The 72,089-nt window shown below is 39.7% G+C and overlaps 1 protein-coding gene across 1 annotated transcript; it reads left to right on the top strand.

Annotated features, from left to right (window-relative positions):
* Positions 1-19,643: 19,643 nt before the first annotated feature.
* Positions 19,644-65,409, top strand: LOC121319460. Its single transcript, XM_041256949.1, has 5 exons — positions 19,644-20,749; positions 22,848-24,220; positions 58,519-58,846; positions 59,272-59,317; positions 65,130-65,409. Exons 1-5 carry the CDS (start codon positions 19,714-19,716, stop codon positions 65,407-65,409), a joined length of 3,063 nt encoding a protein of 1,020 aa, XP_041112883.1. The 5' UTR covers positions 19,644-19,713.
* The last annotated feature ends 6,680 nt before the right edge of the window (positions 65,410-72,089 follow it).

Raw genomic sequence — 72,089 nt, 5'->3', positions numbered from 1 at the left:
GGAGTTGGTTACAGACTCCCACAATTATCTGTGTAAAAGTGCCTCCTATTTTCTGTTCTGAATGCCCCATTATCTAATCTCCATTTGTGACCCCTGGTCCTTGTTTCTTTTTCCAGGTCGAAAAAGTCCCTTGGGTCAACATTGTCAATACCTTTTACAATTTTGAATGCTTGAATCAGATCATAGTCTTCATTGTTCAAGACTGAACAGATTCAATTGTTTTAGCCTGTCTGCATATGACATGCCTTTTAAACCCAGATTAATTCTGGTCAATCTTCTTTGCACTCTTTCTAGAGCAGCAATATTCTTTTTGCAGCGAGGTGACCAGAACTGAACACAATATTCTAGATGAAGTCTTATTAATGCATTGTAAAGTTTTACATTACTTCCCTTGATTTAAATTCAACACTTTTCACAATATATCCGAGCATCTTGTTTGCCTTTTTTATAGCTTCCCCACGTTGTCTAGATGAAGACATTTCTGTGTCAACATAAACTCCTTGTAAACTTGGTTGCTTTTCTGGAAGAAGAATCCGCCCATAACCAATACATCATCAGCAAGAGCATAAAAGCTCTGTGTACTATTCATTCTTGCTGCCTCTTTTTTGTTTCGGCTGCTCAGTCAAGCGCTGGGCGTGAGTTGACCGCTTAGCCTGGAGGAAGGGCTGCCCTCAGCCACAGATTACCTGAGGTTTCCCCCTAAAAAAAATGTACTTACCTGAGTGCTGAACGGTTCGTATTTAGTAGTTCTGTGGGGTGCGTGGTTGGATTGAGAGGCTGGGCTCTCTCCCTTGGTGCAGTCATGCTCTGGGGGACAGGCCGTGTCTCAGCTGCTGATCTTCATTAAATTCAATATTTGGGGGTTAGGTAGCAGAGTGCTACTGTGGAGAGCATTAAATATTTTTCATTATTCATTCATGGTTTGGCGGCCTCGTCATTTTGGGGACAGGTGGCTACAGCCACTTCTTATCTGCGGCACTGGGATGCATGTATCTGTTCGTGTATTTCCAGCCGGCCTCGTGCAGGTAGCTGTCGGGCACCCGCGGACGAGACCTCCGGCCAAATATATATTTCACTCGGGCCCTGAGCACCCTTCACAGTCATAAATCATCTGCAATTGCAATTGCTGTCATCATCATTCATTCACTGCCATTCACTTAAGCGGATTCTCCATGCTGAATAGGTCTTTTCTTTCAATTTCAGTATCTCCTATATGATATTTAGAATGCACATTTTTATTGCCTGTGTGTCATACAAAATCATTACTTTCTGTTTGTGCCTGTGTGTCATACCAAATCAGTACTTTCTGTTTTCTACATGTTAACCACTCCCTAATCCATGTAGATGTATTTCCTTGAATCCCTACTGCGTTCAGTTTGAGAACTAATCTTTTATGCGGGAATTGGTCAAAAGCTTTCTGGAAATCTACAAAAACCATGTCATTTGCTTTGCAATTATCCATTGTCTGTGTTGATACCTCAAGAATATTGGAAACACTTTATGGAATTAGTTTTAGCCCCCTTAGCAATGTTCATTTCTACCTCTCTCTTGGCCTTTATAACTTCCTTTTTGACTTGTGTTTGCAGTTCCTTATGGCTGAGGTCACTCAGCATGAAATTGAGTTATTTGGAAAAGCCTCAGCCAACATCACTTATGCTACCAGATATCATATGGCCCACTATAGTGGAGAAAGTCAATGCTGTCGGTTACTAGGAGGGCAGTCAACCATGTGATGAAAAGGTAGCGAACAAAAGCAAAACTCGCAGCACAGCACAGCCATTCAGCAGGAACAAGAGGATGGCCTCTATCCACATCACAGCGCTGGAGACGCAAGTGGAGAGGACAATCCATCCCAAACAAAGTGACCCTGGGATTGAATATACAGGTTCTTCTCCGTCTTGCCCTTCTCCTCCGAAGGTTTTCCTGCCTGTTTAAGAGCCAAGCGTCACCACATCACAGCAGTATCACAGCAGCCATCCTGAAATGATAAACAATAACAACAACAATAATACTAATAAAACCATTTTAGAATGCGGTGTTTATTCCTGTTTGTCTTCCCAGAGAAGTGGATAGTGCCAACTACAGTCATAGCTTTGTTAAATCCAGATTTGTAGCAAACACTGTGCTCATGTGATAATTGCAGAAATCCATAGGATTTCTCATTTATTTTTATCAATGGATGCCCTCATACTAATCACTTGATCAGTATGGGGTTTATGAACTTGAGTAAAAGCTACTTGTGCTGTGTGCTAAATAACATGGTTATTGTGTGTTTTTCTTACAGGGCTTGGTATCTTGTTATCTTATGTATAGAAATGTTTTTCATATTATTTAGAAGCCCGTAAATAGCATGAAAGGTAAACAGAGTGTATTTTATCTAATGTAATACAATTTCAATTTCTGGAGGGCTGTTTGAAATAATATACTGTCATTTATACAATGCTTGAATATACATATCAATAGCTACATCTGTTTTTTGAGTTTTGGATAGTCAGAAACATTATCTTACATCATGATGCTACCTACCTTCACTCTTTTATCTAAGGAACAATGAGTTACCAATAGGTCAAATACATATTTTTTTTTTTAATATTTTACTTGTTGCCAATTATTTTTGTTATTTTCTCCCAATTTGAAAATGACCAATTATTATGGATTATGCTCGGCTCACCACTACCATCCCTGTGCTGACTCGGGAGCGGTGAAGTCGAACACACACTGTCCTCCAAAGCATGTGCCATCAGCCGACCGCTTCTTTACACACTGCGGATTCACCATGCAGCCACCCAGGAGCTACAGCATTGGAGGACAACGCAGCTCCCGGGCAGCTAACAGGCAAGCCTGCAGGTGGCCAGCCAGACTAAAGGGGTCACTGGTGCGCGGTGAGCACCACCCCACTGGCTTCTAATAGGTGTTTTATTTATATCACAGAGGAATTCCCACGGATGATACCAAATCCAGGGTTATTGATGAGTGCTGTAAAATGCTTTAATAGCATTTAAAATATTATAAACACTGACATAGTAATGCTTTTTTACAATGCTTCTAGAACACAAATAGTTTTTTTTTTTATGTAAAAGTATTGATTCTGCTTCAATTGTGAGCACTATCGGAATGGCTTCACATTCATATACCCTGAAGTAAGGGCTGATATCATTCTCCTACAATGTTTTTGCACATCATTGATTATATTGTTCCCAGAACAAATTAATATAGCAAAAGAGGCATAATGGAAAGACCTTGAAAATGCGCATGCCAGTTGTCGCAGTGGAACAAATATATGAGCATACCAGATTACTGAACAGCTATAGCTCAGACACAATTTAAAATCAGTAGAAAAAAATTGTTTGAACAAAAGAAAACCAAAAAAAAAAAAAAAAAAAATTGCTTACCTACTGTAGGGCCAGAAAAGAATCAGATATGGGGCTGAGAGTGAGAACAAGATTAGCTTTAATCAGACTTAATCCAATCTAGTGTTACCGGTATTGACTTTGATCAAGGATAAACAGCTATAAAGAGTAATGCTACAGTACTGTTAGGGTATTGGATTACAGCATGCCTGCAGGGCAATTTCCACAAGAAATGCAATGGAAAAGATGGAGTCAGTCGTACTAATCTAATGACAATATTTTCACTCGACCTGAACATATGAAAACCTTTCTTTTACCAGCATCAGGAAAGTACTGATGAAGATACTTGATTTTGTCTATTAATGTCTTTTGGTGAGTCACACACCAGCAAATCAAATGCCCTACATGAATAGTTCTGTGACTCAGTCGCTTTCTCTCCCCCTGTACTTCCTCCACACTGTGTATAGTGCATTGACCATTGAAGTGAGGGGGAGGGTCCAGAGTTCTGTTGGAACAAGAGATTGTTATTGGATTTTAGTCTAGAATGTGATTTTTTTTTCTATGACTAGCATTAAATGTCTATTTTCAGCACAGAGAATCTGCTATGAATGAATGGCAATGAATGAATGATGATGATTGAAATTGCAGATAATTTATGAACTGTGAAGGGTGCTCAGGCTGGAGTGAAAGATAAATCTGGCCAGAGGTCTCGTCCGTGGATCCCCGACGTCTAACTGCGCGAGGCTGGCTGGAAATGCATGAACAGTTACATGCGTCCCATTGTCGCAGATAGGAAGTGGCTGTGGCCACCTCCCCCCGAAAAGATGAGGCCGCCAAACCACGTATGAATAAAAATAAATAATTAATACGCTCCACAGTGGTGCTCTGCCACCTATCCCCAAATATTGAATTTAACGAAAATCAGCAGCTGAGACACGGCCCATCCCCCAGATCAATAACTGCACCGGGGGAGAGAGCCCAGTCTCTCCAACCCGACCACTCACCCTGCAGAACTATATACAAACCGCTCAGCACTCAGGTAAGGAAAAACCACCTCAAGAAATCCGTGACTGAGGGCAGCCCTTCCTCCAGGCTCTAAGTGGTCAACTCCCGTTTCGGCTTCCCAGCGCTTGACTGAGCAGCCGAAACAAAAAGAAGTGACAAGAAAGAATAACACACAGAACTTTTATGTGCTTGCTGATGACGTATTGGTCAGGGGTGGATTCTCCTTGCAGAAAAGCAACCAAGTTTACAATTCTTAAATTCACTTAATTTGAATCTCGTGGTTTCACATTCAAAAGAAAAAGACAAGAGAAATGAATTTGCCTCTGAAACCCTTTGGAGGGCCCCTTTTAGAAGAGAGGTGTGTCTCACTTCCTTACATCATCTGGAATGAAGATAGTGTTAAATGGAAGCTTTAACACACTTAACACTTACAAATAATAAAACAAATGTAAAAGGTCAATTGGATGCAAAAACAAGGCAGTTACCAGGTAAGCAGTTGCCATCTAGAGTGTGACAGACAGAGATGTAATTAGCTAAATTAAATGTATCATTTAAATTTTAGTAATACTCAACATAAAGCAGATACTTACTAGATACTGTACTTTATAGAATACAGACTACAGTTTAAATGTAGATGCATCTTGTGGAAATTGGAATATAAATTAAGTAGAGCAAAAATGCTTAATAGTCAAAAGAAATGTGTTGTTTACATGAGTATGCTAACCAAGGGGCTGATGTAAGGATAGGCACAGTGCAAGCAATTGCGGCTGCAAAATCCAGTTACCATAGTGGCCAGGCATTTATTTTACAGTGTGGCCTATGTAAGCTTAAGAGCAATGTAAATTACTCAACACAAAGAAATAATGAGCTGCAATCACGATAATAATGGTCACAATGAGTGCAAGCTGTGCATCTAGCTATTTAACTGCCGCACTTACAGCTTAGAGATGAGATAAGTTAGGAGTACAGAGAGTACTAGACACTGTATGAGATCTGTGGAGCATGAAAATCAAACCAAACAAAATTATGTCAGAGGAAGGGCAGCAAAGTCCTCTTGGTGCACTGAAAAGAAAAGTTTTCTGAAGAGGAGCTGAAAGTCCTTACAGCTGAGGTCACTCAGCATGAAATTTAATTATTTGGAAAAGCCTCAGCCAACATCAGTTATGTTACCAAAGAGGCCATATTGTCCTCTAGTGGAAAAAGTCAATGCTGTCTGAATGACCAGGAGGACAGAACCAGGTGATGAAAAGGTGGCAGGAGCTGCGGTGGTGACAAAAGTGAAACTAGCAACACTACACAGGCGTGCAGCAAGAACATGAGGAGGGCCGCCATCCACATCACAACTGACACCGCTTGAGAGGCAAGCAGAGAGGACATCCATCCCAAACAAAGTGACCCTGGGTTTGAATATACAGGGTTTTCTCTGTCTTGCCCAACTCCTCTGAAGGTTTTTCTGCCTGCCCTTAACAAGAGCCAAGCATCGCTGCATCAGGAAGTGTACCACAGCAGCCATCCTGAGGCCAATGACAGGACTCTGAAGGCGTGTAGTTTTATACAGCTGTTAATTGCTTGCTTATACAATAGTTTCCTTCTTGTCAGAGGGGATGCAAAGTTTTTGGATGGTCAGCAATTGCCCTAGTGCAAGACAAACTCTCTGCATCTTACTATATTGTTTGCTCCTGCATAGTATTCCAGATCCCCACACAATGCCATGCTCTTTTCTTCATTTAAATACATTTCAATATCATTTATATGTATTAACTCTTTCAAAGCCAGGTTTAGAATGCTATACTATGTCACACGGCATTCAGATTTTATTTTATCACCATAACACCACTATCACATAAAAGCTTTGAACTTGAAAAAATATTATTTTGTAACTGTTTACAGAATTCAAAACATGAATTCACTGGGCCCTGGTGCAAGACTGTGAAGTGGACCCCCCCCCCCCCCAAAAAAAAAAAAAAAAAAAAAAAAAAAAAAAGACAAAAATGTTTTTTTTTTTTTTTTTTTTTTTTTTTTTTTTTTCCAACAAAACATATTCTAACGTTATTTTAAGATGACTGTGAAGAAGACAATAATCAATCAAGTAACAGTATCCAAACATTAATAAACCAATTATGTAACAAGATTAATCAATTTGATTAATTGCTTGATTTAGTTAAATTTGAAACATATTAATAGCTTCCACAAAACACATTAATCCTAGGCATCAATTGGGTTTTTAAATTGAAGTTATCAAGTACAAAACGATAGTAGCCTATGAAAACACATGTCTGCATCTCAAAACTTAGCCCACAGTACAAATGCATTCGTTACACTCATAAGCGAAAACATAATTCTGTGAGCACACTTAACTGAATTTTTACCACCCGTTAGTTAAGGCGGAATTTCGTGAGGCAGTCATACTCAGACACACTCACCTTGTTCGATGTAGAAATGGAACAGGCTTTAGCCAATTAAAAAAATTTAAATTTTGAAATCCAACATGAAATACTGTACTACAATTATGCTGTCTTCTGGTATACCTTTGTGATATTGTTTTGTAGTTTCTTTGATTACATGTTAAATAAAACATCTAAATGATGTTAATCTATTTATTTATTTATTTATTTTAATTGTCTCAATCCAACAAAAAGAAAACGTAGTTAATGCAAAACTTTTGTCCATAGCTGTACCTGTGGGGCTTCATCACGTTTCACCATGTGCAGACCGGTGTTGTGTAATATTCTGAATCCCATTGTAACATGGTTACATTAAAAAAAATAAAATAATTACTATAAGATTTTTTTATAGTAAAATTACTAAAGTTTAAAAAATGCAAGTACTTGCTCCCCCTAGTGTTCTTTGTTAGCTAGGGGATTGATCTTTCTATACTTACCTGGGCTGATTGTTCTTGCAGCAGGTGTTAATTAATGGCCTGTGTTGAGCCCTTGAGTTTGTTTTTAGGAAACCCCATTTAGAAAGATGAATACACAACGTATATTCCTTGCCTGATGGTTCCTCTGCTAATTCTGGGGCTAATGAGTTGCTGTCGACATTTGATGGGATTGTATGGGACTGTGATAGGCCTACTGCACTTTGTTGCGTGCTGTGTTTTAGTACACTAACTGTACTTTCTGTAGGCCTGTACATTCGATATGTTGTCCTTGGAGGTATATGGGCATGTTGTGAAACTATTTTGGTAGACTTATTTTAAAGGCATATAGTAATATACTAAGAGGCATTAAAAGCACAACATGTTGCGTTTTTAAAATAAAGCCTTTGTTCTGGTGTGTAGTTTTGAGCACGCCCTCCAGACATGGTTTCTACTGTAGTTGATTGAATCCGTGTTTTTTTTTTTTTGTTTTACACTACCTATATATAAATAGTAACCTTTTAATTGCATCACAATGGTTTTGTAATGCCATTTGTTGGTGTAATTATTGGGAATGTCAATTGTTTGGTTTACTTCTGAATGAAATGCTCCACATATTTAGGCTACTGATGGATTATTGTAAAATATATTTTCCATTGAACGTTAATATAGCTGAATGTAGCTGGCGCCCTCTATCCCAGAAAGAAACGATGACCTTAATCCCCAGCTGAGGACTAAACTAGTACGCTGACAGCGATCGGCTGATCTCCAATTCTAAAGTTTGTTGCAATTGGAACAGGTTTAAACTGCAGCTCGGGATAATCCTCAAGAAAGTACCATACTAGCTGTTCTCAAGTTAGTCTGCTAGGTGCATACTAAATTGAAATGTTCATTGCAATTGACCCTTTAGGTCCAGGTATTGCCAGGTTAATAAAAAAGAAGAACAAAATAAAACTTGTATAGTTTATTTTGGGTATTTTACACTAGACCTAATCTAGAGAATCATTTTTTGTAAACTATTTTTTGAAAGTTATTTAGCTAACTAACATTGACACTTTTTCCTTTTTGACTTTTAGTGTTTTTTGTTGTTTTGCATGTTTTTTGTGCATTAGTATTCCCTTTTCTGGATGGATTGTGTTGTTGGTGCTCTGTGCAGAAAAAGCGTCTTTGTTTCAACGCACTCTAACCAGTTCCATTTTATTTTTGGACTATAACAAAACGGGTGAGCATTATTTTTTTTATTTTTGTTATTCCTACCTTTATGGAAGTTGGACTGATGATTTTTTTTTTTCAAATTGAGATACTATTGGATTCCAAATGATTTGGCTGTGTATAGTATGCTACTTCAATGTTGTCTCTTAACCTGGATATTTAACAAACCTTGGACTTTGGACTTTTTGGGTTGATTTGTTTGTTTATATATTTTTTGGAAATGTACCCAATTATGCCATTATTGAGAAGGTTATTGTAATCTTTGCGGTTGTTTGAACAATACATTATAATTTATTTTGTTGTTATCATCTGTTGCTTGGTTTCTTTATTCATTTGTTTATTTTTGGATTACTGACGATCTAAGCTATATTACCAGAATGATCGTTACACCATAAAATTCTACGTCCCTTGCTTTATGTACTATATGCAATCTCGTGGTCTGACGATTCGTCTTCCACACTTTCGCCACGGTTTGTTTAGTTGGAATCCCGAAGTGAGCAGTTTTTTCTAATGTCAAGGTTAGGTTAAGGGTGACGGTTAGTCTGTATTTACATTATTACTGTACAATGTTTTTTACTAATCAAAAACCACTTGATTGCATATAGTACAATAAGCAGGGGGATGCAGAATTTTATAGGATACAGAATATTAACACCGCCTCCAGATAAACAATTTGTCAACTGTAATTTGAGTTTTGATTGACTGTCCACCAATACTACCTTGCTATGGTTTCTTTTTCTAATTGCAGTAGAAGGCACCTCTATATTTTTTACGTCTAGTCAGAAAAAAATAATAATTGACTCGGTGCTGGGACCCCAAAGGCTGACCCTGTGCTCACTGAGGTAGCTCAGATTGTCAGACTAGTCTGAAAAACTGCGCTACCCCTCAGAATGAGTTGCCCTGGTTGATGCTTTCATGCTTTCATTTTCGCACCCACCTCCTGTCCCTGTCACCTTCTTTTCACAATTTTCTTAGCTGGGGGGGTCTTCCACCTCATCCATCAACCGGGTGGAGGTCTCCGATACAGATAGGTAAAATGCCAAATTGGTTGTTTCATATTCACATACTGCACTTCCCTTCATAGTGCTTTCCTGTATACCATATTAATATTAATACACTATTGAAACTAAACTTTTTGTGATTGGTGTTTGTTCCAAACTACTGAACTATAGTATTGAGCTACCCTTGGCTTTAAAACATTGTCACAAAGACAGCTGCAATGGGTGATGTCAGACCAGAAGCAGGAACCAACACAAAATAAACAGAGAGGTGGAGTTTTGGGGAAGCTGAGCACTTCCTTGTGCAGCATTTAATACACTTAAACAAACAGTGGACTAACAGACAAACACGGTGAGTCAAAACAACGGTTATATATTTTACTTTGTTTAGTTTTCTCATTTTTAATTCTCTCCTCTCCATACCTCTTCTCCACTCACTGAACACACAACCCCAAGTGAGTGAAAACATGCTGCTTTTATGCAGCTGTACTGAGACTCGATTGCTAATCAATCATTCAATTGGAGTCTTGGTACAACTGCACATGAATTATTTAGTGCAATTCCCTGTGCTCACATATTATTACTTTTTACCTGCATGTGAAGTGCTGTGCAATCCTCTTTCCTAAATACAAATATACATTTTATACCCACTAGTGTTACACAGACCCATTTATATCCTGTGTACAAATGACTATACACCAACATTAACACACTACATGTAACATACAACACAAATAAATAGCCCAGGGGCTGGGCACTCTGCCACAAACACACACAGCATTTCTAACCTTGTAAAACCAAGGTAGCTCATTCTGTCAGACAGAAATGACCTATAACCTGACAACTTGAATAATATTTTAAATGTTTGAGCGTCAGTGAAAATGTATATTTTATGCATATTTTAAAAGTGATATTTAAAAAAAAGGGCCAAAATAAATATTACTCCGGTCCAAAAAGATGAAAAGGAAAAAATCCTCAAAAATAAATTTAGCAGTAATAGCAAATGAGTCACTATAGAATAACAACATGAGTATGATCATAATTTAAACTGTACATAATTCTACATTTGAGGCAATTGTGCTCATAAACACAGAAAAATCTACACAGATGACGTTGAAACATCAAGTTTATTTATTTTTATTCAGTGCACATTTCCTACACACACTTGGTTTGTCATAATTTTTTATGTCTTCAGGACAGGTAGAGTAGAGTAATCTGTCAATCAACACGTGCCAGCCTGTAGCAAAGGTCACACTGCACCTTTCTTAATAACAAATACATTAGGTACTAATAGATATTGTAACATTTAGATGAAATAGTTATGCTTCCAGGCTTGGATTCATCTGGTAGCCTCTTGGGACTGTAAGAGTTTTTATTTTGTTATTAATATTTTTATTCTCTAATGTTCAAAGACTAATTACTGCATCTACAAAATTTGGTAGGGTTTTTGCCAGCATCTCAGCTATTCAGTTTCAGCCATCCAGTATTAAGTTAGTTGTGTGAACCAGTATTATAGCTGCAATACAACACAAATTTACAACTATACTGATTGAAATATTGATTGTCAAGTAAGGTAGCAATCAGGCAGGCACATTGCTGTTGTACAGAAAAGGATTCAACTGGCTTGGGATACTTAAAACTGCTTATTTCATAATTCTATTCTCTAGTCTCATTTAAACATATACTGCATTAATATTTTTACCATGTTGATGATGGTGTTGCACGTTACACAGTTCTCTTCTATATTACCTGGGAATAGTCAATTTAATAAAGTTATTCTGTACCTTTTAGTTTTCAATCTATAGTTTTTTCTTTACACTGTGTCTACAGAAATTAAAAATATGTTTTCAGAATGAGATGTGTTCCTTGGTGAAGCCTTTAAAAAACCTGCCTTTTCTCTCCTTAATCGAACTGGGACCTTTGTTATTGTTAGTGTCACAGTTTAAATTATACAAAAGTGAGAATTGTAAAGTTTTCATAAGCATAGAGTATTAATAACACAATTTATATTGCAATGGGTTTTTTTTTTTTCTGTATGTGTTTAAGCTTTTATACATGCACATTTGAAGTATTCTTTATTTAAAGATAACCTTAAAGTCGTTTTGAAGACTACATAAAAATATGCTGCTAATGCTTTTAATATAAAACTACAGTTAAAAACAAAGGGAAAGCTCACCTCCATGTTCCATTAGGAGGCAAGCAATCTCAAATCTAGTAGACCTTATTGTTGCTGCACTCGTCTGAACTTCAAAAATTGAACCTGAAGCAAGGTAATGTTCTGCAAACTAAATAAAAACAATGTAAAATATGTGATTGTATATAAAACAAATTAGCTCAATGCAAAGACCTGAAATGTCAGCAAAAAAATACTGCAAGCCTTATTTTTATTATTAGTACATCACAACTACTGCCATCCACCTGCTGTCTGTGTTTCAGAGTTTGTGTTTTTTTTCCAATTTGCCTTGCATTCTGTGTGCCCAAACATCGTCAAGAAATTCCTAGAAATAGCCATTTTCTCATGACAGTCATATTTATTTTTATACTTATACACTATGTATGTAGTCTTAAGTGAGGATTTTGACTTGAATACCATTAAATAAATAATTTTGGCCACACTACTTTGCAGAGTTGTTGTATTTTATACCAAGGCCATCCTTACAGTTTCCTACCCTAACCTATTTGAATAATTATTACCTTATTAATACACAACATAAGGTGAAAGAACTATTTACGTAAGCTTGCTAAACTCTAGGCTTTTAAGCAATAAAACATGAAATTATCAAAGTGTTAGAAAAAAAAAAAAAAAAAAAAAAAAACTACCTACCTCCAGTTCCTTAAAAATGACCTGTTGTACTTGTTTTCATCACCCAATGGATCAATTAGGATGACAGTTTGGTCACACATATTGACAACCTGTAAGACATCACAGATGATTGTTAGTCGGATAGGACACAATACATTTCAGGATTTTTTTAAATATTTAATTATCACATACCACAAGAATCCAGTGATTTCCAGTGTTGTAAGGACACAGCCAAATGTCTGCTTCTGGAATGTCCACATGATAAAAAAATGTATCCAGAATTTAAGTGTTCAGTCCGAAATTTTCCAAATAAAGAACTATTTTTACTGCATGTATTATATATTTATATAAATGAATAATGTAATCAAAGAATTACCTTACAAACTCACCTTCCTGACACATCGAAACTGTTCATCAAATAACAATGTGGAGATAACTGAAGAAAGCTAGAAGACATTATTTGTTTTGTTTTAAGCCAAAGCTGTCAATATACATAGGTGTATTGAAAAAAATTAGAATAGAGAATTTAATTCATTGCCAAAGTAATTTTTAATGCACTTTCAAAATTTCAATCAATCTTATTACATTGATAGTATTAAATGTGAACCAGTTACACAGAGACCAGAAACCTCTGCACCAGAATTTAAGCTAATATTTACAGACAGCAATGCTAAAGTTGTCAAAAGGTAATATCCTCTATTTGCCTTGTATTTGTTTGTAAGGATATGGGGGTATGCATCAATAACCTGTATGATAAGGCATTAACATAATTGACTATTTTAAGAGGTAGTCAGCATTTTTGCTTCACATTTTAAATTCTCACCTCATCCAACAATCAACCACTCTTGAAGAGTTTTACTGTATTTACAGTATAATTGTAAATCTCGAAAAACTACTTACTTCTAAATCTTTTGTAGTCATCTTTGTATTACTTTAGTATAAATACATGTTAATTTGGATTCATATGTTGTTTTCTTCTGACTTTATGTGAACGAAAAGACACACATTTGCCCATGTTCCAACTGGAAATAGTGATATTTTGAAATATCACTATAATAGCCATGTTCTATACTTTTGAGGCATAAGCAATTAGGAAATAACACTTACTACCCAGGAACAAAAAAAAAAAAAAAAAAAAAAAAAAAATTGTTACACAGTGTAATTATTTCCATGGAACCAAATATTTTAATACCCACACATTGATAATGTAATGAAAAAGTTATTTGTTAATGTTAGTACTTAGCAAACAATTGCTAATAAAATAATAAGCAATTGTTACTAATTCAGAGCCATGTGTTCTGCTTGTCAGTATGCAATAGGCCATATTCCCCTTGGTTTGAACAATTTATAAACCATAGTATCGAAAATTATGATCTCAGTAACAATGGAAGCCGGAACATACAGCTTTTTTATACAACAAAAAAGAATCTTGAACCAATGCAGTGAATGCACTTAACCAGCTAGAACTTGAACCAACGAAGAGGGCTAGAACTAGAACACATGAACTGAGCAACTGTTTACTTTTACAGCACCTCTGTCTTCTGTGTTGCTCACTACTTGTCTGGGACTAGCTGAGAACAGATTCTCAGGTCGGAATTCCTTCTCTGCTTTAGTAAACTTAGGATCTTTCTCCTGATCTGATTCCTCAGGTTTGACTGGATGGTTACTTCTTTCTGTCATCTGAGGATAAAAATATTTTATGACTGATGGCATTGATGGTTTGGAAGGCACTGCTGAATATACTGTATGTGGGGTACTTTGATTGATATCTTGTGACTGGATCTACTTTTAATTCAGCTTTCTTTTACAAAAATGGAGGAGGAGCAGTTACATGAGGCGATGTCTTTTCGGATGTAGATAATGTTTACAGAGGGAATGTCAGCTGCCTTGTTTTCCACATCGCTTCTCCTGTAGGGTTTTATGTGATTAATGCTGTACTGTGTCTTCAGAATGTCTCCCTGCTTGATGATCAATGTGACCAATTTTCCTGAAATAGTATTGACTGTATATGGACTAGAAAACTGGATTCTGCCACCTTACATCCCTTCTTTCTGGCATTGTACAGTAGTACTTCATCTCATATACTGTAAACTAGGTGTTTGCAGATTTTTTTTTTTTTTATGCGTTTTGCATATGCTTCTTTCTGTGATTGATTGATTGATTGACATTATCTTTTGTACTTTTTATGCACTGCTTCTGATTGTTTTTTTGTTGTTTGTTTTTTTTTCCCTACAAATTCATTATGAGCAGAATCATCAGAAAGAACCACAGTTGATTGCTACAATAAAAAAAATAAAAAAATAAAATGTTAAATTTCCAAATAACTAAATAATTATAATGTGTTCCATTATGGAACTGGTGTACTGGCTTCTGGTCCTAAGGGAAGAACTCATCCTACTGGTTCACAAAGACCACTGCTAAAAGCAACCTGATTGTCTTTGTAGGTCGCATCCCATCCAAGTACTGACCAGTCCCAGCACTGCTGAGCTTCTCAGATCTGACATGATCCAGCTCCACTTTTATACTTTTTCATATTAGTCAAAAACTTAATCGATTGTTCTTTTCACAATACATAACTAAGGTACGTGCTTAAAATAACCAGAAACAAGACCGGTAATTTTCCAGAGAAATATTGCTTGTCTTCCATACATCAAAAGAAAATGACTATATTTGGTACTTGAATGGATTTGGGATTTTAGGGAAAACAAAGTGGCATCCAAATATAGATAACCCAGTCATTTTGATGGGAGTTGACAAGTTTTGTCAGAGCCCTAAAATAAAAGCGTTGGTTATAAATATCCTGAAAAGAAATATTTTATACATATATTACAAGGCGGCCTGTAAATGTGTTGGCTCTGTGCAAAACAATCATAATTTATGTATGAACACCACTTGGAGAATTTGGCAGCTGAGCACAAGAACAGAGAATACAGAGAACTATACCAATGCACAATTGCCTCTTGATGTTATCATTAGTTTTCTCCTCAAGGCCATTGGTCTGTGGGTGATTGACAGCAGTTCATATAGTGTGAATTTAATCTTTAAAATAAACCACGCTGGTGCATTGTACACATCAGTGTACAAAGCAAGATCTTAAATTGAAAGTAAATTATTTTAGTGTTTTTTTTTTTATTATTATTATTTTTATTTTTTTTAACTTGGCCTACTTAGTAGCTTAGACCATTAACACAAAATAGATTGTGGTCTGTGACGGTGCAATGGGTGTGGGTGTGGAGCAGACGTCACAGAGTCACTTCTGAATTTGCAAATACCCTACCACAATGGTAGGGTGAACTTTATTAACAAAAAAAACACAGTTCAAAGCAACAAAAATATAAATCATAAGTCCCAACAGAGGAGTCCCTCTCAGCTCCTTGGGTGCACTCCTGGGGTGGTGAAAAGTGCAGGTGCTCAGGTGCTTAAGTGTCCAGTTCTGTTGTTCGGGGTGTGTGATGTCCAAGGTGAAAAGTGCTGGCAGTGGTGCGGCAGCTCCTTGGCGTCAGGGATCACTCTGACAATAAACACAAACACATAGCGCAAAAATAACCACATAAACAAACACACAGCTCAGAAACCTAGCTCCAGTATTACCTCAACAAGCCTCGCACTTACAAAATGACAGCCCTTATATACCAGGGGACTCCACCCCATGATCAGCATGACTCAGCACACCTGCCAGTTGTCTAATGCAACACAGCTGATCACAGTGATTTTGTCCCCTAATATGGTCATTCCGCCCTACACCAAGATGGCCGACTTCCTTTTCCGCCCCTCTCTCCAAGCTGGCCCATCTCTGAACAGGCATGCATGTACCTCTGCTTAGTGCCCTCTTGGGTCGGGAGGGAGATTTGCAGCTCAGATCCTCACGCTCCCTGTCACATGGTCCTATACAGATGCTCAAAAAGAGGTGGAGGGGTTAGTGTCACATGTGTGCATTCTATTGCTGCCAACATGTTGGGAAACCAGAAATGTCATAGAAATTTGTTTTCAAGGCTTGCAAATACTGTAGTGGAAATTAGGTACTTGGGTGTTTTCCTAACTGGCAATGCATGAGAAAAAGAGGATTGGGAAATGCCAGCAACAATTGTGACTGTTTAAAACATGCTTTCAAAAGCTCTTAACAAATTGATGCAATTGTAAGTGTTGCAATTGCTGTCAGCTTCAGTACATTTCATTATAATATATGAGAACCCTGATTTGTACTATCTCCATCCCTTTTTTGCCAATTTATGCAGGAACATCCATAATTACGTATTCATCTAAGCTTGAACCGTAACAAAAACAAGAACTGCTGCCTCAAAGCATTCCCTAAAAAGTAGCAAATAGTATTGTGCTTGTTTAGTACCTTTCACCCAAGACTTCCGACAGATTTGCAGCTGGTTTGTGACTATTGTGACAGTACCTCTGCCCCAAAAAACAACTCCATTGCAGCCTGTGCATCTATCTTGCGCGATCTCTTGCCAAATTCCATTTCAATCAATCAATTTTCCTCTACTCCTCACAAAATGAGCTATCTCTCCTTTCACTCCTAACTACAATCTCATCCGAGTTCAAACTTCATCGAGCCTTCACTTCAGTCCACGTGACTGTTTTAAGCCTATCAATACACAGAGATCACATTTTAGTGTCATTTTCAATGATGTAATTGGAAAACTAAACAGGCAGCGCTATGAAATGGTAAATGCTCGATATTTGTGCTCGGTCTGATGGCAAAGTACTAATTTCATAGCGGGTGCAGAATGCCAGGTGAAAACTATTCTTTACATACACCACATTTTTAGAGACTGCTAATGTCCCACTTTAGGTCAGCTAAACATGTTTTTTGGCAGCAATATCACTTGGCATGTATCCTTACATCGGCCCCGAAGAACTAAAAATAAATACAGTGCACTCCATTTATAAGAATCACTTATATAAGAATCAACCGCATATAGTGATCAAAACCACTGAGACAAAATAATTACTATATTAACCAATGTAAAATACCCAGCTTGAAAGAATCAAGCAATCCGCTTATAAGAATCATGTTGGAGCAAACTGACTACATGTAATATGGTGCTTGATCAAGTGCAGTGATGTGTACAACCAATAAAGCTGTTTTTGAATTAGAATTTGATCACATCTTGTGTAATTAGGCACGTACGCAGCGTGGATAGTGCAATGATGCAGGAAACACTGCATTGTTTGTAATCAAACGTGATTGCGCCTCTGCATTGTGCAGGTATGTTTTTTGTGTTCTCTGTTTGTGAAATTTTGTTTCAATAAAGTGAACACACATTCATTGAATACATACTGAGTACAGCAGTGTTATTGTGCATTTAGAGGGAGTGGGATTGCAGCACAGTGAGGAGGAGGAGGAGGAGGAGGAGGAGGAGAGGATTGCAGAGATTTGCATCTCTGCTTAATGAAAAACTGTGATATTTGCAGAAATTAGCAAACCGCAAATGCTTAAATGCAGTTTTAGTCCTGACAGTAAAATACTGTACTGTAATGTCATTTTAATTCAAAGGCCATTACATGTAACACTGCACAGCAGTTAAACTAGGCACCCTCACGAGATGATCGCTTCTCAAGTATACTATAGTAAAACTGGATTCTGCAGCCTTGAATAAACATAATCGTGATCATATAACAAGCTGCTTACCCACCAGGACTTTTTGATGTATTGTCCTCAGTGATTGAGCACCATTGACATTTGTATATTGTATTTAAACTGCTGATGGCACACTTTGGCCAGTTGTAATGCGACAGTGTGGCCGAGGACAGTGTAAATTTTCAGGCTTGATTTACAGTTTTAAACTGGTGTTTGTTTTATTTTTCTTACACTGCGATGGTGAAACAACCACTAATAAAACAAACAAAATAAACCTAGCTCTCAGTTAGAGCACTGGTTTCTTTTTCTATCTTCTGCTTCCTTACTCCTCTATACCTCATCACAAAACTGTCGGCTATGCCCTTTTTATCAAAGTGCCATTAACTTTAACAAGCTGACAGTTAACCAATTGACCATTATCCTTAATTTGTTAAGAAAAATCAGCTGTGGATTTTTCATGGGTGTGCATACATGCGGGAACTCATGACATACAATGGTCAACCCATTACACTGCAGGGAACAATCTCTTATCATTCTCATACTAACATATGATTCTGCACCGCAGTAAACATAACAGTCTGCTTTCAAGAATCAAATCATCTTGGATGAATGTGATTCTTATAAATGGAGTGCACTGTACAAATAAATAAAATCTTCCTCTGCATTGTCACTCTAGGGTTGCATGCTTCATATTATGGATGATTTCAGATCTAAAGGCTTTAAAAAGTTAAAAGGGAAACACATACTGTTTATCTACCATCTATAAAATAAAATATTTTGAACAATAAAGAACATTCAACCACAAATGTTTGTAAGAATTGCCTTTACTGATGGTTTACACAAGAAGAGAAATGGCAGAAAAGATAATTTACGAGACAGGAAGGGAAGGAATCATTGAACCATTATCCAGCCCATGGACCTGAGTGGCAACAAGTGCAGGAGTGAAGCAGTGTGTGAAAAAAGCAGACAGAGATAATTTTAATCTGGTTTAGAAATGTTTTTATTGTAGTTTTGTGGTCTGGCGACCAAACAATAATTTCCCGGCAATACACACCAATGTGTACAGCACGGGGTAAATAACACGGTAAAAGACCCAAATAATAAACAATATCCGCCCCACAATAAAACAAACATGGTGTGACAGGACTGGAAGGAGTCCCTGTCGTAATTTGCCCTCCCGACCACCGGCAGCGCTGTGTAGGGTTGACCGTGATTGGATCAGGAGGCTGAACTCTGACCATGCAGGAAGTTCCGGGTCAGGCAGCCATCTTGGCCCAAGGTAGAACCATGCGGCCGTCGGGTCCCATCATTGCAATCAGCTGTGCTGTTCTCGTTGATTGGCTGACGTGGGGCAGCGTGCTGATTGCAGGGGTGGGACTTGGCAGTATTTAAGCAGTATGGTTTTGCCATTCGCGCTGTCTGGGCTGAACTGAAAACACATGCTGTGCTTGCTTTGTTGCTTTCATTCACTGCTGTTATTCACAGAAGCTTGAAAATCTTGGACACTGTTGGATTACTGGAGTGAGGAACCGAGGACTGGCCATTAATCTGTGAAAGGGAGCTAAGAAGCGGTGAGAGGAAACCCACCGCAGTACCACAACGAAACCCAGTGCTTCCTTTGTTGTTATTTTGTAACCGTGACATTTTTGTTTACTCTTTTTATTTCAAACCTGAGTTTACCATTGCTGGTATTCCAGGTGGTTTTCTTGTTTATTTTTTGCAATACTGGACTGTTCTATTTTTATTGTTTTTGTAAAATAAAACCCTGCCCTGATACCATTGATGGTACAGGGCTCTAAGGACTAATCTCCATTTCCGGCTCCTGTGTGCTGTCATTTCTGGTCCTTCCCAAAAGCTCCACCCACTACCCTCCCACAGGTGGTGTCAGAAGTGGGATGAGCATGGACCGGCACACCCTGCAAGCCGTTCTGGAGGATCAGGAGAGACACCGTGATGGTATAGAGCGGCGTCGGGAAGAACGGGATGCTCAGAGGGATGCTGAGCGTACAGCCCACATGACTGCGATGGCTGACAAGATGGCGGCCATGTGTCTGGCCATTCAGAACCTGGTAGTGGCCCAAGCCCAAGCTCAGGTCCCGGTCGCAGCAGCTGGACCAGTGCTGCCAGTGCCCAAAATCCGTCTGCAAAAGATGACCCCAGAAGATGACCCGGAGGCCTTCCTGACCACATTTGAGCGGATGGCTACAGTGTCAGGGTGGCCAGCCGGATGTTGGGCAGCCCAACTAGCCCCCTGTCTAACTGGTGAAGCGCAGGCAGCATACCAGGCTCTGAGCAACGTGGCGGCGGAAGATTACTCCCAGGTGAAGACAGCTATCCTCCGGCGCCTTAATATCACCCCGGAGACGCATTGCCGGCGTTTCCGGAGTTACAAGCGGCTGGAGGGAACCCGGCCTCGCATCATGGCCCAGCAACTCTGGGACCATCTGACCCGCTGGCTGCGTCCCACTGAACGGACCACCCAACAAATCATGGAGTCTGTGGCGGTCGACCAGTTCCTGGAGGTGTTGGAACCAGAGACTCGAGCCTGGGTCGCTCGCCACAGTCCCGAGACGATGGACACGGCCGTCGAGCTGGCGGAGGCCTTCGAGGACGCACTGCTTCGGGTGGACCCCAGTCCAGCTCCAGTGAGGCATCGGCCTTCGCCAGCGCACCCAAAGACTGCAACGAGGCCTTCAGTTTTCCCTGTCCCTTTGAGCGCCTCTCCTCCAAAGTGGAGACAGAGGTTAGCTCCCAGCTGGGCTAGAGAGAATCCTTGGACCTCCCCTAGTGGACCAAGGGACAAACAGCCGTCTCCCACAGCGCCGCCTTCCCCTACCTGCTTCCGGTGCCACGAGGTGGGGCACATCGCGAGATTCTGTCCCATCGCGATGGAGTGTGACGTGGCCTTGCGATGTCCGGCTGCAGAGGGTGGTGAGTACAGGGGAAGGGGTCGGGAGGGGCCTTGCATTATTAATGTAGATGTTGGTAATATGAGTACCCACGCATTAGTGGACTCAGGGTGTAGTCACACTATAATTCGGTCTGCTCTCTTGGAGGGTACGCCTTGGCGGCCACAGGGGTCTGTGACCATCTCGTGTATTCATGGAGAAACCAAGGCATATCCTACCACTAAAGTTAGAATGACTGTGGAAAGTCGGACGTGCCATGTAGTCGTGGCCGTCGCTAAAAAGGTGCCATACCCAGTGATTTTGGGTCGAGATTGGCCTTACTATTCAGAAGTTAAGGTCAATGCGGCTCGGCCACCCATTGTAGAAGGGGTGGTCGCAACGGGGGATCCAATTGGCCGGATCTTTCCCTTGCAGGCCGACATATTTACTTCCAGGTTCCGGCCCCGTAAAACTAAAAGAGAGCGGAGGGCTGAGAAACTTGAGGGGGCATTAATGAGACAAGGCTGGGGATTGGTGGGGGAATCTGCTTTGCCTGTCAAACGAACACAGAAGGGTGTGGGTGTCCAGTGTGACCAGCGGGAGCGGGTTACTGAGATCCCTAGAGCAGAAGCTACTGAGGCCCCGCTCGGCATACCGCAATTCTGGGACCGGGGTGTGGACCTGGAGTGGGAGCAAAGTAACGACCCCACTCTGGTGCACATCCGGGGGCAGGTTCGGTCTGTCGAGGGGAAGGAAGTTGAAGGCTGCGGGCCGCTCACATTTCCTCACTTCATCGTGATGGGGCATTTGCTGTATAGGGTATCCCAAGCCCCGGGCACAGGACAGCCTGTAACCCAGTTATTGGTTCCGGGGTCTTTCCGCCGGGAGGTCATGAGGTTGGCACATGATATTCCCTTTTCTGGCCACCTGGGGCGGGAAAAGACCTTGGAACGAATACTGGCCCGGTTTTATTGGATGGGACTCCACATGGATGTGAGGAAATATGTAGCGGAGTGTCCCGATTGTCAGAGAGTAGCGCCGGGACGGGTTCGCCCGGCCCCGCTGGTCCCACTGCCCCTGGTTTGTACTCCCTTCGATCGCATAGCAATGGACATAGTGGGCCCAGTGCAGCCCGCCGACTCTGGATATACGCACATTTTAGTAATGGTGGATTATGCTACTCGATATCCAGAGGCGGTGCCACTGCGCTCCACTAGTGCTGTCGCCATTGCTAAAGAACTAGTTAAGATTATTGCTAGAGTAGGGGTGCCCAAAGAGATTCTGACAGATCAAGGAACTAACTTCATGTCCGATACCCTCAAAGAAGTTTACAAAATTTTGAAAATCCATCCCATCAGGACCTCTGTGTACCATCCACAGACAGATGGCCTGGTGGAAAGGTTTAATCAGACCCTGAAGCAGATGCTGAGGCGATTTGTGAACCAGGAACAAAAACATTGGGCAAAACTCCTTCCCTTCCTGATGTTCGCAGTGAGAGAGGTGCCACAGAGCTCAACTGGGTTCTCCCCGTTTGAGCTGCTGTATGGGAGACAACCCCGAGGCATTCTCGATCTCGTGCGAGAAGGGTGGGAGGACCAAACCTCTACGTCTAAAAATGTAGTCAAATATGTACTACTGCTACAGAGATCGCTTAGAATTAGTTGGTCGTTTGGCTCAAGAGAACCTGCGCAATGCTCAGCATCAGCAGCAGCAGCAGTACAATCAAAAAGCACGAATTCGGACTTTTCGAACTGGGGATAAGGTACTGCTGCTTCTTCCCACAGCTGAGTCTAAGTTGTTTGCCAAGTGGCAAGGGCCTTATGAGGTGGTTCGAGCTATAGGGAGAGTCAATTATGAAATCAGGCAGCCGGACCATCGAAAACCACTTCAAATTTATCATGTAAATTTGTTAAAACCTTGGAGAGACAGAGAGGCCCTGTTTATTGCTAATGATATCCCCGAGGAGGATTTTGGTCCTGAGGTGGGGCCACTTGGTCAAACAACTAAGATTTCAATGGGGAAACAGTTACTTCCCTGTCAGAAACAGGAGCTGGGCCAACTAATTGAGGAATTCAGTGATGTTTTTTCTGAGTTGCCCGGTAGAACTGACATTATTGAACATGCCATTATTACTCCGCCAGGTGTTCGAGTGCGTCAGAGGCCTTACCGGATCCCGGAAAGTCGGCGGGGTGTAATGCGCCGGGAAGTGGCCAGTATGCTCGAGCTGGGAGTAGTGCAACCTTCCCAGAGCGAGTGGTGTAGTCCTGTGGTAATGGTACCTAAGAAGGATGGCTCCACTCGTTTCTGTGTGGACTTTAGAAAGGTGAACGCTATCTCCAAGTTCGATGCGTACCCCATGCCCCGAGTGGATGAGCTCCTTGACAGACTGGGTAAGGCGAGGTTCTTGTCCACTCTGGACCTGACGAAGGGATATTGGCAGATCCCATTAACACCCAGCTCCAAGGAGAAAACCGCATTTGCTACCCCGGATGGCTTGTTTCATTTCAAGACCATGCCCTTTGGGTTGCATGGGGCCCCGGCTACCTTCCAGAGACTGATGGACAAGGTGTTATGTCCCCATCATCAGTATGCTGCAGCGTATATTGATGACGTGGTTATTTTTAGCTCTACCTGGAAGGAGCACCTTGATAGATTGGCGGCTGTCCTGCAGTCTCTGAGGGAGGCGGGGCTAACAGTCAACCTAGGTAAATGCGCGTTTGGCAAACAAGAGACCCAATATCTTGGATTTAGCATGGGTAATGGTCGGGTAAAACCAGTGGCTTCCAAGGTCCAGGCCTTGGTGGACACTCTGGTTCCACGAACCAAGGCTCAAGTGAGGTCACTTTTGGGGCTGGCAGGCTATTATCGCCGTTTTATCCCCGAGTTTTCCACCATTGTTAGCCCCTTGATTGACCTAACTAAGAAGAGCGCCCCAAACACTGTAAAATGGTCAGATGAGTGTCAGGAAGCATTTGACATGATAAAGCGGATACTTTGCCAAGCCCCTGCACTAGTGTCACCAGATTTCGACAGGGAATTCATCCTCCAGACAGATGCCTCGGATGTCGGTCTGGGGGCAGTCTTGTCCCAGGAGATCGATGGGGTAGAGCACCCCGTGCTATACATTAGCAGGAAAATGGCTCAGAGGGAGCGCAACTACTCAGTTATTGAGAAGGAGTGCCTGGCCATTAAATGGGCCATGAACTCTCTTCGATATTATCTCCTGGGGCGGTCCTTCACTCTTGTCACAGATCACGCTCCTCTTAAGTGGCTAAACACGATGAGGGACACGAACGCCCGGATTACTCGGTGGAGTCTGGCGCTGCAACCCTTTAACTTCACTGTTAAACATCGTTCGGGTAAGGAGCATCAAAATGCTGATTTTTTTTCAAGGGAGGGTGGTGATTTAGGGGAGTTAGGGTTGGCCGAGTGTGCCTATGGCTCCACTCTGAGGGGGGGGATGTGTGACAGGACTGGAAGGAGTCCCTGTCGTAATTTGCCCTCCCGACCACCGGCAGCGCTGTGTAGGGTTGACCGTGATTGGATCAGGAGGCTGAACTCTGACCATGCAGGAAGTTCCGGGTCAGGCAGCCATCTTGGCCCAAGGTAGAACCATGCGGCCGTCGGGTCCCATCATTGCAATCAGCTGTGCTGTTCTCGTTGATTGGCTGACGTGGGGCAGCGTGCTGATTGCAGGGGTGGGACTTGGCAGTATTTAAGCAGTATGGTTTTGCCATTCGCGCTGTCTGGGCTGAACTGAAAACACATGCTGTGCTTGCTTTGTTGCTTTCATTCACTGCTGTTATTCACAGAAGCTTGAAAATCTTGGACACTGTTGGATTACTGGAGTGAGGAACCGAGGACTGGCCATTAATCTGTGAAAGGGAGCTAAGAAGCGGTGAGAGGAAACCCACCGCAGTACCACAACGAAACCCAGTGCTTCCTTTGTTGTTATTTTGTAACCGTGACATTTTTGTTTACTCTTTTTATTTCAAACCTGAGTTTACCATTGCTGGTATTCCAGGTGGTTTTCTTGTTTATTTTTTGCAATACTGGACTGTTCTATTTTTATTGTTTTTGTAAAATAAAACCCTGCCCTGATACCATTGATGGTACAGGGCTCTAAGGACTAATCTCCATTTCCGGCTCCTGTGTGCTGTCATTTCTGGTCCTTCCCAAAAGCTCCACCCACTACCCTCCCACACATGGTCACCAGTCCTGGGTGCGTGCAGTAGTGCTTGTGGTGGGCAATACAGGTTTATATTTGTGACAATGGTGAAGTGCTGTCCGATTTAGTGCTGGCCCTTGGTGATGTGTTAGCCATTAGTAATGCACAAGACAGGACAATTACAAGACAAACAAACAAAACACTCACAGTACTTTTTACATGCAACGGGGTCTTTCGAGCAAAGACAACATTCTCCACCGGCCCGGGGTTGTGGCAGTTTTCGATCATGCCCTTTTTGCTGTGCAATATTCCTGCTACATTTGAGAGGCTAATGAAATGTGTCCTGGAGAAGATCACCAAGATGGCATGTCTGGTGTACCTCAATAACCTGCTAAGACCTTCAAAGCGTTCCTTCAGCATTTGCAGAAGGTTCTGGAAATGATCCGGAAGGCTCAGTTGAAGCTTCATCTAGGCAAGTGGTGTGTTTTCCAACTGTTCATGTAGTCAAGTGAAGCAGGAACAGCCACTGACTGGAACAAGCTAGAGGCAGTGCAAAAGTGGCCTTATATTACTGGTGATTTGTTTGGTGTATAAAGGGTCTGCACAGCAGTGTTGTTGATCCTAATTGATTGCCTAATTGACTAATTTGTTCACTAGTTCACAATTGCCTTAATTGTTATCTTATTTAAACCAGCTGGGTTCAATCACTCCAGAGAGAAATTTCATAGTGTGGTTTGGTGTGGTTATTCAGCTATCGGCTCAGTGGATTTGACCCAAGTGATTTCTTCCCTGTTTGGATCAAGAGTGTGGTCCATGTGAGTATTGTGCATATGTGACAAAGTGACAGACAACAGTAATCCAGGTGCAATGTTATTTATTTTTATAATCCAAAATCTGATGACAAAACAGCAGTAAACAATAACAATGAGAAAGAGGCAATATAGCTGCATGTTTTAATCCATGGTATGGTCCCAAAATAATAGCCCTGATCTTATACACCCAAACGTAACACAAAACACAAGTCCACAGTGAGTGCTAAAGTGCTTGTGGTATAAATACAGTTATTTGTGAAACAAAGTGCAGTGTAATCTAGGTTTGTGCTGGCCTCTGGTGACAGTTTAAGCATAACAAGTAAAAGATCACTTCGCTATGCTCCCTTTTGTACCATCAATCATGACACCTTGGTTAACTAGTGCAAACGCTCATCCAATCAGTGGCTGCCACGTTGTTTCCCTTCCAGGTCAATGATTTAGTGTATCATAGATCCGCCCCCTTTCCATATGACCGACTTCCTTCTAACCCTGGGAATTAATTTTCTGGCCATCCAGACCAGGGCACTCTGTTCCCTTTACACAGCGCCCTCACAGGTAGGGAGAGAGATTTATCACCAAGAATCATTCTTTCTCTGTCACAGCATACTTGACACTTTTTGGCTATTAAATATCTCTGCAGTAGTGAACTTTGGGTGGATTTGTGGACTTAATAAATTAACCCCTTGTTCAATACTTGATCTTGCTAGTTGCCTGATATTAATTAGGCAGTGTGGTCCAGTGGTTAAAGAAAAGGGTTTGTAACCATGAGGCCCCTGGTTCAAATCCTGGCTAACTCATTGTGTGACCTTGAGCCAGTCACTTAAACTCCTTGTGTTCTGCCTTTTGGGTGCCACCTTTTGCAGATATAACAGCCGAACACACTCGTGACATTCTTTCTACAATGGAAATCAAATATTGTTCGGAAAGTTCTTCCAAACGTGTTGCACTTGTAGGTTGCTTTGCTTTCACCTTTCTGGCCAGTTCATCCCAAACCAACTCGATGGGGTTTAAGTCTAGAGACTGTGCTGGCCATTCCATGATTTGAAACCTACCGTCTTGTTCTTTTCTTCTAAGGTAATTCTCACATAGCCTGGAGGTATGTTTTGGGTCATTATCTTTCTGTAGGATGAACCCCTGACCAACTAGGCGTATACCAGAGGGTATTGCATGGTGATGAAAAATGCTGTGGTAGCCGTTTTGGTTCAGGGTGCCACTCACTCTGTGCAAGTTGCCAACTTTGGATCCAGCAAAAGAGCCCCAGACCATCACGCCTCCTCCTCCCTGTTTGACGGTCACACACCAAGGAACCATCCTTTCGCCTACTTGACAGCATACAAAAACCCTGCATGATGAACCGAAGATTTCAAATTTTGATTAATTGGTACATAAGCCCTTCTTCCAGTCTTCAGTAGTCCACTGGCGGTGCTTCGTGGCCCAGGCAAGCCTCTTTTTCTTATTTTGCCATCTTAGCAATGTCTTTCTTACTGCCACTCGACCTGTCAAACCTACAGCTAGAAGTCTTCTCTTCACAGTTGAAAATGAGACTTGCTTACTTTGACCAGTGTTAAGCTGAGCTTCAAGCAGTTGTCCTGTGAGCAAGCTGTTGACTCTTAGAAACTTGTCTTCTAATTCTGTTGTGACTTTGGGTCTGGCAGACCTCTTCCTGTCAGAGTTTCCTCCAGTTTCCAAGTGCAGTTTCCAGTAGTGTGTGTGTGTATATATATATATATATATATATATATATATATATATATATATATATATATATATATATATATAAAAACTGAAAGATCATAATTGGATAAGTCTCCAACCCCCTGAGTTAATATGTGGTGGAAGCATCTTTGGCAGCAATTATAGCTGTGAGTCTGTTGGGATAGGTCTCTACCATCTTTGCACACCTAGATTTGACAATATTTGACCATTCTTCTTTACAAAACTGTTCAAGCTCTGTCAAGTTCCTTAGTCACACCACTAAATTGGATTTAGGTCGGGGCTCTGACTGAGCCACTCGAGGACATTTACCTTTTTGTTCCTTAGTCACCCCAGTGTAGCTTTGGCTGTGTGCTTTGGGTCGTTGTCATGCTGAATGGTGAACTTCTGTTCAAGTTTCAGCTTTCTTGAAGAGGGCAGCAGGTTTTTCTCAAGGACTTCTCTGTACTTTGCTCCATTCATTTTCCCTTCTATCCTGACAAGTGCCCCAGTCCCTGCTGATGAGAAACATCCCCATAACATGATGCTGCCAACACCTTGCTTCACAGTAGGGATGGTGTTCTTTGGGTGATGTGCTGTGTTTGGTTTGCGCCAACCATAATGCTTTGCATTTAGGCCAAAAAGTTCTATTTTAGTTTTGTCAGACCACAAAACTTTTTGCCACATGGCTACAGACTCTCCTGAGTGTTTTTTTGCATACTTCAAACAAGATTCAAGGTTGGCTTTCTTGAGTAATGGCTTCCTTCTTGCCACCCTACCATACAGGCCAGATTTGTGGAGTGCTTGGGATATTATTGTCACATACACACTTTGGCCAGTCTTGGCCATAAAAGCCTGTAGCTTTTGCAAAGTTGCCATTGGCCTCTTTGTAGCCTCTTTGATCAGTCTCCTTCTTGCTCGGTCATCCAGTTTGGAGGGATGGCCTAATCTAGGCAGGGTCTGGTGATGCCATACACCTTCCACTTTCTTAATAATTGTCTTGACCGTCTCCAAGGGATATTCAAGGCCTCCCATCCCTGATCTGTTGCCTTTCAACAACTTTGTCCCAGAGTTCTTTTGAAAGAGCCTTGGTGCTCATGGTTGAGTCTTTGCTTTGAAATGCACTACCCAGCAGAGGGAACCTACAGGAACTGCTGAATTTATCCTGAAATCATCTGAATCACTACAATTTAACACAGGTGGAAGCCACTTAACTTGGGTGTGATTTTGAAGGCTTGGTTACACCTGATGCCAAGGGGGGTACACTTATCCAACCAAGCTATTTCAGTTTTGATTTTTAATTAATTTTCACATGCAAAATATTTTTTTTGTGAAACAAACAAGAAATAAGACAAAAAAACAGAAAACTATTGACCCCCCTTGGCATTTTTCTTATTTTGTTGCCTTACAACCTGGAATTAAAATTGATTTTTTGGGGGTTTGTATCATTTGATTTACACAACATGCCTACCACCCCCCCCCCCCCCCCCCCCCCCCCCCCCCCCCCCCCCCCAAAGTCAATACTTTGTAGAGCCACCTTTTGCAGCAATTACAGCTGCAAGTCTCTTGGGGTATGTATCTATAAGCTTGGCACATCTAGCCACTGGGATTTTTGCCCATTCTTCAAGGCAAAACTGCTCCAGCTCCTTCAAGTTGGATGGGTTCCGCTGGTGTACAGCAATCTTTAAGTCATACCACAGATTCTCAATTGGATTGAGGTCTGGGCTTTGACTAGGCCATTCCAAGACATTTAAATGTTTCCCCTTAAACCACTTGAGTGTTGCTTTAGCAGTATGCTTAGGGTCATTGTCCTGCTGGAAGGTGAACCTCCATCCCAGTCTCAAATCTCTGGAAGACTGAAACAGGTTTCCCTCAAGAATTTCCCTGTATTTAGCGCCATCCATCATTCTTTCAATTCTGACCAGTTTCCCAGTCCCTGCCGATGAAAAACATCCTACAGCATGATGCTGCCACCACCATGCTTCACTGTGGGGATGGTGTTCTCGGGGTGATGAGAGGTGTTGGGTGTGCACCAGACATAGCGTTTTCCTTGATGGCCAAAAAGCTCAATTTTAGTCTCATCTGACCAGAGTACCTTCTTCCATATGTTTGGGGAGTCTCCCACATGCCTTTTGGCGAACACCAAACGTGTTTGCTTATTTTTTTTCTTTAAGCAATGGCTTTTTTTCTGGCCACTCTTCCGTAAAGCCCAGCTCTGTGGAGTGTACGGCTTAAAGTGGTCCTATGGACAGATACTCCAATCTCTGCTGTGGAGCTTTGCAGCTCCTTCAGGGTTATCTTTGGTCTCTTTGTTGCCTCTCTGATTAATGCCCTCCTTGCCTGGCCCGTGAGTTTTGGTGGGCGGCCCTCTCTTGCCAGGTTTGTTGTGGTGCCATATTCTTTCCATTTTTTAATAATGGCTTTAATGGTGCTCCGTGGGATGTTCAAAGTTTCAGATATTTTTTTATAACCCAACCCTGATCTGTACTTCTCCACAACTTTGTCCCTGACCTGTTTGGAGAGCTCCTTGGTCTTCATGGTGCCGCTTGCTTGGTGGTGCCCCTTGCTTAGTGGTGTTACAGACTCTGGGGCCTTTCAGAACAGGTGTATATATACTAAGATCATGTGACAGATCATGTGACACTTAGATTGCACACAGGTGGAATTTATTTAACTAATTATGTGACTTCTGAAGGTAATTGGTTGCACCAGATCTTATTTAGAGGCTTAATAGCAAAGGGGGTGAATACATATGCATGCACCACTTTTCCGTTATTTATTTTTTAGAATTCTTTTAAACAAGTTATTTTTTTCATTTCACTTCACCAATTTGTGTATGTCCATTACATGAAATCCAAACAAAAATCCGTTTTAATTCCAGGTTGTAAGACAACAAAATAGGAAAAATGCCAAGGGGTGTCAATACTTTCGCAAGCTGCTGTATATTATATATATGCATGGTATATACGGTATATATAAGAGAAAATGTTGGAGCAACAAATTCAACCCTATCCACAATTTTAAATGTAGATGCAATTGTAGATAAAAAATGAAATTGTATATATTTTTTCCTGTACAATGACTAATCAAGCTCTGATTTAATTAGTTATATAAATGTTATATAATTATCAGGGAACCCATTTCCTTACTCTGAAAAATAATTGATACAGGATTCAAAAAGCACTGCTTCAGACTACAAATATTGACCATGCAAGTCACCCAAACACAAAATGGTGTTATTTTTGATTTTTTTTTTTTTTTTTATGTTTTAGTATTAAATGTATTTTAATGTATTGCAAATGTCACACTATAGTTCGGGTGAGAATCAATTTTTTGGTTAAAATTTTTTTCTTAACAGTTTTACTAATTTCCCACTTTACAAGAAGAATATGATCAAAGGATGTAAACTGTAGTGATTATGTATGAAGACTTCTGCAAATTAAACCAACACAACAACATATAAATCAATCAAACTTTATTTTAATATTTATTTATGAAAAAAGATGGCCAAGGATTTGTTTTTAATGCTTTTATATTGGCTTTTATTGAAAATTATGAATTGCTATAACTAATTAGACTATAAATTGGGACTTGAACAAACTAGTTAGCACTTGATACAAGTCACATGGTCTAAGCCATTGTCTTAATAAAGTAAAATTATTTTAATATGTGGGCTTTACTGTGATGATGTAACAGCTATATGTATGCCACAGGAACATAACTGAATAAGCAATGCATTCAGTTATCATGTTCTTTAAGTAATTAACACTCACTCCAGCCTGTTCAAGTATAGCATTCTAAAAAACCACATGCACAAAGGAAGGTTTTCAATATAGATTAGTCATTGTAATAGATCACAACACATCTGAGGAAATAATGTACTATTATTATGCATATAAAAAGTGTCTGAGGTTAAATAAGGAGCTGCTGTAATAAATCCTAGTTTAAAAAATGTAATAAAATCTTGTGTCACAATTATTGGAAGGCAATGTAAAACAGAACTAGAGATTAATATGTCTGTGTGTGACAATACCTGGCTGCCCCATCTTAGTTCTTAACTTTGACCTGAAGAGCTATCACCATCTATTGGAACAATATAGAAGCTCCTATTCTGATAGAATATTGAACTACAATCTTATTATAAAATGTTATTGTGTTATATTGGTTGTTATCCTAATGTAGCAGGGCGGTAGGACAGCCCTGCTGTTTAAATATACCGTATTGTTTATTTATTTTTAGAATGGGGTCTCCACCTCTGCCTGTGTTATTTTGTACTTGTTTATTATGATTTATTTATTGGATTTACGACGGCGAAAGCCATGGTTATTGTTTTTGTATTTATTTATTGCATTTATATGTGACGGCAAAGCACCGTGTGTTTTTTGTTATTGTTTTATTTTGAAAGTTTTGGTTAGTAAACTCGCCCTGTGCCAGGAGTAATTTAATAAACTCGTGTAGATTGTGGACCAGGGGTAATAGAATAATTTCTAGCACGTTAAACCCCTCGGCCACGGAGTATAAACCTGCAGCTGTCTGCACTCCAGGTGGGAGTTTGGGGGAGTGATGCCGGGTTTACACTGCACGATTTTTGCTGATTGCCGACGAGCTGAGGAGTCAGCAACTAATTTCTTAAAATCAGGGACAATAAGAGGTTTTCAGGGACAAAATGGCCGATAAGTGTGAGACGGTCTATGATGCCCGGTTAATAGCTTCTGCGATCTCCCAACGCTCTTACGACGTCCCGACAAATTTCTAACATCTCAGACAATTTTAGTCCCCGACACAGCAATTCGTGAAGTGTGTGAGGGGCTACGGGCTGATTTCTTGACGAATGCTGCTAGCAGCCAATAGGCCAAGTTAGCAACAATATCGACTAAGAGAAAGGTTGTGCACCTCTTTGACATAAGTGACATTTCCTATCATGATCGCTCATTGAAGATACCTGTTAAGTAAATAATTGTTATAACTTGTTAACGCCAAAGCAGATACTGTGTGTGGTAGTGTGTGCTCTCATGGCAATCAATTTCTACAGTCACTTGTATTCGATATCCCTTTCAAACCTGTACTGTATGCTTGTATTGCTAATTTATTCAAAATAGGAGGAGGGGTGCGCGTCTGTGTGTGTGAGAAATAGAAATAATGTAGATTACGTTGTTGCATATTTAAACCTATAACAAACGTGTAGTAGCCTACTATTAAAGTTAGATTCTAATGTGTTCAGAAGCGCAACACTCGCTCGTAGTACAAAATATTTATTAGTTTAAAAGTCTTCAGATTATTCATTAGAATTTGGAATTCTGATGATGATTGCTAATCTCCCACTCCAATAATAATAAATATTTTGTACTAAGAGAGAGTGTTGTACTTTTTTGGATGCACCTCGACTCGAGTTGCATTATCAGTCCGTACTGGCCACGTCTATTAAGCCAATTACACGTCCAAATGGATCTTCTCCACGTTTTCTTCTTTTATTTCTGTGCAAAACAATGCACAGACAACAGCGATTGCCTCCTCGCTTGAGTCCACGATTCCCCCGAATGATGTCTACGATTCTGCAATGAAAATAGGCGCAGTCCGAGACAAGATATCTCGTGTAGCTTGCAATCCCTGATCAACAGTGAGAAATCGTAGCTCGATCTATAAGTGTGAGTGGCGCTGACTCCCGCGATTGCAAAAACCGTGCAATGTAAACCCGGCTTGAGAGTGATAGTGAAAGTGAGAAGAGAGGGACAGGGAGATTTTTGTTTAAATCTTTTATTTTCCTCTGAGAGCAGTGTTTTCTTGTTTAAATCTTTATTTTTGTTATTTATTTAAATAAACGGCACAAGCACCATTTGCACCCTATCTGCAGTATTTGTTTTTGTTCCTGCATCTGGCCTGATGTCATCACACGCCGTCCTGTCACACCTAAGTAAAGATGATAAGAATCCAAGCATTAACATAGCACAGAAAGTACAGAACCTTTTTGCTGTATGTCTAATCTACAGTATCCTGAAGGAAACAACTCTGAGATAGCATTGTATTACTGGTTCTTCCACATTCCTGAAGCTTCTCTGATTACTTTCAGCAACTTTGTTTCAGAATATCAACAGGCAGGGGAATATCAAATGCCAATCATAGGCACCAGACTGTTCTCTAACAAAGCTGGGAAGCTTTAAATACACTTTATGAACACACTGTGAACAAGTTACTGAACTAACAGCATCATCATTAACACATGTTGGCTACTTCTAGATATTTTTAATTGTAGTACTAAGTTTTTTTTTATTTTCACTAATACATTTTATGACCTAATGGTAACTTAAATACTGAAACTTGCACAAATACACAAACCTGCACTCAAATCCTAATTATAAAATACAGAAGTATCTGTACTTTTATTATTTTAGATTTTTAAAACATTTTAAGAGCTAGATAAAAAAAAAAAAAAAAAAAAAAAGAAAGTTCACAAACCATGTTTGCTTTTGTGTATGAGATGCCTCAACTGAAGAGTACCTCCATGTAATTAAATTTTTGGTAGTATTGAGGTATTATAGACTATTGGAAATACCCATGATGCATCAAGGCTACCAGACAACACATGGAATATTGAGGAAAACATTTGTATTTATTAGCAACAAAAGTAGTTCAGCATAAAAATCACAAAAAAAACAAACAGAATCTTAAAATGTTTTTATTTATTTATTTATTTATTTTTTAACACAGCCATTTTCTAATAGCAATAGAACATCTGGTAAGGCCCTTTTCATTATGTTAAGTTACCTCGTCTTCGGCTCAGGCATTTAACAGCTTGAGACGGGCCTTATCAGACAGTAAAGCCCTCTTCTTTGGGTTCTATTGCCTACATATTTTGCTCACTGATATTCTTAAAACATTTTATTTGGCATTTATATAATTAACCACTGCATTGATTTTAGCTCCAATAGACATTTCCATTTCAACTCCTTAATTGCATGTACATAGGGGAAATCCAAGTCCTGTGATCCATATGAATAAAGCTAATTCGATACTTGCCCCAGATCAACAGAGGATCAAATCACAAGGCCAACCACAATAATAAAATTACTATTGTAATAGTCTGTAACAATTTGAGGAATGAAGATTTAAGGAACCTCATGACATTTTTTTTAAATTTATTTAATGTGATTTTTGTAATTTAATTTTAAAAAATAATGATTTTTTCAAAATGTTCTAATATTAAGTTTGTCACACATTAATATGTAACATACAAGAATTTGTAAGTTAGGTGAAGGTATTCATAAAGTGATTTAAACTCCAATTGTAGGTGGCCATTTCAATAAAATAAGTCAATGCATTTTATATTGGTACATTCAAATGTAAATACACAAGATCTTCATAAAGTACAGAGTTCCCCTTTGAGAATTGCTTGGGCCTCATTTATTTTAATAGATGACACATCATTTAATTATTTTTAATCACTGGCTTTTCCAGTTCACTGCCAATTCTACTGTATCATACAAAATTAAATATACAATGGGCAGGAAGACCAGGGTCAGTCTCTTGATCATTTCTCATTGTGAGGTGAAAATCTGCTGTATCAGTACCAGCTAATTATGTGCTGATAGCTTGAGTAACGATTTCCATTGCCTTCAACAGAACTACCTGCCTGTTGGGAAACATGGGAGAAAGGTACAAGTTAATCAAAATCAAGAGTATAGTATAGCACAGTTCAGTGGCGCACTACTTTCTTACAGATGAGGACCAGATTAAACATATATTGATATGGTGCATAATGACCTAGTATGCCCTGCCAGGGTGGATAATACATTGTATTAAATTTATCTGTAAAGTCAGTCAGGCTAAGGATTTTGAAAAGCTTTTGAAACCGAATTTGCCCTATCACTCATTGTCCACATTTATATTCAGAAAGGTATTAAGGTATTCAGAAGCTTATATAGTTCAGCATGGCAAGAGATAGGTCTTTATCTGAGTTAAATTGGGACATTAGCCTGTAAACAGTGGCATACTGGATAGTTTCTGTATCTTAACTTACCTTGTGCAATACAAATCACACTAATTAATTAAATCATACCAGAATAATGTAGTTGTTCTTAAGGTTTGAATTTACAGTAGGCATATGTTGGCATCCATACAGGTGTTTTTATGTGTTTATGCGGGTAGTGTATTTCAATTTCTTGAATATAGGACTGTTTCATTTGGAAAAGGATCACTTCACTATGCTATCAGTATTGCAGCCTGACTACACATGAATCCCAATAGGAATGTAGTTATAGAAATGTTATGTAAATAGATTTATGCCTGTGCGTGTAAATCCCAAATCCGCACTGAGACCAGTACCTACAGTACTTTGCAACACTGGCAATTGGACACACTTACTGAGGTTAAAACGGGACATTGTATTTTCTGTACTGTCCCTGCTTACAAACATTTCATTACAGTTGGAAATTATTAGTCAGTGTTTTGCTTTAAACCCTGGAACATGTTGACCATAGCGGTATATTATCAACCTTTCTTTAACAGCAGTTTATAATCATAAACTGTTGTCATTATAGGTAATCATCTTCCCTTTCAAAGTCAATACCCATGTAAAAGATATTGTGACTATTTATTTTGATCCAGTTAATGTGGCATGTATTTAAATGCCTTAAGTGTTTGTTTTATTGTAGTATCCACCTGTCTAAAAAAGTTTACCTCCTTTTAAACTCATCACTTTTCCAAGTTTACACACTGAGCAAGAGTTACATGCACCCGATTTCAATTAATGGTACAAGACAATTGCAAGATTTTCATTCATAAATATAAAATGATATTGAAAAAAAAAAACAGGTCAACTGCAGGTCATTCCCTGTAATGAAATGTCATTAACTGAAAGTGATCTGTTATGACTGGGTTGCTACAGCTGTTACATTAAATCACTGGTGCTGTTTACATGATTATATAAGCAAGGCTTATTTGCTGTATCTCACCCACTCATAAGAAATCAAGGAGAAGTTCAGATCGTGACATACAAAATAAAGTAACACAAGTAATCATGTTCAAGCTAGTCAGTTCCATAGAGACAAAATGGAGAGCCTTTGTATGGGACCTCTTTCAGTAACATATTAATGGTACCTTGAGAAACTTAAAAAGTTACCTTACATCAACATTATGTGGGCACCGCTTTGGATCAGCTGCCAGCCAACAATCTATTAAATTGTAATGTTTGTTCCTGCAGTCATATAAAGCCTCACTGCCTGCTCTGTGCTTGTTTAACTTTGTCATTAGACATTTTTGACATCTTTTCAATGATACGGCAACTTTATGTTCAATCAAGTTTGCCTCAGCTTTAAAAAGTGGTCCTGTTTTACATAACATAAAAGGCTGCCCCTTTAAACAAGTATATATTGATTATTCAGATGTGCTGATACAAGGATTGTTTGCTGCTATTGATAAGAGATTTACAGCTGGAATATATTAAAAGATACATTGTGATATATTAACACAAACACTATTGCAACAAATAATCACTTATCCTATTAATCTTAGCTCTTAAAACACTCATATTCTTGATTTCTTGAAAGACCTGATCTTTCAAAATACTGCTTGTTTTCTCATTCAAGGAAACACATTTCAAGGAAACACAAGGGATTCAAGGAAACACATGTACATGGATTAGGGAGTGGTTAACATGTAGAAAATAGAAAGTACTGATTAGAGAAACCTCAGAATGGAATGAGGTAGCCAGTGGAGTACCACAGGGATCAGTATTAGGTCCTCTGCTATTCCTAATCTACATTAATGATTTAGATTCTGGTATAGTAAGCAAACTTGTTAAATTTGCAGATGACACAAAAATAGGAGGAGTGGCAAACACTGTTGCAGCAGCAAAGGTCATTCAAAATGATCTAGACAAGATTCAGAACTGGGCAGACACATGGCTGTGACAGAAAGATAATGAGTTCTGGTGATAAATCTCCCTCCCGACCTGTGAGGGTTCTAAAGAAGGGGGGGTGGGGGGGGGGGGGGGGAGTATCTGGAAGGGCTGGCCTGACAGTTCGTTTCCAGCCTGGAAAGAAGTGAGACTTGTTGTAAGACCGTATTGACCTGAAAGGTAAACGAGGGGCAGCTGCAAGCAATAAGGCAGCTGCAACCGTTTACCAAGATGTGATGCGGGATTACATATAGGGGTCAGGGTAACGCTGATCTTTTCCTTCGTTTGGGTAAATGCTGGAGAGAGAGGAGCTCTCATTTAATAAGAAAACGTGCTGTGTGTTGTGTTTTGTTTGTTTAGTAATTGTCTGTGTTTTTGCACCACTAGACAGTTGAACTCACAAATCCGGAGATGTCACAGAGGGTCAGCACAAACTGGATCACCACTGCACCAACCGTCACGAAATACCCATGTCTTCACTCACCACAAGCACATCTGCACTCATCCAGGACTGGTGACCGTGTGTTCGTTTCTGTTCGGGACAGTGCCCTGTTTTATTAACCCCGCGCTTTACACATGGTTGTGTATTGCTGGGGTATTATTATTTAAATGGTCGCCAGACCTGGAAAACAAATAAAGCACTTTCCACAGGATTACAATTGTCTGCCTTTTACTCCTGCACCACATCACCTGTTTCCCATTCACCAGCCACTTTGCCACAATGGCAAATGACATTTAATAGAGAAAAGCGTAAGATACTGCAAGCAGGAAATAAAAATGTGCATTATAAATATCATATGGGAGATACTGAAATTGGAGAAGGAATCTGTGAAAAAGACCTAGGAGTTTTTGTTGGCTCAGAAATGTCTTCATCTAGACAATGTAGGGAAGCTATAAAAAAGGCCAACAAGATGCTTGGATACATTGTGAAAAGTGTTGAATTTAAATCAAGGGAAGTAATGCTAAAATTGTACAATGCATTAGTAAGGCCTCATCTTGAATATTGTGTTCAGTGCTGGTCACCTCGCTACAAAAAGGACATTGCTGCCCTAGAAAGAGTGCAAAGAAGAGCGGCCAGAATTATTCTGGGTTTAAAAGGCATGTCATATGCTGGCAGGCTAAAATAATTGAATCTATTCAGTCTTGAAAAAAGACGACTATGCGGCGACCTAATTTAAGCATTCAAAATTCTAAAAGGTATTGACAATGTCGACCCAAGGGACTTTTTCGACCTGAAAAAAGAAACAAGGACCAGGGGTCACAAATGGAGATTAGACAAAGGGGCATTCAGAACAGAAAATAGGAGGCACTTTTTTACACAGAGAATCGTGAGGGCCTTTAATCAACTCCCCAGTAATGTTGTTGAAGCTGACACCCTGGGATCCTTCAAGAAGCTGCTTGATGAGATTTTGGGATCAATAAGCTACTAACAACCAAACGAACAAGATGGGCCGAATGGCCTCCTCTCGTTTGTAAACTTTCTTATGTTCTTAACTAATTGTGTAGCACTGACAGTAACACAACACACTTGCAAACTGAAATTTATAGCTTCTAATCCCACACATACCAGACCTTTTTTATATTATATAAAAAGATATATTTTTTGCAGACAAATATTCAATTTTAAAACAGAAATAAATAATTTAATATGAATATAGACGTCACAATAAGTGCGTTTCCTAGTATATTTCCATGTTGACAAAACAAGTAAATTGTAATTAACCTCAGATGTCCTGTAATATACATATGCATGGATAAAAGTATCCGGGGTCTGCAAAAAAACAGGAGAAAAAGGAGGACATTCTTTTTAATCTTACTTTGGCGACTTATGTGTCTTACTGTATGGCAGGTATTGACTTATTTTCTACATTTCACCTCAGAGAGTTGGGAACTACAAATTCAAAGTAAAAAGGTGCTTTTGGCTGATTTACTTTTGCTGCGCCAATACCCTGAAAAGACATAAACCATCCTTGCTATATAGAATCTCTGGCAGTTCTCGCTGATACCTTGGCGCAAGGAACTACCGTCAGTTTAACTGGCCAAAGCAACCAGATGTACAGTTGGAAATAAACTCGGCACCGAACACTTGCTATAGACGCCTCTTTACCACCATGTGAAAGATCCAGAACAGTAGGAGGACGACCACCTGACACGCATTGGTAAGTGTATATATATAGTACATGACTTGAAGGAAAATTATTTGTATTTTCCATTCTTTCTCTGTCTTCAGAAGCCCATTAGTATTACATATCAAAACCCACATGTTTAATGATTGGTCATTTTCCTGAAGCTCATGGTTATTAGTGATTTAAAACACATAGTGTAAAGACTTGCCAGAACTGTTATACTGTATCTTACATCTTATAGCAATGTTGAAGTTAAATATCAGCTTCTATTATCCTGGCCAACAGACTAACCATTAATAGGCAAGCAAAAGTAATACTCGAAGTTGAATCAAATATAACCATCAACTATTGTAGTTTATGTATAATGTAACATAGCCTCACAACGTTAAAACATTACTTAGTCCATGGGTCAGATTTTCCTAAGCATTAGCATTAATGGGGCCTCCTATTACATGACTCCAAATGCTGGATGAATACAAGGCTAAGTGGTAAGCTCAGATAACCGAACCCCATCACATATTCATTGGATGCAGGATTACACTGTTTGGTGCGGATTTTTGTCTTTGTTTTGATTTTCAGATAAATTAGAAAATAAAAAAGATGACATGTATGACATGTTGATGCCCCATGTTCTACTTCCAATAATACCAAGTCACCATCTTTCTGAATGTATTCCAACAGGAAAAGGTAAAATTATTCAAACTATATCTATATATATATATATATATATATATATATATATATATATATATATATATATATATATAAATATATAAAAGATTATAAACTGTATAAAAGACTATAAAACATATAAAAGATTGTAAACTGAGTAACTATCTAAAAAGAAGTCATCTTGAAAATGAAAGCTGTACTTATTGGAACTGACATTTATGACTCATTTTACCTGTTGTTTGAACAAAATTATGACTCACCACAAACACCCACCAGTGAGAAATATTTTTCACTGCATCAGAATTTATAAATTTGGTAAAAGGCAATTTAAAACTGACTGTAATTGTGTTGTTTGGTGGGGCTATACATTTGTTATCTTATAGCAACTCCAAAGAGAAGACCTTAAAAGCAAATTAGTCTTTAATTGGGGTGAACGTTTATTTACAGCTGATAGATTTTCAGGATTGACACCATCATGTGACAGAGCCTCAGAAGTCCTTAACAACAGTAAGTAGCCATAGCAAATATTCATAGTCACGGTACACATTCATAGCATGGTTCTGACCACTGACGTGCTTATGCCATACCACAGAATGAAAAAATATTGCCGGTCTTCCCCCCCAAAACCCGCATCCCGACCACTCAGAGAGCCAGGCAACACACCCTCACCCAACCTCTCTGTGTCATCATCATGATTGGCAGGTGGGTCCAACAGGGCTTTTGACTCCCCTGTACAGGAGCACGCATGCATCCAATAGCCAACACAGACCTTGCCCTGCCACATACCCCAACCCCCCCCCCCCAGATTCAGAAATCCTACACCCCCAAGCCTTTTATGCAGTTTTCCTGCTCGGTGGACTACCCTAAAGGCACTGGGCTGCAGCATCAAGTATCATCGTGTTATCCTGGCATTGTTGTCAGTGAAGCCATGCTAAGGGGGCATGCCATTGCCACTAGTGGAAACTCCGTTTGAGCATATTGGGGTAGTTATAGTTGGACCACACTCCTCTCTAGTGGTCCGACTATGTCTACACCAATATGCTTAAACTGAGCTTCCACTAGTGGCAACGGCACCAGAGGGGTCCATGGAACAGCTTTAGGGCTAGCCATCTGGCATTCCCTGCAGAGTTTGCAAAAATGCCGCACATCACCATCCAGGCCGGCCAATAGAACCGTGTCACAAGCCTTGCTTTAGTTTTGTCCCTGCCCAACTGCAATAAGTCTTCCTTAAAAGGCTGAGGAATTAGCAACTGGTGACGGGTGGACTTGTACACCCTGTATACAATAAAGAGTCTATTCAATTTACTTTATTGACATCTGCATTAAAACAACATTATTAAGGCTAATGTCAAACTGCACTAATGCTGACCTACTCCCCCTCCCAGTACCCCATCATATACCATCCTTAACTTTCAAAAACAGAAAAATGTCATTTTTCTATTTTTGATGGGAAAATGTAGCATTCTGATTACATCATCAGAGCCCCCCAACTGCTCATATTTATTGTTTTTATTTATTTATTTAGCATTTATTACAGCACCTTTAACCAAGGATCTTTACAAGTCTTTAGAAATTGTACAAACTGAAAAAAATGGGTGAAGAAAGAGGGAAGATTATTGGAGTAGTGTGAGGAGATTAATAGCTATATCTCATCACCGGACGTTGTGTTTTATTTTATTTTTTTCATCTAATTTATATAGATTGCACAATTATTGTATTAATAACAAAATGTTGAAAATAAATATGCACACACCTTTTAGCATTTGAAGCTTGGTAAATGTTAAGTATTTTACATTGAACTAAATATAAGGGAAGCTACTAAGTGCATAACAGCTGGAACAGTTTAAGAACTGACATTACTGCACTTCACAGTTTTAAAAGGGTAAACATGTGAAAATATTGCTTGCTATTCCTGCACTTATGAAAATAATAAGGGTAGCGATTTGGCACAACCTTGCCAGCATCACAAATCCAAGGGAATGATATATTGTGTAATATATATTTCACAAAAGTAATTACTTTCTGTATTGCTTCTTATTTAAAAAAAAAAAAAAAAAAAAAAAAAAAAAATGTCAATTTATAGTGCTGAACCTGTTATAAGGCTGAATGGTTGCATCGTCTCAAAATAATAACCTTATATTAAAACAGTTTAAAGTATTTTCAATATTGTCTTGCTTGACCTGCATTTACCCTGCTGTCCTAAATTTTAACCAAGTCCTTAGGTGCTTCCACTGGCAGTTAGTTAAATCCATTTTGAATGTATGACATGAACAGATATTTAACACAATCCATCTATTTTTCTATTTATCAAACAACCTGTCAGTTTGCATTTCCAAATGTGATTTTAATAATGTAGTTAAAATTAAATGCACCATATAGTAAAGCTGTTTTATAATCTGATATTCATCAGTCAGTTTATAAAGTTCAAGCCAACATTTCTCATTATTTATAGATACTGCTCTAGAACTGCATTGAAGTTTGCTAGATTCAAACTGTATTATTTGCTAATGAAGACCAGTTGGTCAAGAATACTCACCAGTATATGGTTCCTATTTACACTGTTACATTTTGCATTGTTCCTAATTCATTTTAGTAGCAGGTTCTCACATCTGAGGATGCAACTAGGTGGTATCCTGCCTTTATTTTTTAAAGCTTACAGTTGGGACTGGCTCTGGTCAGGGGGTGAGACAGCATGCCAAATATCTGGGTTTGAAAAGACTGCAAAGATTCTGTAAAAGCAAGTGTGGTCAAACTGCAGCAAAATTGATTGTTAAACAGCTCCTAATCATGTCTAACCTTTAAGTACTCAAGAGTTTAACCAGTGTATGCCCCTAGTGTATTTAAGAAACACCACAGGTATGCTGTATACTGTAGTATTTCCTACAGCCTTAAAGACAAAGTGGGGCAAGTCAAAGGTTACACTGCTGTATCAGATGTACACCTCTGGCCAAAGGCTTTGCATCACCCGGCTATAGAATTAACACATTTTGCTTCATAAAGTCGAATGGAACCTGCTGAATAATGTTACGTTAACATATTGAATTACGTACCACTTTGTAGTTTTTCAAATACTTAACGGAAAACTGACAAATCGGAAAATGGCACATTTTTATTCTAACATGACATGCTGTGCTACTGTTATGGCTTCTGGCAGATTTTTGCGATACCATTTTGTGGTTTCTTTGATTATATGATGTTAAATAAAAGATGTTCATATAGTTTTTTTTTTTTTTTTTAATTGTCTCAGTCCTAAAATTGTAGGTTTTAGTTTGTTTGGTTTTAATGTTAGTTGTACATTATTTGGAGGTTAGATATGACTGTTGCTAAACTTTCTTTATAATTCCACTCTGATAACATTGGCTCATTAGGTTTGGTGTCCCTGAGATAGGTGAAGCTGATTATAGGCTCCTGTTGTCTTTCTTGAAAATGTACAGTCCCTGTTTATACTTGTCTCCCTGTGTTTATAAATTATGCTATTTAAGACAAGGACAATTTACTTCGGGATCTTTCTGAAGCTGCAAGGTTTGACAGTTGTATTTAATCACAAGCATGTCCAGACTAGTGGGCTTGCACTATTCGGTCGAGTGTTGTGCTATTTTTAAAGACCCTTTGAAATAAAAAAAGTAATTTCTCTTGACCATTGCAGCCTTGAGACTAACACATTAGGTTATGTTTTAGTCATCTTAACAACAACTGAATTAGGGTAAGGTTATCAATACCCTGACCTCAGTATCAAACAATTTATTCTTAAAAAGAAGCATGTTTTTCCTCTTGAAACCCTTTCAGGGTAAGAACAACCAGTGTTAGAGTGAAATCAGTTTGCATTTCCTATGTGGTAAGTTCAGGTTTGGGAAGTATACAAAACCAATGAGCAAGCATACCATATTTGGATTTTATTTTTTATATTGTGACACGAATTACAGACCAGAACTCAAATCAAATGTCATTTAAAGTTTCTTTGTCGTCAGTCTGGCATGCTAGAAGTTTAATCTTTTTTTTTTTTTTCTACTTTTTCCAGTTAGTTCACTAAACAGGTTTTCATTAAGCCATTTGCACAGAAAAGGAGAACAAGTTTAGGTGATCTCTTTTTCCTGTACCTTTTCCTCTATAAAGGGAATGCAGACCCACACTGACCCAGATAGAATCAGAATCTGCTTACTCAGCTCCAGGTTGTATTCTGTGAAAACAGCTTACTCTGTTGTTTTGTAAATAGGACACTTGCTTGATAGTTCAATAATTTACCAGCTGAGAATGTACAATGGTTTTTATCACCCTGCTGTTCCTCTTTCAATCTTGTGTTTGATGGTGAATCCATTCCCACTTGCCCATAAATCAACTTCTTTTTAAAGTGTTCAAAATACAGAATTGCACCTCTGTGTGTTATTGCTGTTAGCATCTCCAAAGTAATTTTTCTAGTGCTGGGCCCCTCTATCAATATTTTGATATGATGTAAATATTGTTTGATTGTGGTAATAATTTCCATATTGCTATATCATGGGATTTTAAAACTTTTTCAGCAAAACTTTGAGCTTTTGGTGAAATAAGCATTGTGTATGTAACTACTAAGCTAAACATCAATGTTCTTGAAGTTTTAACAATAATATGAATTTGCTCTATATTAATATACAGTTGTCCCACGTCATACCACCCCTCTTTATAATGCCAACCTCGCATACCACCAGCTATTCTCCGAACAAATGTCACCACTATAAAAACAGTGCTTCCCAAGCCAAGCAAACGCAAATATAAGCATTGCAGTTTCCCACATCGTAGCACCAGCAAAATAATCATGGCCAATTGAAACAACAAAGTTATCCAGCTAACCTTTGACTCGCTTTGCTAATTCGTTGTTAACTGAACCAATGTCACCAACACTCCCGCTCCCAAAGCAAAACAGAAAGTACAACATGGCAAGTCGACCCTACTTTTAACACCAGAGCAAAAGAAAAAAAACTGCATGCATGCATCTGAAAATAAGAAAGCAAGACACTGCAAATGTTTTCTCGCCTAAATGAAGCATATACTGTTAATCGAAGGATTATTGGAGACATTCTAATGGATAAAAACAAATGGATTATGGAACAGGTGGATTTGTTTAATCTGAGAAGGCTTGACGCAGTCTAAAATAAGACTTTTATAACCACAGTACATGTTAAGTGTTGCAAAAATGAAGGCTGACAAACTAAAGCATCAGTTTTGTAAATATATATATATATATATATATATATATATATATATATATATTATATATATATATATTTCATTTAAAGAAAGTGTTTGCCTATACATATTCAGCATTTCTTTTTTTAACTGTTTAAAAAAGAATGCTGTTGAGCTTAAATTGCTTTGTGAAATAAACAGATTGCATTATTCAATGGGGGATAGTATTCGGCAGGCTTGCAGTCATGCCACACACAGCAACGTTCAAATGACAGTACAATAATAAAAAGAAGTATGCTTGAAAAGATTGTGCCAAAATGAAAAGAAAAATAAATAAATGAATAAAAATTATCCTCTATACCATTTTGGAATTCTTTAAAACAACCCGCCTCTTTAATGTACAGTGGCTCTCAAAAGTACTCACCTCTCTCGGACTTTTCCACATTTTATTGTGTTACAACATGGAATCAAAATGGATTTAATTAGGAGTTTTTGCCACTCATCAACACAAAAGAAGTCCATAATGTCAAAGTGAAAAATAAAATCTACAAATTGTTCTAAATTAATTACAAATATGAAATAGAAAATAATTGATTGCATAAGTATTCACCCCCTTTGCTATGACACACCTAAATAAGCTATGGTGCAACCAACTGTCTTTAGAAGTCACATAATCATAATAAAGTTGACCTGTGTGCAATTAAGGTCTTAAACATGATTTCAGGTTAAATACACCTGTCTCTGGGAGGTCCCACAGTTGGTTAGTACATTTCCTAACAAAAACTACATCATGATGACGAAGGAACATTCAAAGCAAATCTGGAATAAGGTTCTTCAAAAGCACCAATCAGGAGTACGATATAAGAACATTTGCAAGGCATTAAATATCCCCTGGACCACAGTAAATTCCATAATTAAGAAATTGAGAGAATGTGGTACAACTGTGAATCTGTCTAGAAGAGGCTGTCCTCAAAAACTGAGTATCTAGGCGAGAAGGGCACAAGTCAGGGAGGGCAACTCTAAAGGAGTTACAGTCTTCCACGGCTGAGCTGGGAGACACTGTGCATAAGGCAACAATAGCCCGGGTGCCTCATAAAACTGGCCTTTATGGGAGAAGGGCAACAAGAAAACCATTGTTGAAAAAAAACTCACATCAAATCTCAGCTAGAGTTTGCCAGAAGGCATGTGGGAGACTCTGAGACCAAGTGGAAGAAGATTCTATGGTCTGATGAGACCAAAATAGAGATAGAGATAGAGCTTTTTGGCCTCAAAGCTAAGCGCTATGTTTGGCGCAAGCCTAACCCCGCACATCACCCTGACAACACAATCCCTACCGTGAAGCATGGTGGTGGCAGCATCATGCTATGGGGATGCTTCTCTGCGTCAGGGCCTGGAAAGCTTGTGAAAATGGATGCAGCAAAGTATAGAGAAATCCTGGAGGAAAACGTGTTGAAGTCTGCAAGAGACCTGAGACTTGGGAGAAGATTTATCTTCCAGCAGGACAATGACCCCAAACATACAGTCTAAATAGAGCACCTATCAGTGGTTAAAGCCTGCTGTCAAAATGAACGAATTATCGCTCACTTTACAATACAATTATCATCCTTTTGTAAATACCAATAGTAAATACAGAAATCATTAACGTGCACAATAATTGCAATTATCGCACACAACAAAGTTCAGCACCCTCTCGTAAATGAGGCCATTGAATATACTCCTCAGGAGATTGGCGGTAGGTACATGAACAATTATTTAATTCTCCTTTTAATGCTTCAATACGTTTAAATAAAGTATTCGATTAAGGAGGGAAATTTTGAGCTCTCAGGCATCAGCCATCACTTTTGTTGCCTTGGTACCTGGGATTGTCATTCTTTGCAGCAATTAACACACCAGTGCTGTATGTTATACATCGGAGTTCATTGACAACAGCGCTCAGTAATAGGAATTCAATTGCAGTAACATTGAAAAGTGTAAAAGTAGTATAAGTTATATGTCCTATAAAATCAAACCACACTATAAATGTAAATGAGACTTTAAACTGTGGAATTAATAACCTTTCAGTTATAAGAAAATATAACATTATGTACATGTTCTTAGAATTCTGTTTTATGCAATAAAGATGAAGAAGTTTCAAATGTATTTAAAGTTCTTTTTTTACATTCAGTATGCTATTTTATGCAGTCATTATGGGTGGTGTGGTTTCTCTGACTGAGTTATTATAATTTCTCTTGCTTTGAGATTGAGGTAGAGCTCCAAAGAGCCTTTCTCATTCCATTAGAATCATACGACAGATTGACCTTTCACCTCTGCCAGCCTTACCTACTTTACATGTTTTGAATGGAATGAGAAAGACTGTTCATTGCTGACACTGATCTCTAGCTAAATCTCAAAGCAAGTTCAAAGCCAGGTAAAGGCAGATCAGCTTCTATTGTTTCCAATATATATTGGAGAGTGGAACAATATAACCTAGAGCTACTCAGAATGAATGCAAATACCATAAAATTGTAAGGGAAATGTAAAAAAAACAAATATTTCAAATGTGTATAACTTATGCATTGTATTCTAACTCTGTTACTTAAATTGCAAAGTGTGGTAGTCAATTTGAAATTTGAAATGTGAAACATAACCAGCTAGTCTTTTGAAGTAGTTTAATTTAAGAAACGACATACACAAATTAAGAAAGTTTTTTAAAAAGCTGAATTTTGCATTAAAAAAGTGAGAGTTTTTTTGTTGCACAATGAATATTCAATACATTACCTTTATTCATTTAATAAAATAAATCAATAGTTTCTAACTCCAACCTAAAATCTATAGCAAGTTCCTTGTCTCGAGAGCCTAGTAACTGTTGGATTACTGTACTGGTAGGAGTTACACACATGAGCTTCCAAGAGCACTATAATATTTATACCAAAAAAAAAAAAAAAAATAACAGAATCAAAGCTTGGGGTTGACAGGACCACTCGATCAGTGTCCATGACTGATTGAATTTTCTGCTGCATAGAGACAGTACATGTTTGAGAGTAAATGCAAATACGGTATTTAAGTATATAAGCAATGTTAAACTGTAATATATGCACTACTTACTTTACTTAAATGTTTTATAGTCTTATGCAGTTCATTATTCAACGACATGGGAGAGAAATAAATGTCAGCGACCTGCGACACTGTAAACTCCCATGTCACAGGGGGTGGGACAAGTGTAGCAACTGTTCCCAGGCCCAGCCTTTGTGGGGCATTGGGGGGGGGGTCATCCCCGAGTACTTTTTTGTTTGTTTCTGGGGTTGGGAAGTCGATCAGCCTAGAAGAATGCAAGACTCCATTGCAAGAACTTATTGACCCCAAAGGTAAACGACGTAGCAACTGCAGGTTGTAGAGACAGCTGCACTCGTTTACCAAGGGGTCATGCGCTAAGCATAAAAGGAGCCAGAGAATCGTAATCTACTCCTTCGCTTGGTTTTTATTGAGAGACTGGAGACTGAAGGACTGTGAGAGACACAGAGAGTTGTGTGTTAAGAGGACTATTCATGAGTGTTTGTTTTGTTTGTAATTGTCTATGTTTTTGAACCACCAGACGGCTAACCCTAACCTGGAGCTGTCGCCTTGGGCCAGCACAAAACCGGATCGTCATTGCACTAAACTGTCACGAGAAATAATAAATTGATATCACCCACCATGAGCACTACTTCACGCACTGGGACAGGTGACCGAGGCAAGTATTATTGTGGGGCAGATAACTTGTTGTTATTATTTATGGCTGCAATCCCTGTTACTGTTCTCCGTGTTTTACACATTGCTATGTATTACCGGAACTTATTATTTGGTTGCAAGACTAGGATTACAAATAAAGTGTCCTTTTTCCAAACCGGATTACAATGTCTGTCTGTGATTATTCCTGCACTGCATCACCTCTGCACCTTTCCATTATCAGCAGCCACTTTGCCACACCACTTAATCCTATAGAGGGTCACGGTAAGCCGGAGCCTAACCCGGCAGACACAGGTCGCAAGGCAGGACTACACCCTGGACAGGGCGCCAGTCCATTGCAGGGCAACGAAGGGGCAATTTAGAGAGGCAAATCCACCTAGCCAGCATGTCTTTGGACTGTGGGAGGAAACTGGAACATGCAAACTCCACACAGACAAACCGCTGAGGCCGGAATTGAACCCAGGACCCTGGAGACAGCAACGCTAACTACCACGCCACTGTGCCGCCCTTGTTACGTATTCGATTTATATTAATGTTGGGATATATACTGTTAAAGTCTTTTTGACAGTCATCTTAAAATAACTTTAGAATATGTTTTGTTGAAAAATTAAAAATAATATGTTTTTGACTGATTTGATTTTGCTGCTGATGTATTTATTTTCAAAAGGTTTGCTTTAGGTGGTGCTGCAGCAGCACTGTGTGGTTTTTTCTTTTCTTTTCATTTCTTTTTTTGGGAGAGGGAGGGGGATCTGCTTCATAGTCTACTACCAGGGCCCAGTAAATCCTAGCATTGGCACTGGCTTAAGCATACCTAAGAGCAAAAAAAGAATTTCAAAAGTCTGTGCTTCTTTCAAGTGTCCTACTAAATGTAGTCCCATGCAAGCCATCAATTTTGTTTTATCCCAGATCATTTTCTAAGACATCTTCTGATTATTTTACAGGACATCGGTACCTTCTGTAAAAATTTAAACTAAGGCATCCGTATCTTTTTACTCCGGTGCAAATTGACCATGTCAGTGTAATGTTAAATTGATACAACATTTCCAGGGTATTCACCTCAAAGCAATACCAGCCTTCACAATAAACCATAATATAATATTAAAATTGGTATGATCTATCCTGAGATTGTACAGTTCAGTAAAACACAACGATTGGGCATAACTAAATTGGAGACAGGCGAAAATACAAAACATAAATGGTGACTCTCAAAAAATGAATGCTTTGAACAGTGCATTTGAAGGTATGTATGGAAATACATATCACTCAAAGGACGAAATGGTTATTATAGCTTTTGGAAAAGAAGATGCAACTAAATAATTTAAACTTGGTTCATTCTTTACAAATCATGCCAAAAGCCCCTTCTCTGGCTACAACATCACATTACATTTTGAATTTACAAATCAATGTCTGGGAGGTTCTAAATGAGCTCTGCTTTTGACCAATTCTGAAGACATCTGGTTTTTAATCCCCTGCAAATCATGCTTTAAATGTTGGTTCTAAAACCGAGACCTATAAGTGCTTGACAAGTTTGCAATGAAAGACAGGAGGATGAACTTGGAGATCTAAACATCAGGTAACGTAGGTTATTATTTATGTTATTTAATTTGTATGTTTGATAACTGCATAGTAGTGTTTCTAAATGTGATTGTGAGGTGAAACATCAGGGTTCTTAATAGTGTGATTTGGAGTTAATTGTAAGTTTGGGGTATAGTTCATTTATACTTATAGAAACATTTTTATTACCCATCTGCTGTAATCTCCCATCCCTCTTCCCAGCCAAAACAAAATCCTGGCTACACCACTTGTCCTGGCTACATTTGGAAAATTGCTTTATTATATCACATTCAACTAGTTGCTTCATTGTTGCTGGAAAAAGTTGCCATAAATCCATGAAGCACAGATAGTTATTGCATTTAACTGTAGGTGAAGATGGACCCTGCATTAAATTACATGTGCAGAGTAGTTAAAAACTATTTTAAACTCAGTTGTTAGCCATGGTTACCAAATAGGACAGAATCTTTGAGTATTGGGAGTATAGATTCAGTCAATGTGTTTTCTCCATGCTGTGGTGTACTGCCATTGTTTTTAAGTGCAATTTACTGTACAAACATAATTAAACGTGCTCATACAGTTTATAATTAATAATTGCATTTATGCTGGAATGTCTGAGGTGATTACATTCTGATTGAATATCTAGAGACACCTGCAGCGAATGTTCAGATACACACCGTTAAGGAACCAGCGAGCCACCTGATATAAAAGGAGGCCTCAGCTTCTCATTTGGGAGAGGGGAGCTGAGGAAGCAGGTTGGTGTTTGTTTTGTGGTTTTTCATTTTTGCAAAAGACATTTCTTGGCCACTCTCTGTCTCTGGGCCTCTATCCACTCGCCAGCCTGCCACAACAGACAATGGACAGCTATAAATGAAGGACCCGGCCAGCCTCTTCCCCTGGAGTTCCTGGTGCGGGAAGGAGGACCATAGTTGGCGGTCCTGCCCAACATCTGTTCCTATTATTCATTAATAGTCTCTGCATCTATAAAGTTACACTGTCTGACCACAAAGCAGTGTGTGTGTCAGACTGATTGATGAAAGATTCTAATTCCACAAATTAGAGATGGAGGGTCACTGATCTTTGCTTAATTGAATGACACCGAAGAGTTGATCTTGGATTACCACACAGGAGTTAAGACAGTGGAAGGTATTGTTTAACTATGATAACCGTTACTTTTAAACTGAGCCTTTAGTGTGTCTAAAGTGACTTATGAATTGGGTCTTGATTAAGTGCCTTGTAAACCTGCTCCAGTTAAAAGGGGAACAGAATGTAAGATGTAAGCATATTTAAAAACGGAAAGTTGTAAGGAATTGCGTGAAAGGAAAGGCTTGCTTCCGCAAAGTATGTATTACAACAGTTAATCTTCCTTGTGAGGCAGGATTTTAGGTTTTTGTAAATCTGTTGCCACTGTTGTCTCCTTTTCAACTGATAATATATCATAAATCATATTTTCAATGTTATGGAAAATGACTTTTACTTTCACTTGTGAGCTAATATGGCTGTCATATTTAAAACAGCGAATGGCAGATTACTGGAGCTGTCCAACAGTGTGTGGAAATGTTATGTTAAGTTAGAAGAATGTATTTTGCTGTCATCTGCTCTTTGCGTACAACTGAAATACGATTTAGGATTTTGTTTTTAATGAACACCATAATTCCTTCACAATAGAATGCAAAGTGTAGAATTTTGTAGAACCATGTTTTTTGCATGTGTATGTCTCAGAGAACTTTTTAGAATTCTGCAAATATTAAGAATGATTCATGTAGCACCCTGTATGCTGGCCTCCAGTGTTAACCTTTTTGTTATGCTTGATATACAGTACTTCAGGATGCATATCAATTATCACTCATAAGAACTTAGGCCCACCTGCAGCAATATGTTAGACACAATCACACTTCAGCTGAGTCCTGTGTCTTTCTATCTGATTGACATGCTGTCAACATGGATTTTCTAACAGCTGATGGGTACAGCTCCGCTGACTAGCCCTTGGGAAAAAGCATGACATCCTTTACTGTGGGATTTAAAAAAAAAAAAAACACTTGTTATTTTTTCCTCCACTGTGAGTATATGCAGATTCTGTTATAGGGCAACTTCTCTGTATCTTAAAAGTGTTATGCTCAATAAATCTGCAGATTATCCTGTTAAATTCCCTTGCAAGTCCTGATCACATTATAATTTTAAGATTGCAGAAAACCCTGAGAAATCTGGTTTAGCTTTTTATATTTATTATATAAATGCGTGAACAAGAATTATTGTGGCCTCAAAAAGGGACTTTAGGGAGAGAGATGGAAACTGTAGAAATGTATCTCATAGAAGCTGAAGTATGCTACACTATCCTCAGCCTTATTGTAAATCTACTATACTGTCTGGAGCAGTGTTTCTTGTTGCAACAAATATTTTTGGGACATACTGTATATAAAAAAAATAGTTTTCCAGTGTATGTTGTCTCTTTTAATGGGCAGATAATACTTACTACCTTTAAGGGAGAGCTAAACCCTTGCTGAAACCTATTTTTGTTTACTAAAGTTGTCCCCCTAAATGTTTCGTTTTTTCTTTGTTTTTGTAGTACGCTGCAACTGCATATTAAACAACCTTGCTTTGTTTAGGTATTTTCTTAACATACTTGCTAAGGAGATAGGAGTATATAAGAGAAATATAACCATCATGATTGTGTACACTTGAGTTTAAACCTGCATGAAGCAGTTATAGGTTTAGGGTGTGTTGCCAGTGCTCGTTACTAAAATGCACTTTTTAAGAATAAACATGTGTCATGAGAAACAGGTATTTAAAATGACAAAACAAGTGTAAAACTATTTGAAAGCATGGCTTGTAAACACATTTCTTTAACCTAGTGAAGTATCAGATCTTATGTTTAAAATAAATATTACTAAAACATGTATTTCTTTCAAAAGTTCAGTGTTAGACCTGCATAACAAACAGAAGTGCACAATAGGTAAGATTTGTATAATTATTTGGTTCACTTTAAGGTCTTTTTCTGGGTTCACTTGATGTGTGTTGCAAAGCATTTTAAGAACCTGTACAGTATGTTTTTGTTGCCCCTCTTTTGGACATATTCTGGTACTTATTAAATTTGTGCTTATTAAAGCAGAGATCCAATCACGGGTGATTTTGTGTTTAAGAATCAGTAACAGTTCAGTTCCCACTGCATTGTATCCTTATTTCATAAACGTTACCTATTTTTATATTTTCATTTTTCAAAGAACCCTGTTATATAGTAGCAAACATGCATTTTCATTTCAAAAGAAACATGTGAAATACTCTCAGGCCCTTAAAGTTGTTTGGGTATTCAGTTATTATTTCACAAGGTCATTTCAACTCAACAGTGTCTCCAGGTCAAAGCAAGTCACTGCATGAAAAGTATGTTACTCATTAGGAAAGGTAGGTTAGGGGACTCTGATTTCATTTTAAAACCTTCACATCACATGGGATTGCATGACAGGTAAGATTTATGCAATTATTTCATTAGCTATAATGCCTCTAAAGATATGTAGTGTAGTTTTACAACTCACTTGTAGAATGAAAACAGATACAGACCATGTACAGTATTACTTATACTGTTGTTAAACCATTGAGAAGATATAATGGAAAAATGTTCTAATATTACAGTGTTATATATACCAAGTGTATACCTATATTAAACTGTTTATTTGATGTTATTTGGTTGTTTTTCTGGAGAAGCTAGAGAATCACCCTTCTGCATCACCACCTCATGCTTTCTGTTTGCTTGCTTGTAGTTCCCTTCATGTCCTGCACAGCCCTTAATAGCTTTGCTACATGCTACTGTGCAGAACTAATAATACTGTGTTATTATGCCCCCCAGAGTCGGCAAAATCCATGAACGATTCCAAGACAACACAGTCAAACAGGTGTGAAAGTATCTGTGTGAGGGAAATGTCACTGACAACATCAGAGTGCCCGAATCTTGTTGAATTTTAGTTTTATCTTTTATCTTACCTTTATTGCAAGGGTGGACAACATTGACACTTCCAGTCCTTATCTCTTCTAAACCTGTTCTAAATTTGAATTGCACAAATTAAATCTCTAGACAAACCCTAAAATATATATTTGTCATTTTGTCTGTCAAACCTGGAGTAGAATTGACCCACATGATTACGATTGTACACTCCTGGTTTGTTGCTTTCCTTATCTTGTTGGGTGATTTGTAAAGACTTTGTCAAATGTTTTGGTAATTCCTCATCCCATTCCAAACCTACCCTATGAGTTATAGTTCATTGGCTTAAATACTTTTTTTTTTTTTTTCCTAAAATCTTACTGGCTTTGGAAACTATACAAACAAGTTAAAATCTCTGAAATATATTTGATGTCTAAAATAAAGCATGTAATTTGTTAAAAAGTAATTAATATTATGTCCGACACCATTTTTTAAAACACAGTTTGACGATTACTTTATTGGTCTATTAAATTCAACAATAACATCTCCAGAAATTGATTTTATTGCTGGTGTGCAGGTATTCACTATGGGTTTAAAATCAGATATCATCTATCAACATCAGACATCATGATTTTCACCTGAAGCACTGATCTTGAAAGGATTTTCCTGATTGTTTCTGCAACAACAGCAACAAAAAGAATTGTGATTAGCATTTTACACACGGTATGAGCTGAAGGCAAGAGACCAGTTGTGACAGGGTCTTCCTCGGGTCACACGCGTGGGTAGCCGCTGTTCAAGCATACAGAGAGACAGAGGTGGTGTTGAAACGCCGGCACAGGCGCGCAGGATTTATTAACAACAAACAAAGTGAAAGTAAAATAAAGGCGGTCATGTGACGTTACCAGCGATGGTAACGCACAGAGGACAGATACAGAAAACCGTACAAAAAGTGCAAAATAAAACACAATACCCCAAACTATAACTCAAAAGGTGCCGTGAAAACGGCAGGCCTTGCAGCAGCCCCGATCACAGCGATCAACATGCTTTTATACTGACGCTCCGCTGAGACACGCCCACCTGCCTGCTGGAACAGCTGATTGCTTTCAGCTGCTGCTCCACGCAGACGGGTAATCGTCCCCAGCGGAGCGCCACAGCAGCTAAACAATTAAATCAATATTAACAATTAACAAAAACACATACAATAAACTACATATTCCATTGTGCAAGGCTTACGCTTTGCCACACCAGTATATAGATTACACTGCAGAGTATCATCAAGGGTAACCATCTAATAAAAACACTAAAATCACTATCTTATTGCCTTCAATGTCCAATATACTCTCCTTAATACACATGTTTTTAAAGACAGCATTATCATAAACTAAAATAAGTTACCAGTCATTTGTTTGTTATGCTAAAATCAGACAGAACAGTTTACATTAGGGTGAGGAAAACTTGGCTCTTCCAGTGCAGTTATTTGTTCTTAAATTCAACCAATTAAACCTCAGACCAGGTCCACAGATACCAAATAATTTCATTATGACAATAAAAGTGTAGTGGAATGGCCCTCCAGGATCAGGGTTGTACTGATTTACTTGAATCTAGAAGAACCCTTGATTCCTAATGCACTTTGAATAATAATGCAATGCACAGGTAAGAGCTGAAGGACTTGCAAATGTGTCTGAAGGGACTCAGAACTGCAATACAGAATTTGTTGTGTATTCTGCATACTGGTTTTGTTATGCACACCCATGTCTGACAATCATTTAAAATATTTAGATCCCAAACGACATGCTTTTTTAAAACAATGTAGTCATATGATAATGTAGACTTCAGTAAAATATGTCTCTTTTGTGTTATCTTACTAAGCAAACAGCAAAGAAAAATAGCGCCACCAATTATTGAACCAGTTTCATTACACCTGCATTTTTAGCCTCTTTATTGAATGCTTTTTTTTAAAGACCCCACACCCTCTTTAAAAAAGGTGTATTATGCCCTTTCAGTTTCCTTGCCTTTTATTTCCCTGGGAAATGAAATGTTGTCTGTCACCTCCTTAATTATTTAATTTCACACAATTGGCCTATCAATTGCTCTCTCTCTCTCTCTCTCTCTCTCTCTCTCTCTCTCTCTCTCTCTCTCTCTCTTTTTAATCTATCACCTTGTTTTAGTTGGTCACAGCAGATGCTCAATTGACGTTCACCCCGGCATCTTGGCTGAGCCAATAGCCTGTCAAGTGCAGCTCTCCTAGACTTACTTCTCTTTCAGAGAGCATGAACCGTGACTGAGCAGTTCCATTATCGTAACTCTGTCTGCAATGTTTCGATAATGTACAAGTAGAAGAATATACAGCAGAAAGATAAAAGACAAGGAAGATGGCTGGCTCTTAAAATGGCAATATTGCAGGAAGGAAGATGTTGAAAAAAAATGACCCAGTTATTTTGCTTGCATTCAAAGCAAAGCTCACTTAGCCACAAAATAACTGAAATTTAGAAACTTACATTGGCTTGTGCCATAATGAAAACACGTGTTTAATTCCTTTAAATCGCTCAGCATGTGGAAGCCCATCCATTACACAAGAGTGGACACATGTTTTATGAAGCTTTCGTGTGATTTAACAAATATTCTCTAATATGCTAAGCATAAAGCAAATGCTTTTTGATAATTAAGCTCTCGTAGCATTATGAGATGCTCTGTCCAAAGCGTCTGTTTTCTCAGCTTTAACACTTTTATTTTTTTTTAAACAAAGTTGAATTAAAATTTTAACAGCTGTTACTTGACTATAACTCTGGCATGGTCACATGACCATACATGTTACTAGGACTGTAATGAAGGGTACATTTGACCTTCAAAGGTTTGGAACACATTACCGAACAAACGGTTGAACCTTTAATAGTACTCATTTGCATAATTTACTGGTGACCATCGCCATAGCTACTAGTTTATATTTGATTTAAAATCTTGTTATCTTCCATGTAATCCATACAGATGAAATAGAACACTCACATGTAGTTTAAAATATGTTACATAGAACAATAATTATGTTTGTATCATTTAAATGTGCAAAAGTCTTGGACACATTCAGGAGTTACAATATAATTTGATGTTATGAGCATCAACATTTTACTCAAAGCCTCCACTAGAGTTTTCCACTATTACCACAACTTTGACTGTTATTGCAGCTTAGTTTGGGTGAAAAGAAACCAAGCTTGTCATTTAGCAATCTTTAATTAACATTGATCAGAATCTTCAAAAAATTGTGATCACAACAACTCAGAGTAAATACATGATCAGTGAATAGGAAGTATTGTAGTAGCTAATCCATCACATTTACCCAGTGGTTCTCAATGGGGGGGGGGGGGGGGGGGGGGGGGGGGGGTGGGGAAGCGGGAATATATTTAAACCTAAAAAATAGGGTTCCAGCCTTTACAAAATAATTATTATTATTAATTAATCGAGGAATAGATACATTTATTTCAAATCCACTCTAGTCTGTTGAAAATAAATGCTCAACAAAATTCTTCAGACTGGGTGAACATCTTCTTGCAAACTGTAGATAAACAAGAGGTTTCTGTCTTCTGCCTTTCTGAAATCCTTTCTTGGACACTGCAAAGGTATCTGCCCCTGAGCTGTGACCTTTCAACTGTGCTTTCTTTTTTAAAGGGACAGTGCTAACCTTTCAAAATGAAAATGATTAGTGTTAGCATATAGTTTGTTTTATACTTATTCTATCATTACACTTTTCTTACATCTTTGTGAATGGGCAGCTTTTGTATTTGCAGACTTTCTTTTCTGTTTGGATGATGTGCTCTGCTGTTTGTCTTGGATTCGTCAACCGCACAGGTGCAGAGACTGCTCCTTTTGTACACCTGTGGCTGGGCTTAATGATTGTTAATTAATCAATTAAGTCCCAGCCAGAGTCTGCACGTGTATTTGGCAGGGATAGTCTTAACTGGAAGAACAAAAATACATACCACACACATGACCATACCTTGCTCAACACCCCACCCCCCCACCCCCGACCCCTTGCCCATTTAAAACACAGACCTGCCTTGTCCATTTTTTTTGTTTTTCTTTTGGGCAGCTTGAGGGTTGTTTGGTGTGCGGGTCGTTCCCTTATCCAGTGCCCTAGGAGCAGCAACGATGACCTGGTGGCTACAGCTGTAAGCAGAGATGTGACCACTGGAACCGGTGGAGCAACATCTGGTTTCCCAGGGGGAGTGAAGCACGAGACGAGGGGAGCCCACGCTAGAGTCCTGCATTGGGTCGGGTACACGCAGATGACCCGCAAATGGAGAGTTGGGTTCAGGTCGCGGTCCTGTAGTAGTGGGTTTTCGCGGTTTGCGGTTCGAGAGTTCAGGTCAGGTCCTGTAGTAGTGGGTCCAGGTCAGGAGCAGGTTGTAAAAATTGGAACCATGCAGGACTCCGGCCCGCATGACATCTGGTTACCAGGTGAATAGCTGTGCCTGGAGCCATCACAACTAGGGAATTGGGTCCAGTGACCAGAGGTCCAGACAATGGCAGGGTGTCTGGGAGCATGCACCCTAGGACCTTCCACTCTGGCATTAGCGGCAGTGATGCTGGGCACTCTGGCGGAGAAACCATGAGGAAAATCCTTTCAGGATCACTGCTTCAGATTAATTTAGTTGAGGTGAAAATCCTTATGTCTGATGCTGATGGATGATATCTGATTTTAAACCCATACTGAATACCTTCACACCAGCAATAAAATGAATTTCTGGAGATGCTGTAGTTGAATTTAATAGACCAGTAAAGTTAGTGTTGAACTATGTTAAAGCAAAAAGCCCAGACCTGCTGTTCTTTGATTAGCAGGATAAAATTGATGTTTTCTATGTTTCCTCTGCTCACCATATCAGCCCTTACTGCCACAAAATGGACTGTGACGTCTAGTGCAACTGTCAGGTAAGACCCAGGGGAAAACTTGGGTTAGGGTTAGGGTTAGGGTTAGGGTTAGGGCCCTATTTGTGCTCAGTAAAAGTAGATAAAAGGAAGTCCCATGTTTTAGTGGATTCCGGATGTCAACAGACGCTCATTTGGACTGCTCTATTAGCTGGTATTCAATGATGGCCACAGGGGTCTGTGGACATCATCTGTGTTCATGGTGAAGCCAGACTATACAACTACACGAGTGAGGTTGCAAATCGGCAACAAAATGGCATATGTAGTTGTAGCTGTAGCAGTCTGTCATACCCCATCCTTCTGTGATGGGACTGGCCCCACCTCTCAAACCTGTTGCAGAGAGGAGAGGAGGCTTTTTGCAGCCTGTACCAGTATGATGTAATGCAGAAAGTGGAAAGGATTTTAGATATTTTCCCCTTTAGTTCTACTTTATTTGTCCCTAACTTTCGCCCACGAAAAAGTAAAAAGGGGCTGCTAATTTTGAGGGCACAGTGGATCAAATAGGTAAAGCTGTCGATGTGTTCATCGCCAAAAGTTTTTCTGAGGGGGTGGGAGCACAAACTGAATCAGTTGAGCCAGGGAAGGCCCCAATTGGTATCCTTAGTGACCCAGGTGGAAGAACAACAATACACACAGGAGCTTGCACCCTATCACAGTCTTGTACACTAGGTATTCAGTACATATTTTATTGAAGCAATACAGCTGCTATAGGCTGGGGTTCAAGTAAAAAAAAAAAAAACAGTTCTCATATGCAGACCGTCATAATTATTTTGGTCTGCATTGAACCACTAGTGGAAAAAAAAAACTGTATTTAAAGTCATACATGCTTAACACATTCTTACTTTTGACCCTAAGCAACATCAATGTTACATCTCAAGAAACTCAGTAAACATAAATAATACTTTTAAAAAATCTGACAAGTCATTACAAAATAACATGCAACATGTATACATTCGGGAAGCACCATTTCAGACTCAATTATTTCAGACTTTTTTTTTTTTTTTTTAAACCAGTATACAAACAACGTGACATTGCAACATATTGAATGCTAATTTTTATGTGTAGCCATTGAAAAGTGTATCTTCAGAAGTACAGAAAAATGTCTTATTGACTTGAACAAATCTTGATGAGTATAACATTCATCCAAATAAATAAAAAAATCTGATTTTCTTGTAAAAAGAGCCTGATGCCTGCAGCAATGTTATATGCTCACAATATATTGACAGGTAAATTCACAGGTATCAGTGTTATTGTAAATAAAAATTCACAGCAGGGGTACATATCTGCATATTAAGATTTTATAACATAAAACCAACACTTTTGTTATCTTTATGTATCTAGCCCACATTTTCAGTTCGCGCTTCACTGGCAGCCAGCCAGTCAATAAACATCCTTCAGCCACTTTTCACTAAAGGTGCGTGCTATATTTGGAGCGGGAGTAGCTTCCCCTGCTTGATCACCTGCATTCTTTACTATTTTTCACAAATAAATTGAAGTCCACAAAAGCGCTTTCTTGTGAAAAGATTAAGTTCACATTTTTACATTTTGAATGCATTGCGGCGCTACATATAACAATTTGGTAGTTGATTTTAATACAACAGCTTTTGTTTAATTAGTATGCATTATAGAAATCAAAAGATCAAATTGTGCATGTGAGTGACATTTAATGTGTGATTTATAGTACTCATATATTGTCAAACGATTTCTGTTAACAGAGAAACAAAATGAAAAAAAATCTGACGGTGCGTGAATGCCATCTGATGAACCTTTGAAGGTTTAAAACTACCTTTGAATTCCTGGCTAGCGAACAAGCCTTCGAACACAGCCCTACATGTGACTGCAACCAATATTTTCAAGTTTACAATACAGTCTGCGCCACCGAATCGGGATACTGATAAGCAGGATTTCTGCTTAAATGGGACTGTTATTTTCTGGGAGACGGATCTTCTCAGTGCTAATTATGTTGTTTAATTGGGACGTCACTTCGTTTAATTCGGTTACAATATTTTCAAATGACGAATGGAGATCACTTTTCACAGCAAGACAGGTTTGGGTAGCGCAGTGCAGTGATTACGTGATTAAGCTGTGACGTGCATAAATTGATTAAACCACATTGAACTCTTGAAAGAGCGGGAGTCTCCTGCGGTTTCTCCAGCTGCTGTGGCAAAGAACGTTGGTGTGTCAACATCAGAAGTGTGATAAGATGTGAGTTCCTTATTTTTCATTTAATTTAGAAATTTAAAAAAGCAATTCATTTTGTTTAGGAATAAAAAAAACAAAAAAACAATTGACTTGTATTTGAAATCATGTATTTAATTTTTTCATAAAGTGATATTGATTTAATTCTTTTACTTTTCATTTAGAAATAAAAAGACAGTAAAAAATACTTCTGTCTTGCACATAATAAGCGTGACTAAGGTCCTCTCAAATGCCTCTCATTCAATTGGGACAGCCCCTTATTTATTTCACAGATCATCCAAATGGATATTCAAAATATTATTTTGCTATTTGAGGCTATTGGGTTCTAAAATAATCTGTGATATTTGCTGAGTTTTTTTTGCTATTTGCAGGTACAGACTTTTTAGCACCATAAAGTTGCTAATGGATCTCCAGTATATTTGCACTTTTCTTTTCTCTCACTGCATCCACTTTCCCAAAAAGATAGACTGACTAACCTGCAAGCAAGCCCTATCTCTCTTATTCCTGTGTATTGATCCATTTTGGACATACATTTTTTAGATTGTACTAATTAGGACTGCAAGTTGGGTTTTATACGGAAAGCAATTTAAAATTTAATGTCAGCCATTTTGGGTAAATTCGTCGACCATTTTACCTCCATTCAAAATGCCTGCCCTCAGATACCTTCCATTCTTTATTCTTCCCCTTGTTTTATCACAAAAGCTTTTAAATTCTTACTTTAAAGTGACATTGAGAGGTCCCTAGAAAATAATTTGCCAACATGGTCATAATGTTTCCAGTTTTCTTTAACTAAGAATGTACACGTTTCTCACTACCCCGTCATTGCCACATGCTCTGTTTATTGTGTTAATAACTTCAGAAAGGAATTACTTATTGTCCCTTTAGCACAAGTATGTATTTTATATCAGAAAATACTTAAAGTAACAGAAGAGTTTATATCAAATTATTTGTTAGCAGGTACAAGCTGTTATATCTATTTACATAGGCCAGGTAGAAGGTGCTTTGTAAAAGTCTACCTTATTGTTTAAGCATACTTCTAGATATTAATCTTAATCAATTCTTACTTTATTTGTTATGGAGCTAAGACTAAAAATAAGAGCATCCATCACTCAGGGGATTAGAATCTGAGCTCTCATTCTTTCTCTCAGGCACAAATTGCATTTAATTACCTAGTTATTTCCAGATCAGGTAACTCTAAAACAGATTTTAGTCATCAGTATACTGTTTTGTAAATAAAGATTTACAGGTAGCACAATCCATTTGCATTTTAGCAGTCAAATATATATTTTACAGCATAAATTATAAAAAGACAAGAAAGCACTGCATTAATGGAATGATCAATCTCAAAGCATGGATTGTATGATAATAGAAGTAGACTCCCACTCGGTTTTGTGGAAAGCAAGATAATGTCATTGTGACATGAAGGCTAATTGCAGAGCAGCACTGACAAGCAAACCCCCACTGAGTTATGGATGCTGCAGGGTTTTTTGTAGGATGATTTAGCAATAACTGGAAAGGAAACAAGAATGTACAGCTTTGTGTTATTTTGCTAATGACAATGATAAAAACACTGGTCTGTTGAAATTGCATAATAATATCACATAGTGGGGGCAGTCGTTGTCTTGTTAGCACTCATAATGAAATAAGGGGAAACAGTGTGTCCTGATCTGGAACTATTTAGATTCTATCAGAAAAGTATGTTTTTAGGGGCAAAGCATTATTGAAGAGCTCTCAAGTATATACCATGTATATAAATAAAATAAAAAAAAGATTGCATTGTCATTTAAATAATACAGTCTAATTCAGGTGAAAGTGGTATTTTCTTTTAGATTGTTAAGTGGAAAGAAAGCAAATGTACAGCATGTCAGCTACCATTTTATTTTATTCATACAGTGGAACAAATCTATAATACAAAATGGCACCCTTCAAGCACAGCCCTGACCTGAAATGACATGTAGCCAAGTCATTATCTTAATAACTTCTACCATGACAGCTGGTGCAAACGGCAGTCCAGGTTTGCTTCCAAGGTCATGGTTACTGAGTGTGTGTTACTGTATAAAACATTGTACAATTCAAAAAGAAATTTTAAAACAATAATTTCAAAGATTATAATTTAACACTATAGTCCATTCTTTTATCACAAACACAGCATGTAGAGAAAGCTTGGACCCCTGTTTCTCTTCCCAAGTTTTCTCATATTTCGCATTTCATACTATGTCCTATGTATGTCAATACTGTGGTATTCTCCTTATAATAGTCTTACTATTACTAACAAGGCACATTAAAGCCAAGATTTTACCTGAAACTGAGGGTAGGAATTGGGACCTTGTACCTATCAGTTTGCAAATGTTGACACTGAACACTCTTGATTCTTGATATGTGGTCTTGATGACATTGTATTATTATCAAACCTGTTATGTAAATCCCTAGACACATTTGCTCATACAGTATAATGTATTTGACCACTGCTTAAAAAGATTGAATTTCCTTGGATGGAGACTCATTGTCACACCAAAGGTATGTGTTTACAGGTGCGTTCGGGCTATTTGACACTTCACCGTAACCCTACCTTGATGACCATCACAAGGAGGAATCGCATTTCTGTTGACCAATAGATTGTACTTTGAAGGTCAAACTGAAATGTTTATGTGTATTCTTCTGGAACTGAAAAAACTGATTGCAAATGGATTTGTTTTTCTTTTACATTTTTTTCTATACAATCCCATCTGCCACTGAGGGTAAATCCACACCAAATTGAATATTTTCATAAAATAATTTAGGAAACCTGAAATGCAAGGACCCTTGTCAAAGTGTGCCGTGGGTTCCCTTTCAATTCGAAGAAGACCAACAACAATACTTTTGGGACCTGCTTCCCACAGGTCAGGTATTTACTGAGCATTTTATATCAGAGCTGCCGATAGGCCACACCTCGAAATGACATTCTCGGTCCCGTCTACCGAGGTAATAAGTAGTCACTCCATGGAGATCATGTTGTCTTTTGCTTCTCACAATCAGGTAGGTAAGGTAGGTATAAACTAACCTCTCCAGTTGATTGAGTGTCTGTGTGTGAAATAGTTCTCACTATGAGTTTTCTGATAGTTCCCCTGCAATATATTTCTGGAAGTCAGCTTGCCACTTCCCAGGAATCAGAAACTCGGTTTCTGAAGACGGAGCTATAAATGCTATGCAACTGCGCTCTGTTTAACAAAACAAAAAAAACAAAAAACACTTTCTTTCAACAGCTTACATCACTTGGCAAGAGTAATCTGCTTTTCTAACCCTACAGCTCTGTTGTGTGTATTTCTCCTCTGCTTTTTGCAGATAAAAATAAATAAATAAATAAAAGACAGAAAAGAGATGCGTATTCCTCCACAGGGTCTCAGCTCTGCCACGCTCGCTGTAGAGTCAACGCCGCTGGGCTGACTCAGCCCGCCCACTCAGTGTGCGTGGCCCAAAAAAAAGAAAATCCTTCTCTTCCGCTTCTGCTATGTGTGTGAGTGTGTGTGCTGTGTGCGTCCTCCACTGGGCCTGATTTCAGCCCCACTGCAGAGTCTTAAAATAAAAAAAATAAAAAAGTCTCTCTCTTTTTCTTTTTTATCTCTTTCTCCGCTGTAAGGTATGCACTGCTCCAGTTGTGTGACTGCATGCGATCCAGACTAGACACCCAGCCCAGTGCTCCCTGCATTGATGCCCACCGTGCCCTTAGTACCTTGGTGTCTCAGTGCTTGAATGCCATCGGTGCTCCAGAGCCTCAGTGCCCTCAGTGCTTGGACACTCCCAGCATCGCCCTCGGTGCATTGGTGACTCAGAGTCTCGTTGACTCGGTGCTTCATAGCCTTCGGTGCACAGGAACCTGCCCTAGCACTCTGGAGAGTATCGACAACCGTGTTGGATAGCCTTAGGGCTGTACAGCAGTCCCATTCGGGGGCCAGACCCATAATTGGAACCTGCCAGGTTCCAGGTGCCAGAGAGTGCTACTCGCCTGACTGAGGAGATCCAGGTGAAGTTGGCATAGGGTTGAGAACCAGATTCTCTTGGGCCATTGAGCGGCCACTAGGAGAACTGCCGCTTTCTCTTACTGGACCTTCTTCAAGAAGTCTAGGAGCAACAATACTGGCGGGAACCCGTAAAGGAGCATCCTGGGCCACTTATGGGCTAGGGTGTTGACGTCGAGTGGACCGCCAAAACGGTGTAAGGAATACCATTGGGGGCAATGTGTGGTCTCTGCCGAGGCGAAGTAATCAACCTGTGCCTTCTCAAACCATTCCCAAATGCATTCCACCTCCAGCGGGTGGAGTCGCTACTCTGACAGATGCGCACCCTCCCTCGACAGGCGGTACGCTGCCCAGTTCGCTACTCCGGGAAGATGCATTGCCCGTAGGGACAGCAGGTTCCGTTGTGCCCAAATCAGGAGCTGGAAGACGATGCGATGCAACCCCATGGACCGTAGCCCACCCTGGTGGTTGACATATGCCACCACTGATGTGTTGTCCATTTGGACTAGCACATGTTTCCCTTGCAACACTGGAAGGAAGTGCTGGAGAGCCAGGAAAAACAGCCTGCAGCTCCAGCAATTTATGTGCAGGGCTGGAAGGAAGTGCTGGAGAGCCAGGAAAAACAGCCTGCAGCTCCAGCATATTTATGTGCAGGGCTGTCCAACTGACTCCTCTACCTTCCCAGACCGCCCCCCAACCCAAGTTGGAGGCGTTTGTCATCACCACTTAACAGTTTAACGCCACTCCCATCCACATGCCCCCATGCAGGTGAGAGGGCATCCTCCACCATTGTAAGGCTGCGAAGCACATGTGAGACCTGGGCTGAAAGGCTGCGTGATAGGAAAGCAGCAGCCTGCAACACAATCGCAATCAGGTTACTGAGAAAGAAAGAAAGAAAAAGGTAAAATCAGCAGTCACTGATTTCATGAAAGTGACAAGCCAGATATCAGCCTGAAAGACAAGGGAACTTGAGTAGACTCAAAGCTATTTTCACAATATGCTTAGATACCAACACAGAGGGTCTTACCTTACCATCTTCAGAGGCAAAAAGAGAAATAGCTTCCTCAGTATGATGGTTTTAACTCCTCGGTAGGCGGGACCGAGGGCATCATCCCAGTAAGGGGCCTATCAGCAGCTCTGTTATAGAGAGCTCAGAAAATACCTAAAAATAGGCAGGCATATCCCATACTTAATATCGTTGGTGGTCATCTTCGAATTGAAAGGGAACAGAAGCCCACCTTAAAAAGGCATGTGCAGGCGAAGCGCAAGTAATGCACTTGGCTAACACAGCAGGTATCCTCACAGCCTACCTGGATGGCATTTTCCAATCGGAGCCCCTCCCTTAACCAGTAGTTTCAGAGCTGTGCTTGGTCTCCGGTATGTTGCTGCTGGTGTCAGGCTTCCAAGGGCAAGCCCTGGGACAAAACCTTGAAGGCCTTGCAATGGTGCGCAGACAGCTTTGCTGTCACAGGCCAAGATCCCGGATAAAGATAAGACAGCCTTGCTGGACACACCTACTCTCCTGGCCTGACATTTGGGCCAGTAGTGGAGGAGATCCTGCAACACTCCTACCAAGAGTGGGAGGTGTCTCGACAGGTGACCAGGCTGCTCCGATGCAGGAGAGTATGAGACGCTGGCATCCACCCGTGACATAGATGGTGACCTGGATGGTTCCAATCCACACTGCGCCATGTGGCAACCTGAGGCATCGCCTTCAGGCTTCTGCGGCAGCTAATATCTGGGGCTGCCCGCAAGGACGGGGAAATGCAGGTCTTGGGGCGTCAGCGCAACAGCACTCCAGGATGCAGTTCCAACGCTGCTCTAGGCACCCTCCAAGGCAGGCTCCATCCTAGCCCCAGCAGCCCCAGCAGCCCCAGCAGGGTCCCTGAAGGATTGCGACCTCAGACCCAAACTTTCTCACAACACCAGCTGCAATACTGGAGCATTTGCACCTCAGACTCTTGGGTGCTGGTCACCATACACACCTGTTATGCAATGCAGTTCTGCACAGGCCGTCCTTCCTTTCGAGGGATCACGGTTACATCCATGAGTGACCCTCTCCAAGTCTTGTCCCTCAAGCTAGAAGTAAAAACATTACTTCTCAAACAAGTCATTTGCCTTGCAGAACACACCTCTCAAGAGGAGGGGTTCTACATGAGGTACTTTCTAGTGCCAAAAAAAGACGGCGGCCTTCACCCCCTCCTAGACCTGAGAAACCTCAACGGGTTCTTGAGGGAGAGGAGGATCCAGATGGTCACACATCGCCATATTCTCCATTCTGTCCGGGTGGATGACTGGTTTACTGCTGTGGACTTAAAGGATGCGTATTTTCACATCTTTATTCTGTAGTGGCGTATCAACCACCAGGGAGAACTTTAGTCCTCGAGGTTGCACTGCATAGCCTTTCGGCTATTGACATGGGCAAAAAGGAACCTGCTATCCCTCCAGCAGTTCATCTTCCTGGAGTGGTGAATTGGACAGCGGACCTCCACTCAAGGGAGGGTCCTCACCCATCAGAATGGTGACTCCACCCTTAGGTGGTAGAGTGCATTTGGCTACAGTTTGGAAAGGCCAGAGTCGATCTCTTTGCCATGGCAGAGATGACTCACTGCCCACTATGGTTCTCCCTCCACTGCTGCGGTGGTCCACTAAGCATTGATGCCCTAGCCCACGAGTGGCCCATGATGCTTTTTTATGCATTCCCGCCTATATCGCTGCTCCCGGCCTTCCTAGAGAAGGTCTGGAGAGAGAAGGTGAGAGTACTCCTTGTGGCCCCCAGATGGCCCAAGAAAATCTGATTTTCAAACCTTTGCCAGCTACTACAAGGCCAGCCCTGAGAGATCCCGCTACGCATTGATCTCCTCAATCAGGCGAGAGACACTCTCTGGCACTCAGAACCGGGCAGACTCCAACTGTGGGTCTTGCCCCTGAACGGAACCTTCTGTCCACCCTAGGGCTCTGAAGCACAGTTGTCAGCACACTGAGAATACCAGTGCCCCCTCCACAAGGTTGTTGTAGTTGTATGCCTATAAGTGGAGGTATTTCCAAAATTAGTATATGGCCAAAGGTTATGACCCCATTTATTGCTCTATAGCAATCATCGTACAGTTTCTGCAAGACCTGCTAGAGGAGGATAGATCCCAGCCATATCTGCATGCTATAGCCCCACTGATTCGGTGTCCCCAGACGCTCCTCCTAGAAGGGACGGCCTCCCTAAATGAGGTCTAGACTTGGTACTGGAGGCTCTACTTAAGGCCACGTTTTGAGCCTATACATTTCATAGAGTTTAAATATCTCTCTATGAAGACAGCCTTTTTTGCTAGTCATCACTTCCGCTAAGCGGGTTAGTGAGCTACAGGCTCTGTCAGTGCACAGTGCCTGTATGCGTATTTGGGATGATGGAAACAGTGTATCGTTACGCACAAATCCCGCTTTCCTCCATAAGGTGGTGTGACAAAGTACTCGCCCCTGTGTATATTATCTGTTATGTGTTGCGTGTGGTGTGTTTAAATGTTGGTGTATAGACATTGGTACACGGGATATAAACGGGTCTGTGTAACACGAGTGTTTAAAAATCTATATGTGTATTTAGGCATGAGGATTGCACAGCACTTCACATGCAAGTAAAATGTAGTAATATGTGAGCACGGGGAATTGCACGATTTTAATTCACGTGCTGGGATTCAAGTGAATAATTAATTGGTAATTGAATCCCAGCACAACAGTATATATAGATGCACGTTGTCAAATACTCGGGGGCTGGGTGTTCAGTGAGTGGAGAACGGGATTGGAGACGGAGGAAATAATAAGTATAATAATAATAATAATAACAACAACGTAAAGTATCTGCTCACCGTGTTTGTCTGTCTAGTCCGTTTTGTTTGTCTTTTTGTTTTGGCGACGCGTGCCGTGTCCTGTGTTTTCTGTTTGTTTAAACCTTTTATTTTGTAATAAACTGGCGCCAGCAGGCGTCTTCATCATTTCATTTCATCCTGTCTGTTGTGTATTTCATTCCTCTTCCTGGTTCTGACGCCGCCCACTTTGGACGTCTCTGTGACAGGTGGCTACAGTTTTCCACTTAAACCAATCATGGAATAGAGGCTTTGCGCCCCCTTCCATCCTTCCAGTTCGGGCATTGAGAGGTTATGTGGATAGGACGAGAGCGCTGCATCAGTCATGGTGAAAGGAGCCTCGGTCAAGCCCTCTCAAAGCAGCAACTGCCCATTGGATTGTGGACACAGTCTCGACTGCATATACCAATGCAGGTCTACCTCCACCTAGGGGGGTGGCCGCACACTCTACCAGAGGGGTGACATCATGGGCACTCTTAAAGGAGCCTCACTGACTGATATTGACATACATTGACATATATGTGTACTGTAGCTAGCTGGGCTACTCCACATACATTCACCAGGTTCTACAGACTCAACATGATAGATTCCTCAGTGCCTTTGTTAGGCACAAGTAGTGGTTCATTTGTAAAGAAAGAGGTGCCGGGGCACAAGCAATGACAATAATACCACCCTTAAGAACCGCACATTAGTTTGTCGTTGTTCTTTGTTGAAATTAATGTTCAGCTTTCATATTTTGTTGTGTACTACTCATTTGTCAAACCATATAGTGTAAGAAGTTGCTTGGATCATTCATGATATTTTCAAATCAAGTAAGCTTATTTGTGTATAAAAAATGACAACAGAGTTGCAGCCAGTGTCATCTTACTTAAAGGCACTCAAGCTGAAATCGTAAAGTAATTTAAAGTAGGCTACAAACGTGGCAGCAGACTGTCTCTCTTTAGCGCGCACAAAGAACTTGCAGACTTGATACAACTGTGTTGAGAATTTAAAAAGAAAGCATTTTATGAAATTTTTAACTAGAGGTACCAAGCGGGTCTCCAATGCTTCGACAGAAAGGGCATGTTTAATTCGTGCTCCTGCTCCCAGGAACTCAACGCCCAGAGGTTACGAAGCTGTACCCGGCAAGCCCGGGGCACAAATTAAGCACTGAGGACGAGGGTCCTGAGGGAGCACATTCACACCATAAACATTAGTTTGGTGATAGCAAGACATCCCGCATCTGCTGTCTACGCTCACACTCCCTCGCCACAGCTTTGATATACTTTCCCAAAGGTATTGTACATGGTGTCTTCAAATTGAAAGGGAAGATAGTTTTAGGATGTAACCACGATTCCTACAAGGTCGCATCATCGCATTCATGGGTTCGATGCAAAAGAAGACATGATCTCCACGGAGTGACTACTTATTCCCTTGAGGACGTCACTCCCCGGAGGGGCCTATCGGCAGCTCTGACATAAAATGCTCAGTAAATACCTGACCTCCTAACAGGCACTAAACAGAGTTTCTTGCATGACCTAACCAAGAGGGAGCATGCCTTAAGCATTGGCTCCGGTTGCGACGGCTATCTTGGAAAGGTCGGAAGCACAGATGTTTCAGGTTGCACTAATATCAAATCCGGCTTAGGTCACATGCACAATTGAATAGCGGTTGGCTGAGACGGATTGATAGAGGTGTGGCCTGGGGTACATAAGGGGAACTGTGTGGAGTCACGAGGTTCCCTGGTTGGAGGTGGAGTCGGGACATGTGCAGATTTGGCATGTGTTGACAGCTGAATTCAAAATACAGGCTTGAGAGGAGGAGCTTGAGAGATGGGGACACTGCTGGGAGAGCAAGTGACCGGAATGCCATGGGTGAGCATCAAAAGTTACAGTCCCATCCACCTTGTGTTTCTTGATTTTTAAAATTGCTAACTTAGCTTATCCAAATATAAAGTTTGCTAGTTGGCATATATTTTTCCTTTTTTTGGTGTATATTACACCAAACACAATGAGTAGATAGAGTGTGTTTGTACACTGCCCTCTAGACTGGCCTATCTGGGGATAGGAGTGGGGATGGAAAAGAGCTCTTGCAGGGAGGCAGGACACGATCTCTGAAGCAATGATTCTGAAAATATTTGTGTTCTCTGGGTAGCGTAGTACAGAGCTGTGAGAGAATCAGGCTGTCCACACTTACTGAGCGTAGAACTAGTCCTGCAGAGACTCTCTGGGCTCATCCAGGTATGATTCTGTAAGTCCAATGCCTTAGTTTTATAATCCTGGCTTTGATCAGGGTGCCATAAAAGTGGGAGAGTCATGTCACAAGTGATTAATTTAGATGTGGGGTGGTATGTGCTTTATAATTATTGTGTGCAGGTATGTGTTCCTTTGAGTAAATAGTTGTTATTATTTAAGATATGGTTTGAATTTTGCTGTGCAATTTTTTTTTTATTAATATACTGTTTGAATATGTGTGCATATTGGTATTCTTTTTGTTTGTTCCACAAATTAATAACTGAACACCATCAGACACATACCTTTCCCATGATCCAGACTTTAATTGCCACAGGTGCATGCCATTTTGTTGACAGACTGCTATAAAACTGGAACCAAAAATAAAGAGAGAGTTGAGTTGGGTAGGAACAAGAACAAGAGCACGCAGGAAGTCGACCATGCTTTTTGGACTTCAGCAAGTAGATTGGAGGAGTAAACAATGCAGACACTGAACAGGAAAAACATGGGAACCATTCAG

Source organism: Polyodon spathula, chromosome 1 (genome assembly GCF_017654505.1).
Source record: "Polyodon spathula isolate WHYD16114869_AA chromosome 1, ASM1765450v1, whole genome shotgun sequence".
NCBI classification, from domain to species: Eukaryota; Metazoa; Chordata; class Actinopteri; order Acipenseriformes; family Polyodontidae; genus Polyodon; species Polyodon spathula.
This window is presented reverse-complemented; position numbering and strand designations above follow the sequence as displayed.

Excerpts from the sequence above, each read along its gene's own strand:
- LOC121319460 (XM_041256949.1), top strand. The coding sequence starts at position 19,714 with ATGAGCATGGACCGGCACACCCTGCAAGCCGTTCTGGAGGATCAGGAG. Across the intron at positions 24,221-58,518 it reads ATTTGCCCTCCCGACCACCG|TGCCCTAGGAGCAGCAACGA; the intron begins GCAGCGCTGTGT and ends TCCCTTATCCAG. Across the intron at positions 58,847-59,271 it reads GCATGACATCTGGTTACCAG|CCCTTACTGCCACAAAATGG; the intron begins GTGAATAGCTGT and ends TCACCATATCAG.